Source organism: Humulus lupulus, chromosome 1 (genome assembly GCF_963169125.1).
Source record: "Humulus lupulus chromosome 1, drHumLupu1.1, whole genome shotgun sequence".
Lineage (NCBI taxonomy): Eukaryota > Viridiplantae > Streptophyta > Magnoliopsida > Rosales > Cannabaceae > Humulus > Humulus lupulus.
This window is the reverse complement of record NC_084793.1, coordinates 115,530,928-115,603,016: the sequence shown is the minus strand read 5'-3', so window position 1 is coordinate 115,603,016 and position 72,089 is coordinate 115,530,928. Positions and strand designations below refer to the sequence as shown.

Genomic DNA, 72,089 nt, shown 5'->3' with positions numbered 1-72,089 from the left:
GTGATTTATATATCTGTTATGTGGGATATGAGAGTACGACCTAAGGGTGCGGGGCTGATGATAAGCCTATTGAACGAAGCTCGGCCTAAGTGAGCTGAGGTCAGCTAAACAATTAGAGGACTCGACCTAAGCAAACTGGTGTTAGCTAAATAACCAGAGGGCTCGGCCTAAGGGCGCCAACACCTAAATATTTTTGTTACAAATTGAGTTATATATTTGAAAGTATATGTTTAACATTGTCTATCTTAATACCTGTATTCTATTGATTAATTGAACTGATTGTCTTGGAGTTTTGATATATGCTCTTGTTGTTGTCTATGCTTGTTGATTATGGTTTTCTTGTTGAGCCTTAGCTCATAGGTGTTATGTGGTGCTAGTAAAGGCAAAGGAAAACTGGACCAACCATGAGTTGGAGATCTCTGGGGGCGGAGTGTACATCGACAGCTGCTTGACCGCCATGGCCGAGGGAATTACAGGAACTAGAGCTCTAAACTGTATTTTTCCAATTAGACTGGCTACTGCTGTATTAACTATTGAGAGTCCTTTCCTACTTGTAAATCCTATTTTTGGGATCCCATGTATCAAACTCTTATTTTAATAAAAATAAATCATTTTAAGATCAAAATATTTTAACCCTAATTGTTCGATGACTTTCGAAACACATTTATGTTCAAACGACCTGAGTAGCAGGTCTTGCACTATTTTAAACACATAGTGTAATAGTCTTGGTTACCCAGGGCGTTACAACTTGGTATCAGAGTCGTCTAGGTTTAAGGGTTCCTGAAGATTGGCTGGGCATGTACACTCGTCACTAAAGACAAGCTCGACTCAGGGTTTGGTAACTAAATATGTGGTTATATGTTTAAATGTTTAAGTGAAATATAAATGCTTTATCTGCATGATTAATAGGGAGATTGAGAAATACTGATAGGGCCTGACCCTTGACTGCTATGAAAATATGTTAGGGCATGCTTACCAGCATTGCTATTGTATGTGAATAGTTGATTAAATGCATGTTTACATCATGATTGTGCTTTGTGGCCTGGATATTGGCGTTGGACCGTGGAATGAATATAAACCTACTATCATTGCCTGACTACCGAGTCGTTGATTGCAAATAAACTTGGATAGTTATACGTCCAAGGCAATCAATACGGCTAGCCGACACCGAGGTCGAGGCTAGAGATGATGAGCAGGACCAGAACCCTCCGCCAGTCCCTGAGAACTGGAAACATTTGCATGCTGATATACGAGCCAAACTTCAGAGTCAGGAAGAGCAGATTCGCCTTCTGAGACAACAGGCTCCATCACGGAGTACCGTTCCTAATTTTCCACCTATTGTGGCACCGACTGTTCAACCATCTGAGATTGGAAACAGGTGGGAGCCACTTTATGAGAGATTCAGGAGACAACATCCTCCAACCTTTGAGGGAGGACCAGATCCACTGAAGGCTGAACAGTGGATGGGTATGATTACCTCCATCTTGGATTTTATGAGGATGGAAGGTAATGACAGGGTTGCCTGTGCCACTTATATGCTTAAAGAGGATGCCCATATTTGAAGGGAGGTGGTATCACAGACTCATGATGTTTCTGCTATAAGTTAGGATGGGTTCAGAGATTTGTTCAACCAAAAATATTATAATGTTGCCGTCAAGGCGGCGAAGGTGAATGAGTTCATTGGGTTGGTTCAGGGCAACATGACAGTTATTGAGTATGCCCTTAAATTTGACAGGCTAGCGAAGTGTGCACCAGATTTAGTGCCTACTGATGCAGCTAGGCAGGACAGGTTCATTCGAGGGCTTAATGCTATGATAGCCCGAGATGTAAGGATCACATCAGTGCTTGGGGAGACGACTTATGCCCAGGCTGTTAAGAAGGCTCTTGTTGTTGAGGAAGCAGATAATAAGATATGGAAGGAGAACGCTACGAGACAGGATGTTCGTAGGGCAGTGCCTCCATATACAGGGTCTGGTAGGGGCGGAGGTCCCAGTGATCAGAAGAGAAAGACCCCTGACACCTCGACCACTGCTGGTCCTGATAGGAAGGGCTGGGGTGTTCAGGGAGGCCGCCAAGGAGGCGGTGAGTCTTGGAGAAGCTATCCAGAGTGCACTAGATGCAGGAAGCACCATCTAGGCGAATGCTGGACAAAGGCTTGTTACTTATGCGGCTGGTTGGACACCTCAAGAAGGATTGCTCGACGTTGAAGAAAGAGGAACCAGGGAAGGTGGACAACTTGACTCCAGCTTGAGTGTTCACCTTAACACAGGCAGAGGCTGAGGCTAGTCCCTCGGTAGTGACAGTTATCTTTCTAGCGTTGGCTCTTCATGTAATGTATTGATTGACTCTATTGCTACACAATCATTTGTTTCTAGTAAACTGATTGATAGATTGTGTAGGCCTGGTGAGTATTATAGTGCGGGGTTTGGGACTATACTGCCTATAGGGGAGCTGGTAGTTTCTAGGAGATGGATTAGAGCACTGCCAGTGATAGTGGATAGTAGGAAACTATCAGTAGATTTGATTGAGTTGAGTATGGATGATTTCGATATGATTTTGGGGATGGATTGGCTAGTCAGATACGGGGCAACTATAGATTGCAGGAAGAAGATGGTGACTTTTGAGCCTGAGGGTGAGGACCCTTTTTTTCGTGGGTGTTATGCATGGACCCCACATTCCTATGATATCAACATTGAGGGCTATGGACCTATTACAAGGAGGTTGTATAGGTTTTCTAGCTAGTGTGGTGGATACCACTAGAGTTACGCCAGTGGGGCCAAAAGAGACTAGATTGGTATGCGAGCTCTTAGACGTGTTTCCTGAGGACTTACTGGGACTGCCGTTGCATAGGGAAATTCAGTTCGTTATTGAGTTAGCACCGAGTAAAGAGCCAGTGTCGAGGGCACCATATAGGATGGCTCCAGAAGAGTTAAAGAAGTTGAAGATATAGTTGCAAGAGCTTCTAGACTTGGGATTTATCAGACCTAGCTTCTCGCCATGGGGTGCTCCAATTTTATTTATGAAGAAGAAGGATGGGACTCTGAGAATGTGTGTAGACTACATGGAGTTGAACAAGTTGACCATCAAGAATAAGTAGCCCCTACCAAGGATAGATGACCTGTTCGACCAGCTGCAGGGTAAGACGGTATTATTGAAGATTGATCTTCAATCTGGTTATCACCAGCTGAGGATCAAAGACGAGGATATTCCGAAGATGATCTTCCGTACGAGGTACGGGCATTATGAGTTCCTGGTCATGTCATTTGGTTTGACCAATGCCCCAACAACGTTTATGGATCTGATGAATAGGGTGTTCAAGGACTTCTTAGATCAGTTTGTGATTATCTTCATCGACGACATCCTAGTTTACTCCAGTTCAGAGGCAGAGCATGAGTAGCATCTCCGATGGGTATTACAGAGATTGAGAGAGCATCAGTTATATGCTAAATTTAAGAAATATGAGTTCAGGCTACCGAAAGTGACATTCCTTGGACACATTTTTAGTGGAGATGGGAATAAGGTAGGTCTAGCCAAGGTAGAGGCAGTTAGGGATTGGCCGAGGCCAAGGAATGCCTTAAAGGTTAGGAGCTTCCTTGGACTAGCAGGATATTACAGACGGTTTGTGGAAGGGTTCTCAAAGATTGCCACACCATTGACTGAGTTGACATGGAAGAATTTGAAGTTAACCTGGTCAGATAAATGTGAGGGTAGCATGCAGGAGTTGAGGCGATGATTGATTACTGCTCCTGTGTTGAGCTTCCATTTGGAGGGAGGAAATTTTGTAGTGTACTGTGATGCATTGAGGCTGGGATTGGGGTGCGTGTTGATGCAGAATGAGAAGGTTATTGCCTATGCGTCGCGGCAGTTGAAGGAGTATGAGCAGCGGTACCCTAACCATGATTTGGTACTGGCAGCGGTGGTATTCACACTGAAAGTTTGGCGGCATTATCTGTATGGGGAGAAGTGTGAGATATACACTCATCATAACAGTTTGAAGTATTTCTTCACTCAAAAGGACTTAAACATGAGATAGAGATGTTGGTTGGAAGTGGTGAACGACTACGACTGTGACATCCTTTATCACCCAAGAAAGGCCAATGTAGTGGCAGATGAACTGAACTGGAGGGGCCCAGGACAGTTGTTCAATTCGAAGTAGATATCGAAGGAATTGGTAGAGGAGATGGCCAGAGTGAGGATAGAGCTAGTTGTGGGCCGGTTAGCCAATATTACCTTACAGTCTACCCTCCTAGAGAGGATAAGAGAGGGCCAGTTGGATGATCCGTAGTTGCAGGATGTTAGAGGAAATGTCCTAGCTGGAGTGGCTAAGGATTATTCTATTTCAGAGACGAGTTTACTACGGTATAAGGATCAGATCTGTGTTCCGATGGATATGGGGATTAGGCAAGAGATACTTGATGAATCCCATACTACACCATAGTGACTCCATCCAGGCACCACGAAGATGTATCAGGATCTACGGACTTTATATTGGTGGCCTGGGATGAAGAAGGACTTGGTTGAATACGTAGCCAAGTGTTTAACGTGTCAGCAAGTATAGGCTGAGCATCAACGACCAGCAAGGTTGTTACAACCTTTGGGTATTCCTGAGTGGAAGTAGGAATATATTGCTATGGATTCGTGGGAGGTTTCCCAGGACGATGGGGCAACATGACTCAGTGTGGGTAATAGTAGATAGATACACCAAGTTATCTCACTTTCTGCTAGTGAGGATGACCTATACTGTAGATCAGTACGCGAAGTTATATGTGAGGGAGATTGTGCATGTCCACGAGGTTCCTAAATCTATAATATCGAACCGGGATCCTATATTTACCTCCAAGTTTTGGGGTGGTTTGCAGAAGGCTATGAGAACTCAGCTGAAGTTTAGTACAACCTTTCATCCTCATACAGACGGACAGTCTGAGAGGACAATTTAGAATTTGGAAGACATGCTTAGGGCGTGTGTGCTAGACATCAATGGGTCTTGGCGTAAGTACCTGCCGTTGATTGAATTTTCATACAACAACAGTTATCAATCAATGATTGGAGTAGCACCATACGAGATGTTATATAGAAGGAAGTGTAGATCACCCATTCATTGAGATGAGATGGGGGAGAGGAGGTATTTGGGACTGGAGATGGTTCAGAAGACTAATGAAGCTATTGAGAAGATTCGAGCTTGAATGATCGCTTCACAGAGACTACGTTGATCCTGAGTGTAGGGACGTGGAGTTCTAGGTGGGGGATCACATGTTTCTGCGAGTTTCACCATTGCGAGGGGTGAGGAGGTTTGGGAAAAAGAGCAAGCTGAGCCCTAGATTCATAGAACCTTTTGAGATCTTAGAGAGGATCGGGCAAGTAGCCTATAGATTGGCTCTGCTACCATCGTTATCAGGAGTTCATGACGTATCCCACATCTCTATGTTTCGGAAATACATCTCAGATACGACTCATGTATTGGGATATGAGGATCTAGAGCTACAGACAGATTTATCCTATGAGGAGCGACCAGTTCAGATCCTAGATAGTAAGGATAAAGTTTTGAGGAACAAGACGGTTTCTCTACTCAAAGTATTATGGAGGAATAACATGGTCGAGGAAGCGACCTGGGAGCTTCAGTCAGCTATGCGGGATCAGTATCCTGAGTTATTCAGGTAAAATTTCGTGAACGAAATTCTCAATAAGAGGGGATAATTGTACCGACCCAAAAATGTTAATAGGGTTTAGTGCCTTGATTAGCGTGTTGGAAGGGCATAATTGAATATGTGTATGATTAATTGATTAAATGTGTGACTATGTGGCATGCATGATATATATGATAATATGAATATATTTATATGCATGTTCATGAGTATTAAATATGCATGTGGGTCCGTTCTTGTTTATAAGGGCATAACTGTAATTTTGGCCCGTTAAAGGCATAAATGTGATTATATATGTTAAATTATTGAGACCACATTATTATGTGGATATATATATATTTGCAGTATACGGCTCAAGGCAATCCTAATGAGCGAATTAGCGAAATAGTCACAGTGGGGTTTAATACCCTGCTCGGGGTGAGCCTAGGGGTATTTTGGGAACTTGGAGAATATTTTGGGGTTTATTAAGTAACGAGTAAGTATTTGGAAATTATTTGGGCATGACGAGATAACTTGCACAATTGGTAGGATGACTCGAGGAAATAGGGGGAAACGGGGGCAAAATGACCATTTTGTCCTTAAGGGCAAATAGGAGGCTAAGTTAATAACATGGGCAGTTTGGTCTTTTTAGTTAAAGGATAAGCTCTGTGAGATTTAGGAAATAGCCAAAACCTATATTATACATAGAAAACTCTCTCTCTCTCTCTCTCTCTCTCTCTCTCTCTCTCTCTCTCTCTCTCTCTCTCTCTCTCTCCCTCTCATATGCCTAGAAGAGTTTTGAATTTTGAAAGAGAAACTTGAAGAATTAAGCTTAAGGATTGGGAAATTAAGGCTAGGATTCTGACGTACAGCTCAGGGACACCATATGCATCTTCAAGGTAAGGGTTAAAGTTCAATTGTTTGAATGAATTCTACTGAATTGTTGTTAGATTTTAGAGCTTGAATGAAGATGGATTCCAAGAATGGTTTTGGATGTTTGATGAATGTAACGAATTGTTTATAGGTTGGTTATGATGTTTAGGATATAAGGATAAGAAAACTAAGCTTAATTCTGGGTTGAATTGGTGTTTGGGGTATGAATTTGGGGTTTAGGCTTGAGGAAAAATGCAAGAAAAGGCTGGTTTTCTGGGTTTGGGGGCTCGGACCGCAGCCCTGTTCTTTAGACACCACGATACGTTTGCTCGAAGACACTGGGATGCCTTATTTTACCTAGGTGTGCCGTGACCCTAAAGAGCATGCCGCAGCTCGTGTCCTCCAGCAGGGAGGGCCTTGCCCTCTGTCTAAGAGGCGAGCTGTGAACCTAAATGGAAAGGAAAGGGAAACTTAGGTATTAGGCTCGGAGAGGCTTGGGGACTTTAACCTAGGCGCTCGGGACGAATTTTACTACCCAGTTTAGTAGAATTCGAGGTCCCGGAGACTAGTATTTGTTTCCAAAATGTTTAATTAGATTAGAATCTGATAATTATCCATTATTGCTTATGACTAGGATTACCGTTAAGGCTCAGGACTGAGGATCGTGCTCGGGACCGCTCTTTATCCATCACTTGGGACTCGAGGTAAGAAAACTGCACCCATGTGGTTGTGAATTAGACTAAGATTCCCTGTAATTGAACATATGTGTTCTGTGAATTATATATCTATTATGTGGGATATGAGAGTATGACCTAAGGGTGTTGGGGCTGATGATAAGTGTATTGAATGCAACTCAGCCTAAGCGAGCTGGGGTTAGCTAAATAATCAAAGGACTCGACCTAAGCGAGCAAGGGTCAGCTAAATAAATAAAGGGCTCAGCCTAAGGGCGCCGACACCTAAATATTTGTGTTACAAATTGAGTTATATATTTGAACGTATATGTTTAACGTTGTCTAGCTTAATACCTGTATTCTATTGATTAATTAAACTTATTGACTTGGAGTTTTGATATATGCTCGTGTTGCTCTCTATGCTTGTTGATTATGGTTTTCTTGCTGAGCCTTGGCTCATGGGTGCTACGTGGTGCAGGTAAAGGAAAAGGAAAACTAGACCAACCATGAGTTGGAGAGCTCTGGGGGCAGAGTGTACATCGACAGATGTTCGACCGCCACGACCGAGGGATTTACACGAACTAGACGTTGAAACTGTATATTGCAATTTAGATTGGCTACTGCTGTATTAACGTTTGAGAGTCGTTTCTACCTTGTAAATCTTATTTTTGGGATCCCATGTATAAAACTCTTATTTTAATAAAAATCAATCATTTTATGATAAAAATATTTTAACCCTAACCTGTTAGATGACTTTCGAAACACATTTATGTTCAAACGACTTGAGTAGCAGGTCTTGCACTATTTTAAACACACAATGTAACAGTCTTGGTTACCCAGGGTGTTACATGCTCTATCTCAAGCAACCTACATAAATAAGGTGCTCGACTCTTTCTTGTGACAAATTCCAAGAAAGGACATATGTCATCCCTACATGGAATTCATCTTTCTAAGAAGCAGTTCTCCACAGACTCCTCACGAGGAAGAAGAGATGAAACAAATGTTGGGAATAGTGCCCTTAAAGCAATTGTAGTTCGCTAGTATTATGAATACAAGTGACCTTGATCTGGGTCACTAGTGTAGTAGGACACTTTAGTGAAGGTACTTTATATATAGTGATATATTGAACTTGACCAGATGTGATTTCCTAATACTTGTTTAAACATTGTTTCATAGTATTAATCAAATGCATCAAATGATGATTATATACACGATGATCTTAATCCTGAGGTTGCTATGAACTCATATATATGTCATTTGATCCTTTGATTCATGCATTAAGGTTTGTCAGAATGATCAGGCTAAGAACAATTGTTTTGAGGAGTCAATGATATATATGGCTGGGGACATAGTTTAACAGATAGGGAATCTATACCTTCTTATAGATTGAATAGTGGTTCCCTATTGGGTTGACTTTTGGAACTGAAAATGTTATGAGCGCTCACGTCGCAAACTTGTTGTGACACAACTTTCACTAGTGAAGTCAATGGTACTCTAGGAACAAGATATAGCTAAAAGGGTAAAACGGTAATTTTATTCCCTTTTAATTATGAACCATTAATAGAGGATTGATATTGTATGTAATGATTAAATCAATAGACATTTTATTCTTTAATAAAGTACTCTGTAAATATATGTCTATAATTATCAATAGTTCAGTTTCATATTTATAGTGGAGTAATTATGAGATTAATAAATATGATTATTTAATCAAAGAGCTTTGATTAATAAACTAATATTTATTGGAGCTTGATATTATAGGTCCAGGTCCCCAGGGTGGCTCTATCAACACCATATCAAGGTAAGAGTTCATACAAGGGTAAAACTGTAATTTGGAAAATTGAGAAGAATTTTATTCTTCGGGTCAAGTATACAATTATATGATAATTGAGGTTAAATAATTAATTATTAAAATTTTGAAAATATGTTTATTAATTTAAATATATAATTTTAAAATTCATTTATATAAATAAATAAATAAAAATTTTAAATTAATTATTTTATTTGAGTGGGAGAAAATAAACTTGGTAAGTCAAAAAATAATTTTTGACTTATTGAATTTTAAAAGATGATGATAATGATGATTATCAATTTGAATTTTGAATTTGAATTCAAAATTCAAATTTTGAAATATGGTTGTCATCTTTTCCTTAAAAATAAAAATACATTATTTTGTGGAAGATTGATTTTAGTAAAATAAATAAATGAAAGAAAAATGCAATATCTTTGAAAAGGGAAAGTAGCTGTTCACGCATGACATAGCCCAGAGACTGTGCCATGTGTGTAGCACTGCACTGATATTGTATCAGTGTTGTTCTTATTTTATTTATTTAATTAATTAATAATTTCAAAATAGATATTTTAAATTTGGTAAGTTAGATATTTACCTAAATCCATTCCTATCTTCATTATGATATTATTATTTTATTACTATTATTAGGAATGATAAGGTAATAGAATAATCTCTCTCTCTCTCTCTCTCTCTCTATATATATATATATGATATAGAATAATAATAAGAAGATATAAAAAAAAAAATTACAAAACAAGAAGCTATACACAAGTCAGTAAGAATTCAGAATAGTTTTCAAAAAATTTGTGAGACAAATGATTATCTTCTTCTTCTTTATTCTAACATTTCTCAGACTATAATCCAAGTTCTCATGTGTTGAGAAATACTTGTGACTCCTAAATTACGAATCCATGTTCTCTATGTGCCAACACACATCTTGAGGTGTAGAGAATACTCCGCAATATCGTGGTTTGAGTACTCAAAGCGTTGGATAGGAAGATCGATATTTATATATATATACGAAAAAGACTCAAGGACACTTGATAGGCTTCAAGAGGTAAATATTCATGTTCTTGAATATTTATATATATGTTTATATGATATATATAAATATATTGTATATTTGTATATATGTTGCATGATTAATAATATTGTATGTTAATGTTTCTGTCTCGATGTTTTCTTGATCATATAAACTATTTATATGAATGATGGAAAATTATTGTTGTTGTATACACGGGCCCGCCACACCTATTCCCCTGCGTACTCAGATTGTTTTTCCAACAATTGGTACCAGAGCAGGTCATTAATCTATGCATATGATTAATTGATGTGTGTAATTATGTGAATTTTTATATTATATGTGATATATGCTTGAATGGATGGATGTTTATTTTCATGATGATAGATTCTTAAAAGCTGTTTGATAATGGTGCTTTTGAGTTTAGTAATTGTTCTTAAAATTTCTAGATGAAATATGTAAGCCAATTTTGGGGCATAGGAGTTTTGTAAATTTTCTTTTAAAAATTATGGCTAAAATTCCAAAATGGCCCAAGCCTAGCCCCGAGCCACGCCTGCCTGCACCACCCGCACCCGTGCGCGCCTCACTGCCCAGGCCCGTGCCCTAGCGCCGCCCAGCTCTACCCAGTCCCGCGCACCCCTGTACGCCCAGCCTGCCTAGCGTGCGCCCTTCCAGCCCCCTGTGCTGGACCACCCTGCTGTCGCCACACCTTAATGATACACACCTAGGGTTTGTATCTTACAAACCCTAATGTGTAGTTACCATAATTGTTAATTATTCATTTTATTAAAAAATCTGAAATTGAATTAAAATGGTTTTAATTTGGAAATTTCTTTAATTGAAATAATATTGAATATTTTCCTTAATTAAAAATGTTTTAATTGTTCTCTTCCATAATTAAAATTGTTTTAATTAAAATATCCAAAATTAAATTGTTTAATTTTATTTTTGAATTAAATTACCCAGATTCAAATCGGGCCTTAGAAACTATTTGGGTGTTAAAACCTAAAGTTTAATTGTTTTAAAAGTTTTCTTTTAATAATTAAAAAAGTTGTATAATTCAAAATGGATATGGAAAATGGTGACATTGACTCAACAAGACTGCATCTTAAGGTTCAACACCAAGGTGCTCTTCATCAGGCCTTAAGTAGTCTAGGTTACATTTTCATGTATTTTTTGCAAGTGTTGTAATTTTTCTAGAAATACCCAAAAATTACCATACCTGTTTTTATTTACTTATTATAATTGTTTGAATGTGATTAAAGTATTCAATATTTTGTTATGCATTATAACATGCCATTCATATACCCACACAGTATGCAATTAGCATGCATTACATTCATATAGAAACATGATATTAGGAACGTCCTATATTTTGTTATACGTTTATATATGATAAATCATATAATAATAAATTTAGTCTTAATTAGTTAAGATAATAAATCAAAATTAAAGTTGTTTAATTTTTTGTTTTAATGAAAAATGTTTTATTAAAATAAAAAATGATATTCTCTTAATTGAAGCAAAATTAGAATTAGAATTAATGGCACAATTTGTTTTGTTTTGCTTAATTGGATTAGTAATTATTTTTACAACTAAATTGAAAAATATTGATTTTGTGAAAAACACTTTTCCAAAATAGTGAGTGGGAGAGGGAGTTATGACAATAAGTCCCATGGTCTCCGTTATTGGTTGAACACCGAGAGGCATAAGAAGGACCTCGTTTCTCCTCCGTTTGCAGCCTCCCTACGGAAAGGCTTCCGAATATGTTTACTTTATCTCATGGTTGACTTCTCTTATGAGAATATAATTAGTGATGTATTTCAAGTTTGACTGACCCTAAGACACACTCTTGAGTTAAGTCATTGATTGAAAATAATGAGTTACACTCCAAAGGCATTTCTAGGCTTTCGAGCACAACTAGTACATCTTGACCAAACTAGCAGTAGTTCATAAGTCAACAGAGAAAAAAGTGTTTTTAAGTTTTCACTTATGAAATTGAGATTTGTCTCAAAATTAATTTGGAGTTAGTCTGACCTACCCCAAGGTGGTCCATTAATTGTAAAATTAATTTATCGTGGATTAATATATATTTTATGTGTTGCATTCATGCATCATGTTTATTTTTCCAAATAAAATCTGATATTTATTTTATGTTTTAATTTATTTATTTATTTCAAACAAAAATGGTTAATTCTCTTAATCCTGATTAAGAACCTCAAAATGTGAAAGAACCAGTGAATCCTCGTGACGACTACCTAAGTATTTTTCATTTAGACTTCAACAATCTTGATGTTTGGTACAGAAACATACAAATAGTTATGAGTGAACTAAAAGTGTATGATGCAATCATTGATGTGCCTCTAGATGAGTCATCAACTTTATCTGATTATGATAGTCATAAAAAAATATGCGGATTGGATGAGATTTGATTATTTGGCTCGTCATTGCATACTAAAGACTATGACTGAGGATATTAAATTGAGATATGTGAACCTTAGATCTACATACAAGATATGGGAAATGATCAAAAGAGATTCTTTTGATAACTTGAGAAGTTTGCAAGAAGAAATGGTAAATATGATTTGCACATCTCCTTTTAATATATTTGAATAGTTTATTCAAATTTTTATGCCACAAACCATATTTTTGTCTTGTTTTAAGGAACGCATTATTCAAGAAAAGAAAATAATGGGAAAGAGAAACAATAAAAGGATTGCAGATTAGTAGACCAAGAGATAACTCACATGGAAATTAGTTTTATCATTTTCAACTTTGTATTAAGTCTTTTTTCTCAAAATTTGTTCTAGAATTCTTTCTAGAAACTATGTTTTTAGATTCCTTATTTGATGAATGAACAATTTTAATATATATTTTTAATAAATTCAATTGTCAGTTTTGAAATATACTTGTTCCACCTATTTCATCAATGAGTATAAATGATAATTATTAATTATTAATTATTGTAAAAATCATATATTTAATTAATAAGGCATTTTATTCCTACCACAATTAAGTGAAACATATATGTGAATTATTTTTTAGAATGACTTGTAATTAATTAGACACATAAAACAAATAAAAAACACTCTTTTATTGGAACCAAGCATTGGTTCTCTCCTTGTTTATATAGTTTGTTAACTAAAGTTAACCAAAAGACATTTCTCTTATAAAGGCTCAAAAATCACATAATCATTTAGTTAATACATAGAGATGTATGTTGAACATTTTAATTTTCAAAGCTAAAATAAATAATAAATAGTAAATCAATATTGATTGACATGTTTAACTTTGATTGAATGCAAAGAAAATTTATAGAAATTTTCATGCAACATTGAAAGTAAAGTCACTTAAAGACTTGTTTGATTTGATCAAAAGGAAGTCTTATCTCGAATTTGGAATTCAAGTAATTTGCATGTGAACTTGGAATTCAAACCCGACTCACATACAACTAGAATGTTAAGCAAAATTAGTATTTTGGAAATGGAATATAATTATATTAGATAAGATTTAATAGATAATTAGTAATCATTATCGTCTTTATTATTTCTATAATTTTAACACTTTGTTATACTCTGTACATGTTTGATTGTACAACATCAAAGACTTAGAAGTTGGGATTCACAAGTGGTTATGGTAATAAATTGAATTTTTTTTTCCAAGAAGTCATTTAGTGAAACAGTTTAATAATCATAAAAGATTACAAAAGAGTTTGTATCCCTTCAATGATACTTTAATGAAGCATGATTATTATAATCACTATATTTTCTAGTTAAGTTGTACTAGAAATAATGACTGCAAGTCAAGTAAGCAAGTTACTGATAATTAACAATGATAAAACCAAAGAATATCACAAATTCTGTAAAGCATTATTGTAGTGGGAGCATTAGTTAGTAACTACTCCATTACAAATGTAAAGATAGTTAAATTGTGTGTAACATAATCTAACTATACTTCATTCACATACTAGTATGAATTGAAAAGTTTTTACGGAAAACAATGGTTGAAACACCATGAATCTAGAAATGGAATTTGGAATTCTAAGACATCTGGATTCTTGAACATTCAACTAAAGTTCATTTAACTTTAATTTGAAACAGGACATTCAAGATGAAGAGGAGAACAGAGGAAAAGTACAAACTTTTCAAAGTCAGGTTAATAACCAAATGCTATGAACAGAAATAGGAATTTATTACTCGAATAAATATCTTCTAATGTAACAAAACTTAAATCTATTTACATACTCTTATCCACTTCCTTATGCATGGATTATGAGATTAATTTAAATGGATGTCTAAGTAGTCTTTACTGAATAGCTGACATGAAAAAATTATTTGAAGATCTCGACTACAAAGATTATGTTGTGATTCTTATTCTTAATATTGACAATGTTCTAATCATTGTGAATGATGTAGAGAAATCATCAATAGAAAAGAAATGGTTAGCTGAACATTTCTAAATATTAGATTTAGAAAAACCAAGAATGTTCTATACATTCAACTTTATAGAGATTGAAAGAACAATCTTTTGGCACTGTCTCAAGCGACTTATATAGATAAGAAGCTTAAATACTTTATTTTACAAAAATCCAAGAAAGGCCTTTTGTCTTCCCAGTCAGAAGGATGTATTATCTAAATAATAATGTCTATTTATTCTTTTACAAGAAAATGAGGACATGAGACAGTCATTCCTACAATTCAGTGATAGACTATTTAATGTATCGAATGTTATGTTTTTTAATTGACATTTGTTAAACGGTAGGAATAGTCAGCACTTGTTAATTCAATGATGGATTGAGTCATTGAATAATTATAAGGACTTAATTTTGAGTATCTTGAATATAATAGAGAATATATGTATGTGCATTTAGGCAGTGATCTAAATCTCAAAGGATGAATTGATTTTAAATCTTCAAAGATTGATATCAGAATCAACTTCCATAATTGTGGAGGAGACACATTAATCTGGAAATGTATTAGACATTTTAGATTTGTATGTTTCACCACAAAAGTCAAAATATAGCAGCTACGAGCAGTTAAATAGGCCATTTGATTTAGTTGAGTTCTTTGTCATTCTGGAAAGGTTTTCAGACTAGAATAAACAAATAGTATCTCATTGTGAAAGCAATGGAGATGCAACTATTCTAGAAGAACTATAAATCATTAGAGGGTAAAGCACATGAAATGAAGTATCATTTAATTCAAAATAATTTTACATAATTGATGTAATGATCTTGAAGATAACTTCAAAACAGTTTTTTACAAAACTGTTACAGAGACTTTGTTAGACAAATTCGGTCAGGAGAATGTGATTGACATATTAAAAGAGATGCCTCAATTTGTTTTAGGGAAAGTAGGAGATTGTTGGGAATAGTGCCTAAAAGAAATTGTAGTTGACAAATGTCTTAAATGAAATAAATAATTGAATTGAATTATATATATAGACTATGTCTGATATTATGTTAATAATATTAAGTAAATATCAGAAAATTCCAAAGTTTATCTATGTGGTCTTAATCTCATAATTGTATGAGAGGATCAAGATTAAGATAATAAACTTAAAACAGTACACAGTAAAATAAAGTTATGGAATCTTCAGATTAATTACTGCCAGTACGGTTCGCTAGTATTATGAATACAAGTGACCTAGATCTGGGTCACTAGTGTAGTAGGATACTTTAGTGAAGGTACTTTATACATAGTGATATATAAAACTGGCCCAAATGTGATTTGTTAATACTTTTTTAATCACCGTTTCATAGTATTAATCAAACACATCAAATGATGATCATATACACGATGATCTTAATCCTGAGATTGCTATGAACTCATATATATGTCATCTGATCCTTTGATTCGTGCGTTAAGGTTTGTCAGAATGATCAAGCTAAGAACAATTATTTTGGGGACTCAATGATTTATATGGCTGGGGACGTAGTTTGACAGATATGGAATCTATACCTTCTTATAGATTGAATAATGGTTCCCTATTGGGTTGACTTTTGGAACTGAAAAGGTTATGAGCGCTCACACCGCAAACTTGTTGTGACACAACCTTCACTAGTAAAGTCAATGGTACTCTAGGAACAAGATATAGCTAAAAGGGTAAAATGATAATTTTATTCTTTTAATTATGAACCATTAATAGAGGATTAACGTTGTATGTAATGATTATGTCAATGGACATTTCATTCTTTAATAAAGTACTATGTAAATATATGTCTATAATTATCAAGAGTTCAATCTCATATTTATAGTGGAGTAATCATGAGATTAATAAATATGATTATTTGATCAAATAGTTTTGATTAACAATCTAATATTTATTGGAGCTTGATATTATAGGTCCATATATCCCTAGGGTGGCTCTATCAACACCATATCGAGGTAAGAGTTGATACAAGGATAAAACTGTAATTTGGAAAATTGAGAAGAATTTTATTCTGAGTCAAGTACATTTATATGATAATTAAGGTCAAATAATTAATTTAGAATTAATTATTAAATTTTTTAAAATTATGCTTATCAATTTAAATATATAATTTTGAAATTCATATATATAAATAAATAAATTAACTTTTGAAATTAATTATTTTATTTGAGTGAGGGAAAATAAAATTGATAAGTCAAAAAATAGTTTTTGATTTATTTAATTTTAAAAGTTGATGATAATGATGATCATCAATTTGAATTTTGAATTTAAAATTTTAATTTTGAAATATGGTTGTCATATTTTCCTTAAAAAGAAAAATACCTTATTTTGTGGAAGATTGATTTTAGTTAAATAAATAAATAAAAGAAAAATGTAATATCCCTGAAAAGGGAAAGTAACAGTTCACGCATGACACAGCCCAAGAACTGTGCCATGCGTGTAGCACTGCACTGATATTGTGTCAGTGTTGCTTTTATTTTATTTATTTAATTAATTAATAATTTGAAAATAGATATTTTCAAATTTGGTAAGTTAGATATTTACATAAATCAATTTCTATCATCATTATGATATTATTATTTTATTACTATTATTATTAGGAATAATAAGGTAATAGAATAATCTCTCTCTCTCTCTATATATATATATATATATATATATGATATAGAATAAGAAGAAGAAGATAGAGAAAAAATATACCAAAGAAGAAGCCATACACAAGTTAGTAAGAATTCATAATAGTTTTCAGAATTTTTGTCAAACAAAAGATTATCTTCTGCTTCTTTATTCTAACATTTCTCATACCATAATCAAAGTTCTCACGTGTTGAGAAATACTTATGATTCCTAAATTACAAACTCACGTTCTCTATGTGCCCACACACATCTTGGGGTGTAGAGAACACTCCAGAAAACCGTGGTTGAAGTAACTCAAAGCGTTGGATAGGAATATTGATATTTATACGAAAAGACTCGATGACACTTGATAGACTTTAAGAGGTAATTACTCATGTTCTTGAATATTTATGTATATGTTTATATGATATATTGTATATTTATATATATGTTACATGATTTATAATATTGTATGTTAATGTTTCTGTCTGGATGTTTTCTTTATCTATAAACTGTTTATATGAGTGATGGAAAATTTTTGTTGTTGTATACACTGGGCACACCACGCCTATTCCCCTGTGTAATTTGATTGTTTTTCCAACATCAAATTTCTTGTGCATCTCCAGTTGGGAGTCTAATGTATACAATGTTGTGCATTAGACTGGACATCTTCCATACAGTGGGAGTTGTGGGAAGGTACTAGTCAAACCATGGAAAGGAATTGGGTTGTAGTCAAGAAAATCCTTAAGTATGTTCGACAGACGAGGGACTATATGCTAGTCTATTCAGGTGGATCTGTGAACCTGTAGGCTATACCGATTCAGATTTTCATACTAATGTTGATGACATGAAGTCTACTTCCTGAATGGTATTTACTCTTATGGGTGGAGCTGTAATTTGGAGAAGCGTCAAACAATCTACAATTTCAGATTCCACCATGGAGGCTAAGTACATAGCTGTGTTTGAGGCAACTAATGAAATAGTTTGGCAGAGGGAGTTCTATACGGATCTTGGTGTTATTCCAAACATGGATAAACCACTCATTCTTTTTTGTGATAAAAATGGGGCGATAGCCAAATCGAAAGAACCTCGAAGCCACAAAAGATGAAACATATAGAGAAAAAGTATCATATCATCAGAGAATATGTGGTGAGGGGTGAAGTTAAAGTAATGAAGATAGCATCAGAAGAAATATCTTACCGATCGATTTACTAAGACATTGGCAGAGATGACATTTGTGAAGCATTTAGAAGGATTGGGTTTTAGAAATATGTCTCATTTGTTTTAAAATTGCAAGTGGGAGTTTGGTGGGGTTTTATGCCCTTGTAAAACAATATTACATATGTAACAATTTTGATTATCAATAAAAGAAGAAGAAATCATTTTTTGTTTATCAATTGCTTTGTTTACGTATTTTTTACATGTTTATTTACTTAATACAAACACCTAAAAAATTCCCAACATATATATGGTTGCACTTATAGTGACTAGGTAACAGTGGATTATAATTGTAATTATATGTTCAAGAGAATTAGTCCTAAGATTAAATCAATGCATAAGATTTTCACTGATTTGGTAATCTATGATATGATCTACTTACACAATGGTGTGATGTCTTATCTAAGACATTGATTAAGTATATAAGATCATATATATCTTATTACATTGGACTAGAATCAACACTAATTATTGATTGACAATTAAGTATCGTTAATATCGATACTAATCAGTATAACAATGTTGATCATATGTCAATTTGATCTAAATTTTGAGTAATAATATTTTTATTAATTATATTATCTCCCCCACGGCATAGCCTATACTTACATCTTGGAGATTCAATAGTATAATTGAATGAGAGTAATATCCTAGATGTGAAATCTATAAGCTTTTGTGTAAAAAGTGAAAAGATGATTTTCTTAATAGATGTCTAAATGACTAAATGATTGAGTACTCATATCTGTGATTAAGTTCAAAATTTTATCATTTACAAGGGACTTAGTGGGAGTTAAGGATAAAATACACATTGGTGTGACAGCCTACTTCGTCTGGTGTAACGAGTAGGGTCAGTCGTAGAGACCTGACCACTCAGCATGCGACATCTGTCTCCCCATTTAATGCAGATGTAGAGGTCCGAAAACTCGATATCAAACACGTGTCTCCCACCAAGGGCTTGAAACGAACCCCGAGGAGGCACCAATGGCTAAAAAATATCATTTCGACACACGATTGCCGACCAGGAGCTCGAATAGATTATTGCCACGTGTCTGTTAGCGAGAATCCTTAACCACATGAAATACACTAGAGACTTGGGGGGAAAATGTTTAAGGTATTTCTCGGGGGATAATCCTATATCAACAATCATAGACACATGGAAAGAAACCTCGTTGTAGCATCTCAAAATTTTACTTAGCTAGATAGTAGTAGCTTGTGCTATAGTATTTTAGTTTTCGTGGTTATTAGTTCAAGTTGGGATTTAGTTGGAAACTCATAGAGATAGTTATGAATTTTATAAGTTTAGCCTATAGTTTAGAAATATTAATTTTAACATAAGGTTTAATTAATATAGGTGGTCCTAGAAATGATATTTATTATAACCTAAGGTTTAGATAGAATAATTAAGAACGTGACACTTGTTACATGCATGTTTATTAAGGATTTAAGGATTTTAGATGAATAAATTAATAAATGATAGATCTAGAAGGTCTAGAACATTGCAGCAACTGTTAGGATCACGTTTTACTCAGTCAACGTTGTTTTAACAAACTTCAAGTGTGTTGAAAGTGTGAAAAACGTGTTTAAAATATTAGCGTATGTCGATATATTGCAGCTATAGGGCCTGATATATCGCCTATAGGTGATACATAAAATATGTCGACTTCGCATGAATGAAACCACAGAGGCTCAGGATATAGGGGCAGGCGATATATCGCCCCCTATAGGGGGCAATATATCGGTTCCCTTTGACATATTTGAAATTTCGTGAAATCTGAGCTAGAAACAGGCCTCAACAACTTGGACTTACTCTTGAACGTTTTGACCGAGTTCTGGGAATCTGTTGAGCAGAAATTCAAATTTTATTCAATTATTTATTCATTTTAAAAGGAGTTAGTATCACCCATTGAACTCAATAAATAGGACCTTTCACTAAGCCTTTTCATCATCATTCAAGTATTCTTCAGAGCCTCCAAGCTGCTAAGTTCATTCTAGAGAGAAACACTAGGGTTTTGGGGTTAAAAGTTTTCCAATCTAAGCTTTTCTAAACACTTGGGAAGTAAGATAGAGTGATATTTCGGTATTGAGGTGTAGATTGAGTTCTAATCTATCCAAGATATTCTTTATCCTCAGGTTTAGTTCATTATAATTCCTCTTATTCTTTTCATTTTCTCCCAAATTCTAACTTGTTATAATGGCTTTTGGTTAGGTGTTTGATTCCTTTAAAACTTAAGGTTTTCGGTAAGTTCTTATTTTAATGGTTTAGATCTTCCTTTCATCACCATTTCTTTAGAAAACTTATGATTTTTACTATTTGGTTTTAGGAGTTTTCAATCCCGTTCTTGTCTCCAATATCCCAGTTTTTGGTAAGGAAAATTGGGTAGATTTTATGTGTTATGATTATGTTTATATGCTATGTGTATGTATGTATATATGTATATGTTTATGTTGTAGTCGCTTGGGAAATATAGTTGCTTAGATAGCAAATAAGAAAATCCAAAGATTTTTTTTTTATCATTATCGTAGATTATAGTTATGTTTAAACCTACTGCAAATAGTAGCAAGATGACCTTGATGGTTTATCATATACTATATTGTGTTTAAACCTACCTCGAATAGTAGCAAGAGGACCAAGATGGTTTCTATCACATACTACGATAGTGAGTTAATGGCTATTAATATTGGAGTCCTATGTTTTATGATTTACGTTTTTACGTCATACGTTTTATGATTTATGTTTTTAGTCTAATGATTTATGATATGTTTTAGTAGATTTTCCTTGCTGGGCATTAGACTCATTCCTTTTTATTTTAGATGGTGCAGGAAAATAAGCTTGGAAGGCAAGATGGATTCATGGAAGCTTTGGCATGTGTATTGAGCGAGAACTGAATGAATGGACTGATGGGAAAGATCGAGGATGCCATTTTGTTTCAAGTCTTTTTAATTATGTATTATGATTTTTTTCACATTTAGTATTTGAACGATCAATAATAAAGGTTTAAGTTTTCTTTATGATTTTATGTAATAGCAATGGGATCCCGTATTTTTTATTTTTATAATAAAGTTCTATTATTTTATGCATGTATTTTGAAAATAGTAGCTATGTCTTAGTAGTTTTAATAGTGTGAGTTCTTAAGTTAGTCGGGTCATTAGACTCATGCTCTCCGAGGAATCCTTGGAGAGTGATACAATGCCAGTTATCTTTGAGAGAGTCATTGGAAATCTCCCAAGTAACTATGATCCCAAGAAGAGAGTTCAGAAGAAGAAGCCAACTCTTGAGGGATCCCAGGATAGAACTTCTCATATAGTTCCCCGAGGACGTGCTTGGGAAGAAATGCTTATGATGACCCCTCGGAGAGCCTGAGAATTCTCTCCGAGAAACGGATCACCGGATTTTCTAGAAGGCTTGGGGACCACATGAGATACACCCGGTGTTGGCCTCATCCTTAAGCTGGTCCTTTGTACCTTTCCGTTAGGATTTTGGGCACCACACCTTTATCACAAAGAACACAATCTAGGGGTGATTGCCGCCTAGTCGACCTCACTACTCGTCGACACGTGTCAGGCGTATTATGCATAACCCCGACTTAATTGGGACATTAATGTAAACATTTCATCTTTAATAACTTTGCTTTAATCCCTCCATGTCGCCTATAAATAGGGCATGAAATACTCATTTGTAGGAAACTGACACCCTAATTTTGGATTCCCATTGTTATCTTAGAGCAAGACTATCATCTGCCCAAGCAGTAAAACTCAAAAAGGATTGTGATTTCAACAAGCCTTCATCAATACAAGTAATTCGTGGACTAGGCCTCATTAACGACTGAACCATGTAAAAAAACTTACTAGCTCTTTTATATTTTTGTACAAGCTTTCCTTTTAGTTTTACAGTTAATGAGAATTTGGGTCAACATAAGGCATGTAGGTTTTCATGAATGATAATATACCTTGATGAATTTCAGTGAAATTGTTTGGCAAAAAAGTAAATGAAATTATTAAGTTTGAAAATGAACAATAAGAAAAACAACATATCGTGGCCCAATAATAGAGAAGTGAAATGGATTAAGTAGACGTAGAGAAGCAAATGAGCACAATCAGCATGGTTAGCACAAAATAACACTCATTACATATTTAACAGTTGGGAGCCCTATTAAATGGTAGTTAGTGCAAGTTAGTAGAGTTTGACTCAACAAATAAAACAACAAAAGAACACGATTGGTGGAAAAACTCTTAAATTTCTAAAATTGGTAGAGGAAGAAGATGAAGAATATGAGCACAAGAAAATCTTTATTTAGCAGCCAAATGGATTATTTATAGACACATGATTTTCTACAAAAATAATGGTAATTAAGTAGAGCAATGCCAACTCCTTGATAAAATATGATCAGCATGGTCTTCGAAACGAAGGATAGTCAGGGTTCATCCTTGCCACTTGCCTGTTCAAGATCATCATCTATTTTCATAATTCATCAGAGCCAATCTCGTAGCACTTGCAGGAGATAAAGAACGAAATGAAACTTTCCAACATTTGTTGAGATGAGAAGGAGGCAGAACGCCAGTGAACTCTATTAAAATTATGCTTAGTTGTCTAGATCAAAACCACATGCATCGATCTTTGCCTACTTTTAGAAAGTAAAACATAAGGACAAATTGTAATCAGACTAAGTTAGAGAAGGTCACGATATAGGAGAATTACTTTGGAGCATTTCCCACCACCTATAATGATCATGAAGGTTAGAATTTTTGGAAGGTCTAAATGGCTTATACAGAGCCGAGTCACGACAGGAGTAGCAAACGAGTGAAACTAAACGAACAACACTGAGAGAATGAAAACTAACAAATTATATAAACTAAATAAATGCATTTATAAGTATTTTTATTCATACTCGAGTCACAAAAGATGTACAAAATATAGTATTGATTTTTACAGAAGGTAGATAAAAAAGGAAGGTATACAAAACCTATGGTCGATCTTCCATGGTAACATCTTCACCCCATTGTAATGCAGGATGAGGTACGCTGGTATTGTCTTTAGACATTGGTGGACCAAATGTGGAAGGTTGAGAAGTTCTTATGGGGAACTCTTCCAAGATGACGGATCCTGCGCAAGGTTGGCCTTCTATGTTTTCCTAGGCATCCTCAACACAAATCTCACATTAATTACCATTTGGGAGGTAAATGGAACCAAGAGGGTGACCCAGAATTTTTAATATCACAAGATTTTCTGAAGGCTGTGAAATAGGAAAGCCTCCCAGGTTTTCTATCTAGCAATCAGGCGTATATTGTCCTATCTCCAGACCCATGTCATAGCAGTAGTTGTGGAGTAGATCGAGCTTATCTTCTATGCTCTAGTCATTGGCGTTGATAAGATTTTCTAGAGAATAAGCAACATTGACTCGACCAATAATGCTCATTTTTCATTCAGCCTTGTATTTGTCTGAGATACAAGCTTTAGGGGTCTCCAACCTAATCTCATCAAGCTCTTGATGAAAGTCTAGAAATGAAATTACTAACGTCTAAACATAACAAATGATATGAAGAATGTAACGAGCATTGCATCCCATACCTTTTCCAAGATAGCAGTCTTCAGCTTAGAAGAGTCTAAGCAAGGTTGCATGTCCACGATGGTAGATCCAAATTTCGCTACAAGTGTAGCTTGTTCTTCTTTCTGATTTACCAAGCCGTCTTTAGCCTTTTTGAGGCTCGTCTTATACCACTCAATGACATCATCCTTGACCTTGTAAAGTTTCTGATTCAATGAGATTTGACCTTCTAGTTTACCAATCTCGTTTTCCTTAATGGCATAGAAGCCTCCAACTCTTTCATATGCCTGCTGGAATTGTTGAAGTAGCCAAGTAGTTCTTTTTCCCACTTTTTATGGGTCTCGACAACAATATCAAATTGTGCTCCCAGTTCCTTACACTGTTTCTCAAGCTCAACATTATATGTAGCAAACTCTTCTGTGCTCTGCAATTTCTACACATTTCTGTTCAAGCTCAACACATTTTATGGAACATTCCTCAGGTTCCTTTACCTTTGCTTCATTCTGTTGGACCATATTTTGTGCTATATAGATAATGCTTGTTGTGATTGAGAGAGACAATCATTCAATGTTCAAATCATTGACTGATAGATTGTTATTGTTTAGGCTTGTGATTCTTTTATACTCTCATACATGTCCACATTGCGTGCAAGAAAAACCTAGCAATAATTCTTAAACTTGCACAACAACATGAGCAAGATGGGTTATTTTCATAACCCACAAAGAGTGACATAGTCATAGAAAATAGAAGCAGAGCATGTTACCATAGTAAGATGCTCGTCTAAACGATCGCGTATGAAGTCCCCAAATTAGACACTTGACATGCATAGAGCCTCAGGAGGAAATTGAGCATGAGGAAATTGAAGAATAATCATTTCGTTAAAAGAGTTGCTACAACATCATGTTGAACAGGTGCATCTGCTTTACCCACTCTTATAATTTCATTTGCATCATATTCATATTTTACATTTGATGTAATTGGGGAAAGAATAGGGTGGCCCACTGGAGGAGATATAGAAACAATGATGCAATCCAACTTCCATACAAAGTAATCAACAATAGTTGTTTTTATGGGATCAATGGCAGAGACTGCATTGATAGATGGAGAAGTTGTAGCAATGGAATTACAATATTTTTGAGACTCAAGAAAATCTTGTGACAATTGCAAGTCGTGAAGATGTCTTATCACAAGACTTTCAATACATTCAATGGTCATATTAGGAAAACAGGGAGGAGTGTCAAGAAATGAATCATGCAAATGTTGCTCAAACATGCTAGGGGAAAAAATTCATTGGAGGAAGAGCAACAACCACATTGGAGCTTGGTGGGAGGTTAGCATCTATAAAGATAGTTGTTGTAGCAAGAAGATCATCAAATTAAAGCTCTGGTTGAGGAAAGCTAACATCTACATAAACAACGACAGTGGTGCAAAGAGCTTCAAACATAGGTTTTGGACAAGGAAGAGAGACACTTGCAGGTATAGGAGCAACTACAGGAAGAACATCAAGTATTGGCTCACTTCAGTAGAAGTATTGATAATAGATGAAGCAATAATGGTGGGAGGAAGCCTAGCTACTTGCTTTGCTTGAAAAATTAAAGGCTATTTAGGATTTTTACCCCCGAACTATTACCACTACCATATTGTGCCCCTAATTTTTTCAGGCCGTTAAAAATCCCCCCGAAATATTCACAGTAATGTAAAGAAGGACTTCCGTTAACTTTCAACACATGTGGCTAACAAAAGGCTGACATGGCTCTTTATATGCTGATGTGTCTTGGCCATGTCAGCGCCATGTGTGTAATTTTAAAATTAAAAAATCTATAATCATATTAAAAAATAATGAATTAAACACTAAAAAATAGAATTAATAAATTAAACCATTTTTTATACATTAAAAAAATAAAAATCATATTTAAAAACAATAAAATTACACACATGGCGCTTGCATGGCCAAGACACATCAGCATGTAAAGAGCCATGTCAGCATTCTGTGTTGAAAGTTAACGGAAGTCCTTCTTTACATTACTATGAATATTTCGGGGGAATTTTTAACGGCCTGAAAAAATTAGGAGCACGATACGGTAGTGGTAATAGTTCGGGGGTAAAAATCCTAAATAGCCAAAATTAAAATAGTAGAATTAGAAACAAGAGTAGAGTTAATGCATGGAGAAGATATAAGTGGAAGATTCAAAGCTTTGAGAGCATCATCTGAGCTAAAATTCAAATGAGGGACAACAATGTTTTTTGACTTGGAAAGCATAGAAGATAAAATAGGGTTATCTCACCTTGCTATATCCTTTTGGGGGAAAAGAAGGCCAATGGAGGCAATTTTATTGGGATAGAGGATGAAGAAGTCACTTGGGACATGACAGGAGATGAAGTGGTAGAAGACTTAGCAGTAAAAGCAAAAGCAAAGAGCTTTACTCTGAATGTAGGAGTAGACCTATGACGTTTAGGCTTAGGGGATCACAAATCATCCCCAATAATAACTTATTTATCCACACCTGAAATAGAAATGCCTTGTGGAACCACTCTTTTCTTTTTCTTTGTGTGCCCTGAGGAAGGCACTACTTTAAACTGGCTAATCTGTGAGTCATCACTAGTAGAGAATAACATTCCTTCAAGTGAGTCAATACTAGAAGGGATAGCTACTAATGTAAAAGAAGCAACAATCTCTTTAGACTCACTAGCCTTTTCAGGAAGATCACCAAACTAAAAAGGTGAGCTTGTTTCATAAACAGATGGTTCTTTAGAACTACCCCTTAAAGAGTTTGATGTTTGGGGTGGATCACTGCTCTAAATGGAAGATGCTCTTGAAATGATGCTAAGCAGATTGTTCATATCCTTTATGGGTAGACTAGAATGATGAACAGGATCCTTCAACTTCTTATAATTGTCAATGCATTCTTTGTATCAGTCAAAGAAAGGCTTTTCTTTAGTAGTGTCGCACACAACTAATAGATAGGTTATGTGCCTATTGATAAAATGAGGAAAGCACAGACGTGTGATATAGTCTAACACTTGAAAATTGAAGATTAGATTAAAGTTGATTTCATCATCCCTGGACACATGTACAACTCTGAAAAATCTGAGTTACTCTTCATGCTTCTCTGGCCATTCGCATTTAGAAGGTCTATTCATCTCTGAAAGAAATTTTCAAAAGAATACATGAAAAAGTTAATGACATGAAAGAGAAATCATCAGGAAAATACAAGTTGAAACAATGAAGGGACCAAAAGACAGGGTACCTTGGGTGAAAATTATGGGCAATGCAAATACGTCAAAAGGGACATAAGCAGGGTACTGGTTTCCACCAATAACGACGAATGGATATTCATCCTAACCTTTGTTCACTGTAGGCAAACCTTTGAAGAGAAGAAATTTTTTCTTATGAGAAAAATAGAAGTGGAGAATGCTTGACATTTTTTATGAGGAAAAAGGCTTTTAGAAAGGCAGTAGAAAATGCCTTGGACAGATATCGACATTCTACGCAAAGTTCCATGAATAGTTGTACTACAAATCATCTATCTAGTGTATGGAACGGTTGCATGAGATAAACACTAGTAATGGCTAGGATATGTATGAGAAGGGGAGTGAGAGGAAAGCGAAGTAATTCAAGATGTTTGGCCCCAATTACAATTTTTCTCAAGGCAAGAAAATCTTCGAAGCACCATCTTTTGAGTTCATCGGCGCTCAACATTCTGCTCTACAATGGTTTGACAAATCTAGTTATGGAAGATTTAGAGCTACGTTTGGGGGCCATTGTTGACCGTGGAAAATAATGAAAGAAAGATTAACGAGCGAAAAAAGAAGAGAGGATAAACAAGAACATTGAAAGAAGAAGAGGTTAAGGTTCTAGAATTTGGGAATTAGGGAAAAGAAAAATCTTGCCCAAAGAATTGATCGAGTATATATAGAGAGTGTTGAGAATTTATTGCTTTACACTTTTCAAATCAACAATGAATAATGAGAATAATGCAATATTTCAAACCTAGATGCTAATCAAGATTCTAATTCAAAGTATGAATGCAAATCTTGATATTTAAACATTATATGATTAAATGATTATAACATAGATCTAGAATTATCTAATCATCAAAATTAACAATAATGAACACAATTTGAAAGTTCAGTGTTAGAGAGATACAAACTTACTTTGAGCACTTGAATCTTTAATTTGGGGAACATCTAAGTCTTATACACGAATTAGAATCGTTGTCCAAAATCTCTATTCCAAGCCTTCCCTTTGTGTCTTAAAGATTCACCAAGATAGAATGAGAATTGGAATTAAACAAGCCTTGAAACTCATACAAGTTAAGAAATACTTGATGAGTTTCTTGGAGAAAACTTTTGGTCTTTGAGAGCTAGAGAGAGAATTGAAAAATGTGATCAAGGATTTTCAACTCTAATAACCCTTATTTATAGTGTAGGCACCGTCATTAAGTCCAATAAATAGGATTAGAGCTTTTAAACACATCAATTGGAGCTAAGTCACACATCTGTACGGTCCCGTATGGACCGCCCAAGTGATGTGTCGTCTACTAGGTGGCGACACATTGCTTGCTGGGGTTTTTCCTCCAAGACTCTTTTAGGCCATGTGTCACCTCCTACATGCGACGTAACGCAGATGCCTCTGTATTAATGCTCTGAGCATGACCCTGAAATGTCTCCAAATGCCTCCAAAATTTTTGGGAATGTTTAGATACCTCATTGTATCACTTTAGACCAATAAAAGTCACTTTTAGATGCCTACTACACAATTTCATGTTTTCACTTCAACTTAAGTGAAAACCGTTAAGTGTTTTGCACCTCATCGTGTAAACATCTTAATCATTATATTTAACTTATCTCAACATTCCCCCACTTGATTAAATATAATCCTCTCTTCTTAGCTCAGACAGTATTGGTGCATAAAATAAAGTATCTTTCGATTTGAACCTTACCTTAGTGAAAGTATTACAAAGCCTTATCGAAGTCATTGGTCACTTAAAGATTGAACCAAGTACTCCCTATTGATAAGATTGGTAACACCTTTCATACCTCCACTTAACCATTCATTTTTCCACTATGTTCGCTTAGCACTTTTCATGGCCTTGTGCTCATCCATTTCATTAACTTTCTAGGGAAAAACTTCAACTCTCATGAGAGCCAGCACCACCTCTAAGTTCACATAGGTGAAGTTCTTACAAAATCTTTGCTACCTTTAGAGATGCTTGTTGCGCACAACTGAACTTCATTAAAAGCCCTAGTTTTAACCTACACTCGGTAGAAACCAACACTAATCATTCTTGGATGGAACTCACAACTATTTTAGTGTTGAAACTATTCACCCAATGACTTGTTCTTGCCCATGGAACTATTGCACTTGATTTTCACAAGTTTCGAGTTGGGTTGCCATCATGGGTGAATATATTATTCTAAGAGTTTCAGTTTCATCCATTTTGAAGTGGAACTTACTAATCTCTTCACAAGAGGTTTTGTAAATGGATCTGCTAAGTTTTCACTTGTCTTAACATATGAGATCGATATGATTCCTCCCCGAATCAATTCTCACATACTCATGCCTTAGAATTATAGGTGTAGACTTCCCATTATATATGTCATTATAAGCTCTAGTTAATATTGCTTGAATATCACAATATATCGAGATCATTGGTACCTCATTCACGAAAATTGAGATATTGAACATGAGATCTCTAAGCCACTCGACCTCTTTGCCCATTGTCGCTAAAGCTGTGAACTTGACCTCTATGGTTGAGTGTGAAATACATGTCTGTGTCTTGGAAACCCAAGAAAATGCTCCTCCTTTGAGCATAAACACCCAACCACTTGTGGAGAGATTATCTCCTACACTTGATATCCAACTTGCATCAGAATAACCTTCAAGTATCTTCGGGAACTTTGATTAATGGAGGCCTAGCGTCTTGGTCCTCTTAAGGTACCCTAGAACTCTCTCAATTTCCTTCCAATGTTCTATACTTGGATTGCTAGTAAACCTACTTAGTTTACTAACCGCATATGCAATATTAGCTCTTATACAATGAGCAACGTACATTAGACTCCCTAATGCACTTGAAAACTCAAGTTGATCACCACTCTACCATTATTCTTTTCAAGTTTTATGCTTGAATCAAATGGCCTATTTTCCTCTTTGATTTTGAGATGACTAAACTTGTCAAGCACTCTCTCAACATAGTATTCTTGACTTGAGGCATAACCCCCACTATTTCTTCTCACTTTTATACCCAAGATGGTATCAACCTGTAATGCCCTGGTAATAAGGGTCCTTACCATGTTTGTTTAAAATTAGTGATGGACTCGCTAAACGAGTCATTTGGACTAAAACATGTGATTAGGCCACTAAGGGTTTAGGTATTAAAAATTTTGGTCAAGAAATAAACATTTCCATTAAACGAAAACTTTAGTCTTTACATGGGATCCCAAAATACAAGTTTAAAAATTTGTTATAACTTAGGGATTACAAAATAAGCTGGCCTAAGCGGAAAACAGGGTCCAACTTTAGTTCCCCTGCGATATCTTGGCCGCGGTAGTCGAGCTAACTACATATGTACACGTCACTTCTAATGTTATCCAACTCATGGTAGGCCAAGCTTCTCCTTACCCTTACATGCACCATATAGCACCCGTGAGCCAAAATACTCAACAAAAAAACACATTAACAAATTCAGATAGTTCACATAACTTAACAACATGCTAAACAGTAATAACTGGAACCAAGCATACACACTGTATAGGTAAGTGACCATGGGGTCACACAAGTGCTTGTCGCACTCCTATTTATTCATATGGCATCCAAGCCAGTCAAGTGCATAATGCACTCCCGGGGTGGCCAAGCCATAACAGCTTGCGTTCAATGTGCATAATGCCAATCATGGCTTATAAGTCGAGCCCTACAGACACTCGAATTATAAGTCGAACCTTGGAAACCCTCGAATTATAAGCCAAGTCCCTGTTAACCAAATATACCCTCGATTAGTAGGTCGAGATTTAATTAGATCTAGCAGACAGATTCTCGGCTTATAAACCGAGCTTCCTAGGCAGTACAAACATCCACATAATACATTCATCATACATGCAGATACAATGCATTACAATATACTAAAACAGATATACACATGCATAGTTATAATCATGCTCATTACCTGGGCCTGAGCTCTAATCATGTTTACATTTAACAGATAGGAAAGCCCCAATCATATTACATTAATAGCTGGGCCAAGCCCCAATCGTGCATCTCATGCATCGGGTTCAGTTTTCTAACCTCGATCCTCGTGCAAATAGTAGAATGAGCTCGAGCGCTAATCCTAACCCGAGCCTGGCAGAAACCCTAGTCACAACACAAGTATACGTTCATTTGAACTTAACCCTAGAACCCGAGTTCCAAACCGAATTCTAACTCTTAAAACCATGGTTCCTAGTTGACGGGGTGACAAAAAAGTCCCTGAGCCCCTAAGCAGGCTCCGAAGTTAGATTCCTCGAGCCCCCAGGCCTAGCCCTAAAAATCAACATTTCATCATTTCAGGGCCCCTGGCGCGGTTGTGCCCACAAAAATTTGGGGCTTCTGGGCCACTTGCGCGGTCGCGCCCCTCAACTCGAGCCCCCGAATTGAACCTAATTTCCCCATTTCTGGGACACTAGCGTGGTCGCGCTAGGTCACCAGAAAATAAAAAATGGCCTAGAACACAAGTGTTCTTCCCCAAATCGCAACTCTGCGATTTCCAGCCCATTCCAAACCTCAAATTTGACCCATCCAAGTGTTTCTAAGAACATTCTAGGAATAGAAACTATATACTAAGCCTAGGAAACTAAACATACTAATCTAACCATCACAACACCCTTTAGAATCTTAAATTAAGAATCAAAAATCACAAAAACTGAAAACACTAAAATAGGGGAAGCCTCACCTCTGATTTCGAAGTCTGTGAGGTAGATGATAGCCCTAGTAGTCCCTAGACCCAATCCTTAGCTGCTATCTGACAAGAATCCTCTTCAATTTCACCAAATTTTCTCCCAAGTTTGATCTTTTAGTTAGAACTCCTTCAAAGCTTCCAAATGAACACCTCAAGGGAGAAAGAAAAGGCATACACGTGAGTGAGCCTAGGTGCCCAGTTGTTGGCTTAGTCAATTGACCCATGTGGTCAAAAGACCACAATGCCCCTTGCCTCATTACCCTAAAGGTTACTCTCAAGGGTAATTTATTCATTTGGCATAATTCTCGCTAACCTCAAATTATCTCATATAATCGCAAATAATCTATCTAACCAGTGTTCATCAATTAATTCCCGATAATTTACCAAATTAACAAAATACCCCTAAGCTCACCTTAAACCGGGTATTTTACCTCGTTGTGACTTTTCCGCTAATTAGCTCTCTAGGATCGCCTCATGTCGGGTAACTCAAATATATCCACATAATAATGTGGTCACAATCATATGTCACACATATTTACAATTATACCATCAACAGGTCAAAATTATGAAAATGCCATTCTAATAAGAAACAAGCCCACATGCGTATTTAATACACCTAAACATGCAAACATAATCATATCATAATATAAATCACATAATAACATGCTCATACGAACTAAGCATATAATTAATTCAATTAAATCCAAGCACTAAGCCATATTAGGGAATTCAGGGCTTTACAATTATCCCCTCCTTACAGGAATTTCGTCCTCGAAACTTACCTGAACCACTCGGGATACTGATCCCGCATGGATAAATCCAATTCCCAGGGCGCCTCCTCGACCTTATTGTTCCTCCATATCACCTTAACTAAAGGTATGGTTTTATTTCGCAGGACCTTGTCCTTCCTGTCTAATATCTGGGTTGGCTGCTTCTCAGAGGATAAATCTGCCTGTAGCTCCAGATCTTCATAGCTTAGTACATGAGCTTCATCAAATACATTCTTCAACAACATTGCAATATGGAACACATTGTGCACGACCTACAATGCCGGGGGTATGGCCAATCTATAGGCCACCCGACCGACCCTCTCCAAGATCTCAAAATGTCCTACAAATCTAGGGCTCAACATGCTCTTCTTCTCGAACCTCCTCACCCCCTTCAGTGGTGAGACTCTAAGGAAGACATAGTCTCCCACCTGGAACTCCACGTTCCTGTGCTTCAAATCCGCATAACCTTTCTGTCTACTCTGTGATGCGAGCATCCGAGCTCTGATCTTCTCGTTAGACTCATTGGTCCTCTGAACTGCATCAGGACCCCAAGTATCTACGTTCATCCATCTCATCCCAATGAATGGGTGATCTGCATTTCCTTCCATACAACATCTCATAAGGAGCCACTCCTATGGTCGCCTGGTAGCTATTGTTGTAGGAAAACTCTACCAGAGGCAATTATTTACACCAGGACCCTTCAAAGTCCAGTACACATGCTCTCAGCATGTCCTCCAATATCTAGATAGTCCTCTCAAACTGACCATCAGTATAAGGATGATAAGCTGTACTAAACTTCAGCTGCGCGGCCATCACTTTCTGCAAACTTCCCCAAAACATGGAAGTAAATGTGGGGTCTTGGTCTGACACGATAGACTTTGAAGCTCCATGTAAATGTACTATCTCTCTCACATATAGATCTTCCTACTAGTCAACTGCATAAGTCGTATTCACTGGTAGAAAGTGAGCTGATTTGGTATATCTGTCTACAATAACCCACACTGAATCGTGTTGACCCACCGTTCTGGGAAATCCCACCCCAAAATCCATTGTGATGTCTTCTTATTTACACTCTGGAATATCCAAGGGCTGTAATAGTGATCATGAAAAGTTGATACGCAAGTGCACACAATCGATTCAAGTAATATAGATTGTAAATAGAGTATCGTTCCCACAAGGACTGTTGACCAATTACCAATAATTGATTTTCAAATTCTATTTGGTGAATTAAAATTTAGATGAATAATTAAAACTAAAATGAATACTCTAAACTATGAACATAATTTAAATAACTGTAAGCAAAACAATGAATCAACTAATTAAAATCAATAATAAAAAGCCTAGGAATTAATTTCATCAACTTTTCATTCTATTAATTTTACTAATCAATTCTAAATCTCTTCTTCCTATTCTAATAGCAGGTTAAATATTCGATTCCTATTCTTTTTCAAGATATAAGATCTCAGCCTATATGCAGGTTTTCTACATCTCTGTGATAAACTTAAACATTCCAAGGACTGTTGACCAATTGCCAATAATTGATTTTCAAATTCTATTTGGTGAATTAAAATTTAGATGAATAATTAAAATTAAAATGAATACTCTAAACTATGAACATAATTTAAATAACTGTAAGCAAAACAATGAATCAACTAATTAAAATCAATAATAAAAAGCCTAGGAATTAATTTCATCAACTTTTCATTCTATTAATTTTACTAATCAATTCTAAATCTCTTCTTCCTATTCTAATAGCAGGTTAAATATTCGATTCCTATTCTTTTTCAAGATATAAGATCTCAGCCTATATGCAGGTTTTCTACATCTCTGTGATAAACTTAAACATATAGAAGACATTAAGCATGGAAACCTAATTACTACACAAGTCATATAGGTACTTTCATCCAATATGCAACCTATGTCTATATAATGATAGCATATTCAATTCTCATCTTTCAAATTTTGAATCAAAACCATTAAATCAAGTAAATAGTAATCAAGTATTTACCAACATTAAACAAACAACATATAGATTAGAATAGAGATGAAGAATCAATAGAACATCATAATAACATTAAATAGAAATCCAAGTGACTACATTAATCCCTAGATAAAAGATTTAGTTCACAAATAACATAATGAAAATAAACTTCCAAGTAAATATTCATAGAAAATAACCTAAAGAATTCAGATGAAGAGAACAATCTAAAAAGTCAGGAAAAGAAATCTAATTATAGCAGCCTTTTCTAGATCTAGGGTTTATAAAACTAAAAATGCTTTTCAAATTCGCAGAATAATGTCCCTTAAATAGTTTTCCAAGAATCCCAAGTGAAAAGACCATTTTATCCTTCAAAAAGTGGCTAAAAATCTTAAAACCGCATCGATAGCGCTGTAACGCTATTGACAGTGCCAAAATGCCTCAAAATTTGTCTCTCTAGCGCTATAGCGCTAGTATTGTAGCGATGTAGCGCTACTTACAAATTCAACGCCTCTAATTTCCCTTTTCTAGCACTGTAGCGCTACTTTGTTAGCGTTGTAGCATTATTTATAAAATCTATACTTGTTGACCACAATTTTGGCCAACTGCAAGTAGACGCAAAAACGACAATAAACCTTGAATAGAAAATAAATAACACAAGTAAGTTTACAGTGGCTCAGCCCCAATTTGTTGGTAATAGCCTAATCCACTTGGAGTTGTGATATATGTATCCTAATGAACCAAAGTCAACTGAGTTTCTTAAGTGTAAGTAGAAAAATACAGAGTTTCTCTCTCTAGAGAATACAAGCTTTCTCTCTCTAAGCTCTCTCAGAAAATGCCCCAAGAATGACCCAAGTAATAGTCCCAAAGTCTCAAAATTAGAGAGTTTCCAAGCCTCAAAAAGATCAGATCCCCTCAAATGATGCCATGAGCCATTTATTTATAGGCTCATGGATCGTACATGAGAAATATCCCGTTTTGACGAGGTCCTTGGTTTTTTCAACCAACTTTAATTAATAAATAATAAACAAATTTAAATTACAACAATATAGCTACTACTTCGGGATATTTGAGAGATTCCCGCAGTAGTTACGAGCGATTCAGGTTGAAGTTGTTATGAAGGTTTTACTAAAGAGTCACTAGACGGTTAACTCCTGAGATTCTGATCCGTTGATCGACCAATTCCATTCCCTGAAGTGTCTAGTTGGCCAAGACACCTCACCGGTCGGCCAAAGCACACCACTGGTCGGGAATGTCACATCTCTGGTTGGGCATGGGACACCACCGGTCGGGTATGTCACATCTCTGGTCGAGCATGGCACACCACTGGTCAGGAATGTCACACCTCTGGTCAAACATGGCACACCACCGGTCGGGCATGTCACATCTCTGGTCGGGCATGGCACACCACCGGTCGGGAATGTCAAATCACACCAATGGTCGGGCATGGCACACCACCGGTCGGGGACGACACATCACCGGTCAGCTAAACTTATTCCAGACCAGCAATATCACAACTCCTCAGGTCAATTCTCAACCTTTTCACCTCTTTAAATAACCCATTTATTAACCATTAATGTGTCATTTACTAACCATGCATTGCCACTTGTCCCATCTGATTGCCACGTCATCAAACGAAATTTTGAGGATAACAATACTCGAACATATTGCTCCCGAATGACGCAATTTTCTCCAAAATAACTCCATTTTCTTCCACTTTCACTTCATTCCACTCTTTTCACTATCTTAGCATGAAAAACCTGAAACATGAACAAATGAGCGTAGTTCTGCAATAAAATAGCCCTAAGCTAATGATAACCTTCATAAAAACTAAACCCTAAACGAGCCTAAAACTCGTTTATCAAACTCCCACAAACTAAACCTTTACTCGCCCTCGAGTAAAGAATCTAACTAGACTTAAACCTAAACAAACCAAGTTGACATAACCAACCAATTTAAACACTCAAGAATGCTATGCATATATAATTCTCAGGAAAAACAATCATGCTATTTAAAATATAAATCTAGATTTTCAGTCAAAATATCTCACCCTTTTACTACAATCTATCAATGCCAAAGCTCATTCACTCATAACTTGCAAATAAAATAATTGAACCACTTTATGCACATTAAATTCTCACCATCTAACCACATAACCAAGTTATTTCCATATGCCTGCACTACTTACTATTCTCCATTAAAATAAACAAATACACAAATAAGAACCAATATGGCTTTTCAAAGGTTGTAATAGAAGGCTTAGGTACAAGTAGATAAAGAAACATTTTTAGGCTTAATCATACCACAAGCATTCCAACTAACAAACTTTCCCATCAATTTCAAACTACTCATCCCTTGTTACCCTTTTTTTCTGTGCAATGATTGCAATTTTTTTTCTTCAATATACTCCCCAAAACTTTGATTTTTCAATAGATAATTGTTTGGGAGTATAATCATTTTGCACTTTCTTTTTCTTTTCTTTCTTTAATTTTTCTCAATCACAATGAATTTTCTAAATAACACATAATACATACATCCCATTACACATTCACTCCCCTCATATAATAGTTTTCATGCTCATGGTATGGGTCAAAAAGAGTAAATGGTAATCTAATTCACAGCTAGGCTCAAAAGAATGTGTTAACAAGAAAATAGTTGTAAGGCTCAAAAGGGCTAGCTAAAGATAAAATTCAATAGGGTTAGCTTGAAAGGCACAACCAGTCCAACAATTGCCTATATCCTTTTCATAAATGTGCATTGTTTCAAATTTCATCTCAAATAGTAAACAAACAGGTTCTAGAATTTATTTCAATATTTTTCAATCCACAATTCAAATTCGACATGCATAAAATAACTCAATTATAACATTTGCAATTTATGAGCAATAGACCTCTAATGTCAATAGATCACAGTGAAAAAACAAAATATTCTAACCAAGCACACATATTGTTTCAGAAGCACATCAATTTTTCCGTTGGATTATACAACATAACAGTCAATCATATTAAAATGACAATTCTTATCAACTTAATTTATACTCTAAAACATGACTCAACACAACTAACTAAAAAAAACAAACGGAAAAATGCATCAAATAACACTTAAAATAAATCTCTCCCCCAAACTTTAAACCTAACATTGTCCCCAATGTTTAAAGTGCATAAAGAATGAGAAAAGAGACTTACCTGAACTGCCACGTCAGTATGGCGGTTGTTGCGACTGGGACGAAGATCCATCAAAAGGTTGAGAAGGTGGAGGCTGTGGTTGATGAAACCCATCAAATGGCGGAGGCAGAGGTGGAGAGAAAAATGGAGAATACGGTGGATACAGTGGAGGTGGAGCAAAATAATTCTGATCTGCCTCATTTAAAGACCATCGACTCACCAAGTTATTTAAGCGAGCCACATGGTTCACCTCATATTCGTACCGTTGTCCCATATATTGACTCATCATTTGATGTTGTTGAACCATGCATTGATTTTGTTGGAGAAGATAATCCAACTTATCACTAACATTCTGCATGCTAGGGTCACTACTACCCCCCAGCAACACTGGATCAACATCTTCTTCCACCTCTGTTTTAACACAACGTTTACCCTTCTTCCTTGTCTGTGGCACATAAAGAGTAGGTGCAGGGTAATCCTTCATTAAAGTAATCGACAAAGGTTGCTGCAATGACTGCTATATATCTATGACGAACTCAGGAACTCCAGCTTTGTGGCATAACATAGTTATTACAGACCCATGGCCCAAACCTCCAGTGGTATGACCTTTTTCAATATACTCAATATTCTCTTTCATACACGAGCCCATGTTAATAGTCATTCCTGTCATCAGTGCATACATCAAAAGTACTCGATCCTTAGTCATGTCAGACACATGACTCACTGCATAAACCGAGCACAAACAAAGAAAGCCCAAAATCTGGCTTTAATATTCAACTGGTAGGAAGCAATACTCTTGGGTAAAGAACCAGATAACTTCCATGGAGCACCCTCAAAACATAACTTTTTCGCCATAGCAGCGAAATCGATATATCCTTTAAAAAATCTTGTATATTCCTCCTCTTGCTCTTTTATATGCGGTACATTAAATATCTTATTAATGGGTTCAGCTATGAAAGGCACCCGCTTTCCTCTAACAAATACTTTATCATTGTGTTTAGCCCTTAGATTCACATAGATTTCATAAACCAATGATACGTTCGCCTGAGCCAGTTTTGTAACAAAATTGTCCCACTTCCGAGCTCGAACCAACTCAAAAATTTGATGATTAAAGGGTTCAGATTGATATTCTACTTCTCTTTCAGGCATCAACGTTTTTCTCACAGACTTCTCATACCGCTCTTGAGCTTGAAAATTTATAAACCTTGTTTCATCAAACTCCTGCTCTGGGCTATCCTCCCTTTGTTGAGAGGCAGAAGCTTTGCCTTTCCCTTTATCCTTAGATTTCCCATCTTTACTTTTAGGAGCCATAGTCTATACTCACAACAACACCAAACCCAGAAAAATTTCGACAGCACCTCCCCTTAAATTAAATGCGTTCCTTCTTCAAAACCACCCTATAAATCCAATTTCACATAATACAATACCCAAAGATTACAGATCACAACAGCCAAAAAATAATTTCTTCCAAACTACAAGCAACAATTGAACCCAACCACAAATGCGGAAAAAATCTTGAAATAAAAGGGATTGAAAACGCTTACTCGCCTTTGAAATGACTTCCTCTTGCTTGAATGATCAAAGCCCTTTAAAAAATTTAACCTTCTTTAAGAATTGTGAAAGTCTGAATTTTACGGTTCAAAAATGTAATTTGGAAATTGGGATTGGTGGAAAAATAAATCAATAGTTGATAGGCTTAAAGCAGATGAAGAAGAAAGGGGTAAAAATAAGGTAGGATTTCTTTGAGGAGGCGTTAATAGAGGATCAATGGTGGTTTTAGGTTGCTGGGATAGAGAGAACATGGAAGGGTGAAGAAGAAATGAGGGTTTGAGGAAAAAATTTCGAAATCCAGCCTTTTTTTTAAAAAAATTTTGGGATAAGAGCGATGTAGCGCTACATATATAGCGCTGTAGCACTACTTGGGGTTTCTGGGCAATATCTGTTTCTGGGTATAGCGCCATAGCGCTACTAAGTCAGCGCTGTACCGATTAAAAATACCCTTTGGTTATGAGATTAGCACCATAGCGCCCTCTTCATAGCGCTGTAGCGCTTCTGGCTTCAAAAATCTTCCAAACTTCTTTCTAAATAGCGCTGTAGCGCTACGGCGATCAAAAATAAAATTTTCTGACCCTTTTCTTGTAAAAATCTTGCGTTTTTTTTTCACGTTTTTCATGGTTTATAAAATACATCACAATTGTTCCCAATTAAAACTAAAAATAATCACTAAAACAAATTCCCTACAACATTGTTCCAAAAGAAACAAAAACAGATAACATAAATTTAAAATACAAGAAAAATAAAAATAAAATTAGGAATGCCTCCTAAGAGCACTGTCTTTAACGTCTTTTAGCCAGACTCTTGATTGTATTCAATTCAGAGTGGTTCCAAAATCACCACGGACATGCATTTTTCCACCGGGCCCTCCAAATAATTCTTCAACCTCTGACCATTCACCTTAAAGTGTCCCATCTTCTCACTATGAATTTGCACCACTCCATATGGAAATGAAGCAAATACTGTGTATGGTCCTGACCATCTTGACTTCAATTTACCAGGAAAGAGCTTAAGTCTAGAATTGAATAACAGTACTCTGTCTCCTGGTTGAAAATCCTTCTGAAGTATCCGCTTATCATGAAAGGCCTTCGACTTATCTTTATAAATCCTAGCAGTCTCATAAGCTTCATTTCGGAATTCATCGAGCTCGTTCAACTCCATAAGCCTATTTTGTCCTACCATAAAGAGGTCAATGTTTAACTTTTTCACAGTCCAGTAAGCTTTGTGCTAAAGTTCCACCGATAAATGATACGCCTTACCAAACACCAATCGATATGGTGACATACTGATCAAAGTCTTGAATGTTGTGCGATATGCCCAAAGTGAATCATCAAGCTTTTACGACCAATCCTTCCTTGATGTATTTACAGTCTTTTCCAAGATGCTTTTAATCTCCCGATTTGAAACTTCAGCTTGACTATTTGCAAGTGGATGGTAGAATAACGCCTTTTGATGATGAACTCCGTAATGAGCACAGAGAGCAGTAAAGGACTTGTTGCAAAAATGACTCCCTCTATCACTAATAATTGCTCTTGGAGTACCGAAACGGGTAAAAAAAAATTGTGAAGGAATTGAAGTACCTCTTTACCATCACAATTAGGAGTTGCTGCAGCTTCTACCCATTTAGAAACATAATCCACCGCAAGAAAAATGTACTTATTATTATAAGATGACAGAAAAGGTCCCATAAAGTCTATTCCCCACACATCAAACAACTCAACGTCCAGAATACCAGTCATTGGCATTTGATCTCTTCTTGATATATTACTGGTTCTTTGACAATGATCACTACTCTTGACAAAGACATTAGCATCTTTAAATAACGTAGGCAATTAAAACCCACATTGCAAAACTTTTGTTGTTGCTCTTGTTCCTCTGAAATGACCGCCACAATGCAAAGTATGACAATGAGTAAGGATGGACAACATTTCTTCTTCTGGGACGCATCTTCTAATTACATGGTCAGCACAATGACGAAAAAGAACGGGCCCATCCCAATAATAATGCTTAACATTTGAATAGAACTTTTTAAGTTGATGCCTTGACATGTCAGAAGGCACAACCTTAGCTACTAAATAATTAACATAATCCGCGAACCACAGTAGCTTTTCTTCTTCACCAATCAAAAACAGTTGTTCATCCGGAAAGTTGTCATCAATTTGTACATTTTTCTTATTAGGATCTTCTTCTAATCAAACCTAGATAGATGGTCGACCACTAAATTTTTTGTCACGAATTTCCATGTCAAACTCATGCAATAAAAGGATCCATCGAATCAAACAAGGTTTTGCATCCTTCTTGGTCATAAGGTACTTAATAGCAAAATGGCTTGTGTAGACAATAACCTTATTACCAATTAAGTATGGCCTGAATTTATCAAATGCAAAAACTATTCCAAGTAGTTCCTTCTCAGTAGTTGCAGAGTTTAATTGAGCATCATTCAAGGTCCTACTAGCATAATAAATTGTTCGAAAAACCTTGTCAACTCGCTATCCCAGAATGCTCCAACTGCATAATCACTTGCATCGCACATCAATTCAAAGGGAAGTTCCCAATTTGGTGGTACCATAATCGGTGCAGTGATCAATTTCTCTTTCAAAGTATTGAAGGATTTTTGACAATCAGCATCAAAATTAAATTGTACTCCATTCATTAATAGCATAGACAGGGGTTTAGAAATGTTAGAGAAATATTTAATAAATCTCCTATAAAATCCAGCGTGGGCAAGAAAACTCCGAACACCCTTAACTGAAATCGGAGGAGGCTAGTTCTCAATAGTTGAAACCTTTGCATGATCTACTTCTATTCCTTTGTTGGAAATCTTATGGCCCAAAACAATTCCTTCACTCACCATAAAGTGACATTTTTCCCAATTCAGGACCAAATTAGATTCTTCGCATCTTGTTAACACCTTCTCCAAATTCTGTAGACACATATCAAAAGATGGGCCAAAAACCAAGAAATCATCCATAAATATTTCAATGCTCTTCTCCACCATATCCGAAAATAATGACATCATGCATCTCTGAAATGTAGCAGGAGCATTGCATAATCCAAATGGCATTCTACGAAAAGGAAACGTACCATAAGGACAAGTAAAAGTTGTTTTCTCTTGATCTTCGAGAGCAATAGGTGTTTTCCTCAAAAATTGGAGATCGATGACGTGGCAATAAAAATGACAAGTGGCAAGGAATGATGGGGGGATCTGGCTTAGCAGTAGCCCAATGCATCAGTGAAGAGTTTGGACTGCTTGAGAGATGTCATAACCAAGCCAAATGCACCCGAGGGAAATACTTAGGCTAAGGTGTGCCCGGTCGGACCTTGGTCCAAGGATGGCATTCCAAGTGATTGGCTCGGACCCTAGTCTGAGGAGTGTCCAAGTGCTTGGCTCAGACCCTAGTCCGAGGAATGCCCCAAGTGATTGGCTCAGACCCTAGTCTGAGGAGTGCCCTAAGAGATGGGCTCGGACCCATGTCCGAGGAGAAGCCCCATGCATGTCTCGGACCTTAGTCCGAGGAGAGCCAAGGAGGGTGGCTCGGACCCTAGTCCGAGGAGAGGCCACAAATGATTGGCTCGGACCCTAGTCCGAGGAGAGGCCACAAGAGGTGTGCTCGGACCTTGGTCCGAGGAGAGCCAAGGTGTGGCTCGGACCTTGGTCCGAGGAGAGCCAAAAGATGTGGCTCGGACCCTAGTCCAAGGAGAGCCAAGGAAGAAGTGGCTCAGACCCTAGTCCGAGGAGCCCCAATGAATGTGTTCGGACCTTAGTCCGAGGAAAACCAAAGAGGGTGTGGTTGGATCTTGGTCCGAGGAGAGTAAGGGGTATGGTCCGTATGCAGATGTCCAGCATGCATATGTCCGATCAGAAGACGATATTCATCAAACAAATGGACCAGACTACGTCAAATTCCCAGAAACGGCTTCAGCATGAATCGGTCTGAGCATCGCGGGAATCTCTCATTCCTCACTCAAATTGAGGAATCTGTTGTATTTTGAATATTTTGTATAATTTAAATATAATATAAATAATAGAATATCCTGATCCTAGGGGGATATCAGTTTAGGATCCCAAGCCTATAAATAGAGGGTTAATGGGATCAGAAAAGGACTTTTGGGCAATTTGAGATTTGGTCTAAGTTCTAGAGAGAGAAAGTGCGTTTTCCTTGAGAGAGAACCCTTTTTGTATTCCTAAAAATTTACTTTGAAGAAACTCAGTTGACACTGGTTCATCTGATCTTGAGTGTAATAAAGTAATAAAATCTCTAAGTGGATTAAGCTATTACCGACTGATCAGGGCTGAACCACTAAAAAAATCGCTGTGTTATTTACTTTCTGTTCAAAAACTGTCTATGTCGTTTAAATTCTCTTGAAGGTTTATCGTTTTTGACGTTCTCACGTCGTTGGCTAAAAATACAGTCAACAATAGGTATTTGGTGATAACCAGAATACCCATCTAAAAAACAATAAAATTGATGGCCCCACAGTCTATCAAGCATTTGATCCATGAAAGGCAGAGGGAAATGGTATTTCCTTGTTGCCTTGTTTTGCTTTCTATAGTCAATACAAATTCTCCAACCTCTCACTGTACAAGTTGGAATTAACTCATTATTCTCATTTTTTACTACTGTCATTCCTCCTTTTTTCGAAACCACTTGTACTGGACTAACCCACGAACTATCCGAGATTGGATAAATAACACCAGCATCTAACCACTTCAAATTTTCTTTTCGAACCACCTCCTTCATAGCTGGATTCAACCTCCTTTGAGCATCAATACTAGCCTTACTGTCCTCCTCCATGAGAATACGGTGCATAACAGTAGATGGGCTAATTCCTTTTATATCAGCTAAAGTCCAGCCAATGGCCAATTTATGAGCTCGAAGTACTCTTAATAATTTTTCCTCTTCAACAATAGATATTGAAGCAGAAATAATAACAAGGATAGTATCATTCTTACCCAAATAAGCATGTTTAAGATGATCCGGTAAAGTTTTCAATTCAAGAACAGGTGGTTTCTTTATAGATGGTAGTGGTATCTTGGGTCCTTGTCCAAGTTCCTCATATTTCTTTTTATAAATAGGTCCAGCAGAGTTTGGCCACTTTACATATTCAAGAACCTCAGTGTCATCACAGTCTTCCCCACCTTGTGCAATAAGTCTCATCTCAAGCGGATCTTCAACAAGTTATCTCTTTGACAATTGTTCCTTAATTACATTAACACTAAAGAAACTATCACTTGCTCTAGGATACTTCAAAGCCTTAAACACATTAAATACAACCTCATCACCTTACACCCTCAGCCTTAACTCTCCTTTTTGAACATCTATCAAAGCTTGACCAGTGGCTAAAAACGGTCTTCCCAAAATAATTGGAACATCTTCATCTTCCTCCATATCAAGAACAATAAAATCAGCAGGAAAAATGAATTTGTCCACTTTGACAAGAACGTCTTCAATAATACCTCGGGGGTGCGTCAATGAATGGTCAGCCAGTTGTAGAGTAACCGTAGTGGGCCTAGCTTCCCCCAAACCAAGTCTTCGAAGTACAGGCAGTGACATTAAATTAATGCTTGCACCTAGATCACATAAAGCCCTCTCCCAATGAAAATTCCCTATGGTGCAATGTATAGTGAAACTGCCCAGATCTCTCAACTTTTGAGGAAGTTTCTTTTGAATTATGGCACTACACTCTTCTGTCAAAGCTACAATTTCATAATCCTCCATTTTTCTTTTATTAGACCAAATTTCCTTCATAAACTTCACATAACTAGGCATTTGTTCAAGAGCTTCCGCAAAGGTGATGTTAATGTGAAGTTTCTTAAATACTTCAAGAAATTTGGAGAATTGCTTATCAAGATTTTCCTTTCTAAACCGCTAAGGATAAGGAATCTTGGGTGTTGACTCGGTGTATTTGGGCTTTTTTGTTTTTGGAAGATCATCAGTAACCTCCTCTTGTGCTAGACTAGGTACAAGTTGATCTTCAATCTTAGTACCCTTGTTTTCTACTATAGGCCCCTCATATTTAGTCCCACTCCTCAAAGTGACCGCATGACATTGCTCTTTTGGATTCACCACAGTTGAGCTAGGTAAAGCCCCTTGATTACGATCTGCCATTAACTTTGCAAGTTGGCCAGCTTGTATTTCTAAGCTCCGAATGGAGGATCTGGTTTCTATCATAAATTGGTTCAATGCATCAACGGATACCTTTGGTTTAGTCAGGTGCGGCGGTGGTTGTTGATGTTGCGGCATTGGTGGCCTTTGAATATCATAAAAGGGCCTCGGGTTTAGCCCATAAGATGGTCTATGTGGAGGATATTGAGGTGGATTTGGATGGTCCTGTGGTTGGTTCCCTTGATTATTACTCCATGACAAATTAGGATGATTCTTGTATGCTGGAGTATAGTTGTTTGGGTATGGGGTATTATTAGGTGGCCTTGGGAAATTACCAATGGCTTGAACCTGTTCAAGTGGGATTTCATCAACTGAATAAGAACTCGTCGATGGACATTGCTGAAAATGATGAGGGCCTCTACATGTCTCGCAGCTGATAGGAGCAGGTTGTAGTTGCATCGCTTGAGCTGAACTGTTGTTTTGTTGTTGTATTTGTTTTGTTAGCGAAGCAATTTGAGCAGTGATCATAGCTATAGGATCAACTTCTAAGACTCCCGCTACTTTCTTATTTTCTCTCTCAGCTGGCCAATTATAATTATTCATGGCCATTAGCGCTTTTGCTCATAAATGCTCCACCTGCTGCTGCATCTATGATAGTTCTTGTATTTTCCCTTAGTTCATTATAGAAAGTATGCACCAACATCCATTTCACTATACCATGATGGGGACATTTTCGCAGCAGCTCTTTAAACCTCTCCCAAGCGTCATATAAAGATTCTCCCTCAAATTGACAGAAATTATTTATTTCACCTCTAATTCGTGCAGATTTAGCAGGAGGAAAATACTTAGCGAGAAATTTTTGAGCAAGATCTTCCCATGTCAGAATGGAATTGGCTTGCAGCGAAATCAACCAACTTTTAGCCCTGTCTCTCAATGAAAACGGAAAGAGCCTCAAACAGATAGTGTCATTACTAACTTCGTTCATTTTGAAAGTATCGCATAACTCCAATTAGTTGGTAATATGGAGGTTCAGATCCTCAATAGGTAGCCCTCAAACTGAACACAATTCTGAACCATTTGAATTATTGAGGGCTTGATTTCAAAATTGTTCGCCTCCACAGTAGGTGGACGAATACTAGAATGCACCCCTGTAATAGTAGGGAGTACATAGTCCCTCAAAGGTAAATCTGCCTTAGCTGCAACATTCCCCACATTACCCTGATTCAGATTGTTGTTAGTGACATTATTAACATTCTGGGCCATCTTTTCAAGTCTTTTTTGTTTTCTTTCTCTTTTGTAGGTTTTCTCAATCTCAGGATCGACATGTACTAGTATTTTTTAACCCTTACATCGCATAAAAATAAGTCACCTGAAATTGACAAATTTAAATGCAACTCGATTTAGAAAACGTTAAATGAAAACCAAAGTATAAAGGCTCAAAGTCAAGTTGAACAAAATTCATGAGGACTTGCATATGAGACATCTCAAGTTCCTCGCAAGAAAAACAACCAAAAAAATAAATAATAAAAGGATAAAGGAAAAAGAAAAAAATGAAAATAAAAAATATATATTTATATATATACCAAATTAGAATCAAGAATAAATTATATTTGATATTAATTAAGTAGTCCCCGGCAACTACGCCAAAAACTTGATTGTGAAAATATATATATACGCAAGTACACACAATCGATTCAAGTAATATAGATGATAAATAGAGTATCGTTCCCACGAAGACTATTTTCCAATCACCAACAATTGTTCTTTTAATTTCTATTTGGCAAACAAAGTTTATATGAATGAATTTTAATTTTTAAATTATAAATAACTATGTTCAAAATTAACTAAAGATGGAAATCAATATTAAAAAGACCTAGGGTATTAATTTCATCAACTTTTCATTCTACTAATTTTATTAATCAGTTCTAAATTTCTTTCTTCTTATTCTAATAGCAAGTTAACATAAATCGATTCCTATTCTTTTTCAAGATATAAGATCTCATCCTATATGCAGGTTTTCTACATGTCTGTGATAAACTCAAACATATAGCAGACATTAAGCATAGAAACATAATTACTACACAAGCCATATATGTACTTTCGTCCAATATGTAACCTATATCTATATAACAATAGCATATTCAATTCTCATCTTTCGAATTTTGAATCAAAATCATAAATCAAGAAAATATTGATCAGTTATTTACTAGCATTAAGGAAACATTATATAAATTAGAATAAATAAGAAGAATCAACAAAACATCGTAATAACATTAAATAGAAATCCAAGTGGTAGATAAGAAAATTAGTTCATGGAAAAGAATAGAAAAAAAAGTAAGAGAAGAAAGAGAGGAAATATAGAGAGGTCTAGAAGAAAGAGTGAGATAGATTCCCCCCCCCCCCCCCCCATCTAAAATAGTCTAAAGCATTCTTTTTATAGTGATAAGATTGTCAAAAGAGTTTTCTAGATGTTTCCATTTGTTACTTGATAATGCTCCAAAATATCTTTATTTGAATTTCAAATCTCATAACTCTAGCTTGCGTAATCTTGTAGGTCAAATATCACCATGTAAACGCCCGAATTTAACTTTTTTTGTGAAACAAGTTTTCGTAGGTATTTGAATAAGCTTTCCAACGCCACTAAGAACACATAAATCAGATAAGTGTGTCGAGAGATATGGTCAAAATACAAAAACTGTCTCACATTCAAAATATCTTAGATTTTTCCAACAATTTAAGTTTGAATTCTCCTTTACTTCTCCAATCAATTCAAATAAATATCTTTTTATTGTTTTTCTCTTGATTGAAGATAATATTTCAAAAAAAAATCGAAATGTTTCTCAAATATCCATTTAACAAATGACAACCTAAAAAATACAACAACCACACATAAAAAGAACTAAAAATATAAAATGATAGACCACCAATCTGCTACACTTATGCTAGGAGATCCCATAATTAGTGAGAAGAATTGGGGTAGGATTATTTTTGGAAAGCTGGTGGTTTCTTGTTAATTGTTTTGATTTATTTTGATGAATGTATTTTTTGGAAAGCTTAAGGGAATAAATATTGATGAGATGTTTAGAGTTGGGTATGACAGATTTATTGTAATTGAGCCTTAGCTCTGGAGAGAAACCAGGTCTCTCGAATATCCTGGACTCATTTTCTAAATTTCAATAAATTTCCTCCCCATTTCTCTCTATTTTCTCTTTGTTTGAGGCAGATACACTACTGTTGTGTCCTCTTCTTGTCTGATATCCACAAGCGCAAAAGGATGCTATCGAGCAGCTGGTCCGCGAGATTTTGGCAGCTGGTATTATCCAACTGAGTGTTAGTCCATTTTCTAGCCCTGTCTCATTGGTTCGCAAGAAAGATGGCAGTTGGAGGTTTTGTGTGGATTATCGAGAATTGAATTGTGAAACTGTTCTTGATAAGTTTCCTATCCCAGTCATTGACGAGCTCTTTGACGAACTCCATGGAGCCACAATTTTCTCAAAGCTGGACTTGAAGTGGGGGTATCATCAAATCCAAGTGCAGCCTGCTGATGTACCGAAGACTGCGTTCTGCACACACGATGGTCACTATGAGTTCCTTGTGATGCCATTCGGACTTTGTTAGGAGTGTGTCCTAAAAGCATGTAAAGACATTTGCGTTTTTCTGTGAATAAATAAATACAATGGTTCATCATTATTATTATATTTAGATTGTTAAATTATTGTTTGAATAATTTTGTAAATATCAGAAAAATTCCATATTCATTATTGAGGATGTGATCTTGTATTAGTACGAGAGAATTAAGATCACATGAATGAAAAAAATAGTCAACAACAACAAATTAAATTATGGAATTCTTTAATTGGAGTTGTAAGTACGGTTTACTGAGTATCATAATGATACAAATAATCTAGATTCGGATTATTGATGTGGAAAGACATCTCGGTAAAGGTGCTTTATATAATATGATTATATATGACATGGACCGATATGAATTAAAGTCTTTATCCAAAAACCATTTAATAATAAAGACTTGTAATTCATATCATAACTAATGATCATTTATAGATCAATCTAAATCCTGAGTGTTCATGAACTCCTGTTCATGTTTATTAAATCTTTTGATTCATTCGTTAAGGTCTCTTCAAAGAATGAGGCTAATGACTTTTGTTTTGGAGATTTAATATCATGGATGCTTGGGAACATGTATCAACAATACGAAATCTAATCTTTCCTAATGGATCGTATATTAGTTCCCTTAAGGGTTAATTCTGAAACTAAATGATTTTGAGCTCAAATCTATAATTAGATTATAGATTAATTATTCACTAGTGAATTAATGGTACTTACGGAATAAGAAGTAAATTAGAAAGGTAAAATGGTAATTCTTCTGTTTACCGAGATTTTCGGAAACCACACTAATGGATATTAGATAAGAATAATGATATGGAAAGTAGAAGATTAACACGGGATTTTTACGTGGTTGGGGCGTTAATGAGCCTTAGTCCACGAGTCAGTTGTATTAGAGCTTGGAAAGTCTTTTACAATGGAGCTTCTCTCTATGTTTTGACAGAGTAACTGTATATAAGTTGAAAAGATCCTTTTTCCAGTGTTCAATCGCTTGTATTTATAAGCTCTTAGGAACACTGGGTCTGGGCCGGGTATGACCTGGGCCCATCAGAGATATGGATACTCTTGGCTTCTCTGGTGGAAGCCCAATATAAAAGATAAAACATACATAAATTCAAGACTAATTAAGGCCCAATAGGGCGGCCCAAGAACTGGGTTTTGCCCAACAAAACGGTGCTTTTGGTCTGGACACTTCGAGTTACGAGGCTGATTCAGGGGACCAAACCAGTTAGAGTACGTGTTAGTGCAGGTCTGGAACAGCGGCGTGCAATCCCGAGGTGGCCTTTTCCACAGGTGAAAAGTGGGGACAACCCCCACGCGTCGTGGGGCGGCTTCAGGGTCACGGATGCTTTTCCTTACCAACCGGGGACGACCTGATCCGGGTTCGTTTACCTTTGTCCCTCTTCGTTTACCACAGGCCCAGCCGTTCACCAGACTCTGGGAGCATTTTACGTATACTTCAACGGGATTCTAGGTTGTTTGTGCGTCTCCTGGACTACTGTCCTGGATCACCATCCCGGACACCGTCCGGGCCCAGAATCGCACTAGGGTCGTGCCCCTTGGATATTCCGATACCAAGCGGGCTTAGGCCGGGCCCACATTCGAACGCCCAGACCATGGGCCTAGACCACTGTCCCGGGCCCACGTTAAGAAATGGGGATAACATTTACCCCCCAAGCCTTCGCCTGGGGCCGCCAGGTGGAGGCTTGCCTTGCTCCTGGACGATCCACGGTTGCCTTCCCAGTTCCTGCTTGGAATCGTGGGTCCATGACAGAGGGCAGTGACGTTGGCCGTATGCTGGGCCCGAACAATTTACTAGTGTCCGGGTACGTTTACCTAAGTCTCGCTTCGTGATAGGGGTACACTTGTCACCAGGTGACTGTTGCGTGGATGGGTCTTGACCTTGAAAGGTCACCTAGCCGTCTCTAGGGTCGCTAGGCCTAGGCTAGTGTGTCAGCACAGATCTCGAAGCATCCCATCCGCATGGGGGTCCATCATTAATACTTCTGGGTTGAGGTGGACCATAGGATGGGGCGACCTTTGGCATCCGCCCCTCCTGGGCCGTTAGATCTGAATGGCGAGGATCCATCCTGAGAGGGCTCATAAATGCCCCTGCATGATTCTGGACCGTCCGATGAGGAGACACCTATCCGTTGGATCAGAGGCCAGGATTTGGGCCTTTATAAATACCCCACAGACGCTCATTTGACATTTTTACACTCTCGAGCCATCTTAAGAATTGATCAGCTTTGCCCAAGCTTTGCATGTCCGATCCACCATCGTCTGCTAATTCTACGCTGTCGTCTATTCCCTACGGCCCTAGCATCTGCCCATCCGCTTGAGAACTCGTCCTGTGTCTGTCCTATCGAAGAATTGTTGAATCGGCTTCACCATTTCAAGAACGAAGTTCTTCCGTTCTTACCGTCGAACAACCACCATCTTCTACGGCCAACAACTCATAGTAAGCCCTTCTGACCTTCTTGATGAATATATGAACTTAGGTTGTTCTTTTAATTCACATGTTTAGCCTGCCAGAATCTGATTACATTTAGGAGTGGTTAGGAAGGCCGCCTGGTTCGGGGTGCTTCGTATCCGGATGCTTCCCGGGCAGATGGCAGAGCCTTAGTAGCTCTTTTTCTGTTCCCGATCAGGGTCTCGTGGTTCCTTGGTGATCCCGGACCCAATTCGAAGGGGCTCCAAGCAGTCCTTAGGAGACCCCCCGTACCTTAACTGAATTTCTTGGGTATAGGTACTGACTGCTTGGCTTTCTTTCTTTGTTCCCAGATCATCAACTATGACAACGGGCGTCACACTCCACTCTGAGGAAGAAGTCAATAGGGCCCCTGTCGTCATCCCTAGGTCCCGGACACCTAAGGGCAACAGGTGGGAAATGGACGTGGTGCCCAACCTGTTCCAGAATTATCGGATGATGTACCTCCTAGAGAAGCGGCTGGGCATCGAATCCACTCCCAGACTTTTCCACAATCGCATGGCCAGGATCGAGGAGCAGGCGCACACATCCGTAGAGGGGTTCGGGGCCTGGAGCGCTGGCCACATCAGCGCGGGAGCCACGCTCTCGCTTCACGACTACTTTGTGCGATTCCTGACGTATGTGGGGATCACGCCGTTCCAGCTCTTACCGCAAGCATACCGGCTACTTGCAGAATGGTGAGTGTTCTACATCGCGAAGGAGATCGCGGAGCCGACTCTTGCAGAAATCTTGTACTTCTACAAGATGGAGCCACAGGTCAACGTCAAGGATAAGACTTTGGATGACTTCTACAGACTGAAGCCGCGAGGTAGCTACCCCGCTCCCACCAGCTCCTGGAAGCATCCCCCGGACATCCGTCATTATTGGTTTATGACGTCCGGGTTCCTCGTGGAGAAGAACCCTACACTGCTGCTGGACTTTCAGCGAGTGGGTAAGCGCTTCCCCGATCCTTTTTATCTTTGTTTTTATTCTCTTTTTCTCTGTTTCTCATCATGTTCCCCTAGGTGGCAGGACCTTTCGCTCAAACTCCCTTCACCAAGTTCATCATGGATGGAGGAAGTTTTACTCCGGGCTGAGCGCGGATGACCTGGACGTAGGTGGCTACATTAACACGGACAACCTTCAAGTGGTTGGGATGCTCACGGCCACCCAAACCATTGTCATCCCGATCCTTCGGGGCATTGCCTGCGAGAAGAACGTCGCCATCTGGGAACAACTGGCCTTGGACCACATTGCCAAAATGGAGAAGGCAGCGCGAGCTGATGCGGCCCAGCGAATGAAGGACCAGGCCCAGACGGAGGCAACCTCTTCGGAGGAGCTGGAGGAGCTCTTCGAGGATGCCCTACCAAACACGGGGACTCCCGGGGCTAGCGTATCGGGGCGAGGTAACTCCCCTTTAATCTTGACTTATGCTCCCCAAGTTGGGGACTTAGCTAGGGATAGGCTAGTACTCCAAGGCCCTGCGTTTGGGGCTGGCAGGGAGACGAGACCTTCGACTCCCGTCCCCGTAGGCTCGGAGGTCCTTATGTTTTTGTCCGGGTTCCTTCAGTACGGGAATTTCCTGAACCCGAGCGACATGGGGGACCGAGTCCATTCCTTCGCTTTAGAGGAGTTGAGTCGTGCCCGGGGCATAGATGAGGGTTCGTCCCGGGTCATTATTAGTTTTGATGTTGATATTTATTTTTCTTTTTCTTTTTTTTCTGGTTTGCCATACTAATTCCCTTTTCTGTGCTTTTGCAGGAGACTCTGGCATGTCTACTCCCGCCAGCGAAATGAGGCAGCTCCTCAAGGACAGGGCGGCCAGGAAAGCAAACGAGGCGAAGGGCCCGGAACCTAGCCTCAACAAGGATGCATCCAGGAAAGATCTTCATCCCGATGGGGGAGCCCTTGCCGCGGTCCCCATTCAAGCCGTGGAGCTGGCTGCAGTCTCCGGCCCCACCCAACACCCGGTAATAGACTTGGAGGCAGGTGTAGCGGCCAGTCAAAACTCTGGAAAAAGGGGCCTGGATGCCGGCGCTGAAGAGGCCAACACCAGGAAGAGGCCTCGGATGAGGCAAGCTGGTTCGGCCGACGAGTCGCACGGGGAAAGTCGGCTCGTCGCGAAAGAGATCCCCGCTGCGCTGGTCCTTCCCGTACGCCCGACTCTACTCGAGGAGGGGGAGGCTGTTATGTTGGAGGAGCAGTCCTGGTTGATCAACCAGACCTGGGAAAATGGTCGAGGCTGGAGGGACGAAACATACAGGTCCCTGACGATCCGCCGTCAGGTAGAATTTGCGGATCGTCCAGCGGCGTTCAGTGCCCCTCAGCCGATCGTGAATCGGCCAGCCGCTGAAACGGGCTTCCGCCCTAAGTTCGGGCAGGACACGGCCCCTTTGGCGGCGGACCTATTGGATTAGGTGGGGAACACCATGTCCAACCTCCAACTCAAGCAGTACACCACGATAGCCAACCCGGACGTGTTGTTCATTTCCCAAGCTCTCCGCCATCAGGCCACTGCTGTAAGTTTTACTCGTCTTTCTCTTCCCCCTTCTTACTTGTTAATAAGGATTTCTCCTAACTTTTTTTGCTCCAGGTTGTCCTGCTGTCCCATCGGAGTGCCGATCTGGTGGCCGAGCTGGCCATGAAGATGGGGGGCCACCAAGGAGGCCCTCGCCAGGGGGACGGCCCAAGCCCAGGAGGATCGCGAGGAGTTCGACCGCGTCAAGGCCGGACTAGAAGAGGCTTTGTCCCAGAAAGAAAAAGAGGCCGATGAGAGGGCAACACTTCTGGAGGCGGCCGCGACTCAGTCCGTCCGGGACAAGGAGGAGATTCAAACCTTGAAGGCCCGGGTCTGCGAACGAGGCGATTCTCTTCTCGAGGAGAAGGTGGCACACGAAGCATCCCGCCGCGAGAAAGAGGAGGCAGAGGGCATGCTAGAGGTCACCTTCGAGGAGGCCATTTACATGGCTTGGTGCAAGGACAAGAGTATGAACCTCCTGGTCTTTCCCTATCCGGAATCAAAGTGGGCCGAGTTCGAGGCCAAGGAGAAGGAAGACGCGGAGCTCCTGGCAGATGAAGCTTAGGCCCGGATCCTCTCCTTTTCTCATTTTCTTTGTAATTTTGTAACTCGTTCGGACGCGTACGCGTCCAAAACACTATGTTATTTTCTCCGGCTTTCACATATATATTTCCTTTTGTTATTCTGAGTAGATATTTCATTTTACTACTGCGCCTGATAGATTCTGAGGGTTTGGTCCTGGTTCCAACGGCCTGGACTAGACCAATTGACTAGCTTGTCGAGTTTTCAGACCTAACCGCCAAGTTTTTAATCCCGGCTCCAACGGTCAGGGCCAACATGGCTGAGTTTATTTTGGAACCTTGTTCTCCCTTTATCAGTTGTAGGCCACGACATTGCCCTAGGGCATACCGGATGCTTCCCTCCCGGACCTCGCTCGTCCGGAGTGGGACCGGCCTTGGGCTCGATCCTTTTAACTTATGCCCTCAGACATCGCTCGTCCGAGGTGGGATTAGCCTTGGGCTTGGTCCCTTTGATTTATTCCCCTGGACCTCGCTCGTCCGGCGTGGGACCAGCCTTGGGCTTGGTCCCTTTAATTTATTCCCCCCGGACAACGTTCGTCCGGGGCGGGGCGGGACCGGCCTTAGGCTCGGTCCTCTTTAATTTATACCTCCGGACATCGCTCGTCCGGGGTGGGACCAGCCTTGGGCTTGGTCCCTTTAATTTATACCCCCCGGACAACATTCGTCCAGGGCGGGACCGGCCTTAGGCTCGGTCCTCTTTAATTTATACCCCCAGACATCGCTGGTCTGGGATGGGACCAGCCTTGGGCTCGGTCCCCTTTAATTTATACCCGCGGACACGCTCGTCCGGGGTGGGACCAACATTGGGCTTAGTCCTTTTAATTTATAACCCCCAAACAATGTTCGTCTAGGGCGGGACCGGCCTTAGGCTCAGTCCTCTTTAATTTATACCCCCGGAAATTACTCGTCCAGGGTGGGACCAGCCGTGGGCCTGGTCCCTTTAATTTATACACCTCGGAAAACATTCGTCCGGGGCAGGACCAGCCTTAGGCTCGGTCCTCTTTAATTTATACCCCCAAACAACGCTCGTCCGGGGTGGGACCAGCCTTGGGCTTGGTCCCTTTAATTTATGCCCCCCGGACAACGTTCGTCCGGGGAGGGACCGGCCTTAGGCTCAGTCCTCTTTAATTTATACCCCCGGACAACGCTCATCTGGGGTGGGACCAACCTTGGGCTTGGTCCCTTTAATTTATACCCTCCGGACAATGTTCGTCCGGGGCGGGACCGGCCTTAGGCTCGGTCCTCTTTAATTTATACCCCCGAACATTGCTCGTCTAGGGTGGGACCAGCCTTGGGCTTGGTCCCTTTAATTTATACCCCCTGGACAACGTTCGTCCAGGGCGGGACCAACCTTAGGCTCGGTCCTCTTTAATTTATACCCTCGAACAACGCTCGTCCGGGGTGGGACCAGCCTTGGGCTTGGTCCCTTTAATTTATATCCCCCGGACAACGTTCGTCTGTGGCGGGACTGGCCTTAGGCTTGGTCCCTTTAATTTATACTCCCCGGACAACGTTCGTCCGGGCTGGGACCGGCCTTAGGCTCGGTCCTCTTTAATTTATACCCCCGTACATCGCTGGTCTGGGGTGGGACCAGCCTTGGGCTTGGTCCCTTTAATTTATACCCCCCGGACAACGTTCGTCCTAGGCGGGACTGGCCTTAGGCTCGGTCCTCTTTAATTTATACCCCCGGACAACGCTCGTCCGGTGTGGGACCAACCTTGGGCTTGGTCCCTTTAATTTAAACCCCGGGACAACGTTCGTCTGGGGCGGGATCGGCCTTAGGCTTGGTCCCTTTAATTTATACTCCCCGGACAACGTTCGTCCGGGGCGGGACCGGCCTTAGGCTCGGTCCTCTTTAATTTATACCCCCAGACATCGCTCGTCCTGGGTGGGACCAGCCTTGAGCTTGGTCCCTTTAATTTATACCCCCTAGACAACACTCGTCTGGGGTGGGACCAGCCTTGGGCTTGGTCCCTTTAATTTATACCCCCCACACAATGTTTGTCTGGGGTGGGTGATAACTCTATATTTTAGAGTTATTAATTGAGCTTTTGGACTTAAAAAGTTAGGTGAAATAGAGTGTTTGTGCTGTTATTGTGTGGTTTTAGTCACTTTGTTTGTGTAATTTGTTTTAATTAATGATAACTCTTGTGGAAAATAATGGAATTATGTTCTAAAAAGGTGGTATCTATTTTGAAGGCATAGCAAGAGGGTGCTTGGAAAGCTTAGTGAAGCATGTGTAAGGAAATCATATTAGAGCTGAAATTCTGGCAATTGTTGCAACATCAGTCAACTTTGCTGCAGCAAAGTGTGGGCAGTTAGCAACATAAAGTCTGCACACTTGGCATGTACTTAGATGAGGTGGAAAGGAGCTGTAAAATTCTGAAAAGGAACAGAATGTTGTCCCCCACGTGTAGAGAGAGAAGGAGAGGGTTTATACCCTTTGTGAGCCCAAAAAGACATTATCTTCTTCACCCAAGTAAAAAAGAAGAAGAGAACCAGCCGCCCAAGCTCCATTGAAGGGGACTTCTCTGCATTTCTTTGAGCTGAATCATCAAGAAGAGAAGAGGAAGGAGAAGGAAGCTAGAAGAAGAAGAGGATTAAGAGTTAGAAGACAAGAAGAGAATATCTCTATCAATTTGGCTTGTTTTTCTAAACTCAACTTTCATATAATTTTATTTTCTTTTTCTTTCTTCCTTGAACTCTTGAGATAATGCTGAATATTTATTGTGGTGACTTGTGTATTTTTACTATGACTTAAATTGTTTGTGTTAGGGATATTGATGAACCCTAATTTGCAATTGCCCCCAAATTGTTGACTGTTTTATGAAATTTTTCTCTTGTTCAATTGAGCTATTTTTATTGTGCAAATCTTTTGCTTGAGAATGATCAACTTATGTGAGAGACAAGCTAGTTTTAATTCCGAAAGGGTAAAAATTAGTGGAAATACTTGATTGATGCATGTTGATACTTTTGTATTGATTAGTGAATAACTTAGGAATATTTTATTCACCTTGCAAACTTGAAGGATTGATGCTGGGAATTATGTTCTTGAAATTAAATTTAGCATAGGAATATGTGAATCTAATTGATGGAATTTTAACATGAGCATTTGGAAAAATGGCATGTACATTAAATTGGAAATCCTAGTTACAAGAGAACTTTGCTATGAACTTTGTTGCAACATCAGGGGCAAAACTACAAATTAGGGGGATTTGATATGCCTAACTTTTATCATCACAGTAATCACAATTTGTCATTTTCCAAATTTATTGTTGAACGCCTAAATTAATTCTCTTGTTTAGTTCTTTTTGTTCTTTAGTTTAATTGATTAAGTCATAAAAAAAGGGATAGTTACTTGTACCCCAAATTGTTTGATGATGATTTTTACAATATTTGTTTGGCAATCCTTGAGGAGACGATAAAAATTACTTTCATTATATTACTTGTTCAACGATTGTGTACACTTGTACACACTTAGGAAAATCCGCAACAGCGGGACCAGCCTTAGGCTTGGTCCCTTTAATTTATACCCCCCGAACAACGTTCGTCCAGGGCGGGATCAGCCTTAGGCTCGGTCCTCTTTAATTTATACCCCCAGACATCGCTGGTCCGGGGTGGGACTAGCCTTGGACTTGGTCCCTTTAATTTATACCCCCTGGACAACATTCGTCCGGGGCGGGACTGGCCTTAGGCTCGGTCCTCTTTAATTTATACCCCCGGACAATGCTCGTCCGTGGTGGGACCAGCCTTGGGTTTGGTCCCATTAATTTATACCCCTCGGACAACGTTCGTCCGGGGCGGGACGATCCTTAGGCTTGGTCCCTTTAATTTATACCCCCCGGACAACGTTCGTCCGGGGCAGGACCAACCTTAGGCTTGGTCCTCTTTAATTTATACCCCCGGACATCGCTGGTCCGGGGTGGGACCAGCCTTGGGCTTGGTCCCTTTAATTTATACCCCCCGGACAACGTTCATCCAAGGAGGGACCAGCCTTAGGCTCAGTCCTCTTTAATTTATACCCTCAGACAACGCTCGTCCAGGGTGGGACAAGCCTTGGGCTTGGTCCCTTTAATTTATACCCCCCAGACAACATTCGTCCGGGGCGGGACCGGCCTTAGGCTCGGTCCTCTTTAATTTATACCCTCGGACATCGCTCGTCCGGGGTGGGACCGGCCTTGGGCTTGGTCCCTTTAATTTATACCCCCCAGACAACGCTCGTCCAAGGTGGGACCAGCCTTGGGCTTGGTCCCTTTAATTTATACCCCCCGGACAACGTTCGTCCGGGGCGGGACCGGCCTTAGGCTTGGTCCCTTTAATTTATACCCCTCGGACAACGTTCGTCCTGGGCGGGATCGGCCTTAAGCTCGGTCCTCTTTAATTTATACCCCCAGACATCGCTAGTCCGGGGTGGGACCAGCCTTGGGCTTGGTCCCTTTAATTTATACCCCCCGAACAACGTTCTTCCGGGGCAGGACTGGCCTTAGGCTTGGTCCTCTTTAATTTATACCCCCGGACAATGCTCGTCCGTGGCGGGACCAGCCTTGGGTTTGGTCCCTTTAATTTATACCCCTCGGACAACGTTCGTCTGGGGCAGGACTGGCCTTAGGCTCAGTCCTCTTTAATTTATACCCCCGGACATCGCTCGTCCGGGGTGGGACCAGCCTTGGGCTTGGTCCCTTTAATTTATACCCCCGGACAACGTTCGTCCGGGGCAGGATCGGCCTTAGGCTTGGTCCTCTTTAATTTATACCATCGGACAACGCTCGTCCGGAGTGGGACCAGCCTTAGGCTCGGTCCTCTTCAATTTTATACCCCTGGACATTGCTCATCTGGGGTGGGACCACGGGGTTTGTATCACACGGACCTCGTTGGTCCGAGCCGGGACTAGCCTGAGCTTGCGCTCTGCTGGGTATTTGCTTATACCCGGGATACCCCCCCGCAAGTGAGCGGAGACTGGTCTGGGGTCACTTGAGAAATATTATCATTGTTTTACAACATTTCTTTATGACATTTTGTATACACCATTTTAATTATTCAAAGGGGGTCACCTTGAGGCGTACACTGTTTACAATGAAAATACTAAATTGGAACACGCTCTCCCGACTACGGATAGTATTTATGGAGATGTTCCGCTTTCCACGCTCGCTGGACTTCCGAGCCATCGAGCCGCTTTAACCGGTATGTCTCGGGGCACACTTCGTGTTGGTCTCGTACGACCCCTCCCAATTTGAGCCCAGAACCCCCACTCCCGGATCTTGAGTAGCAGGGAAGACTCTTCGCAAGACCAAGTCGCCAATTCCAAACTTTTGTCTTTTGACTTTGGAGTTGAAGTGTCGTGCGATCTTGCCTTGGTACATCTTCAGCTGCTCCTGCGACTCCTCCCAGATCTCTTCGATGAGATCTAGTGATTCTTGGAGTAAGGCGTGGTTCTGGGCGGGGTCGTACATGTCTCTTCGGTGAGACGGGATGGTCTTCTCGATGGGGATGAGGGCTTCGCATCCATAGACCATGGAGTAAGGAGTGTGGCCGGTCGATGTCCTCTCGGTCGTCCGGTAAGCCCACAGCACGCGGGGCAGCTCCTCGGGCCACTTGCTCTTGCAGGCCTAGAGCTTTTTCTTCAGCGTCCCTTTTAGGATTTTGTTCATGGCCTCTGCCTGCCCATTTGCTTGGGGCCTGGCGACTGTGGAGAAGCTCTTGACAATACCGTGTCTTTCGCAAAAATCCATAAAGTGGGGGCTGTCGAACTGCTTCCCGTTGTGAGATACAATTTTGTAGGGGAGGTCGTACCGACACACTATGTTGTTGATGAAAAAATCCAATGCCTTCTTGGAAGTAATTGTGTTCATGGGCTCCGCCTCAACCCACTTGGTGTAGTAGTCCACGACCACGATGGCATACTTCACCCCTCCCTTCCAGGTTGGGAGCGATCCCACCAAATCGATCCCCCACACCGCGAAGGGCCAGGGGCTAGTCATCAAGGTTATTTCAGTCGAGGGGGGGGGGGGTCCGCGGGACCTTCGCATATTGCTGGCACTGCTTGCACTTGCGAACGTAATAAATACAATCTCTTTTCATGGTCGCCCAGAAGTATCCTTGGCGCAGGATCTTCTTGGATAGATTGGGACTGGCCGTATGATCTCCGCAAAAACCTTCGTGCACTTCATGCATGATGGCGCTTAGCTCTGTCCTGGACACACACCTTAGGTAAGGCATGGACAACCCCCGGCGAACGAGTTTTCCGTCCATCATGACATATCGGTGGACTTGGTACTGAAGCTTCCTGGATGCAGCCCTATCGTCTGGTACCTCCCCGGCTGTCAGATAGCAGATAAGCGATCCTATCCAAGACGTGGAGTGATTGATGGTGTGGACCGCGGGGGCCCTGATGCTTGGGATGGGGAGGTGGTTGACAGGGACTAGCCCAGTCAATTCTGCTTCGGCATCGGTGGCCAGCTTTGCTAGTGTGTCCGCGAAGACATTTTGTTCTCTGGGGATCTGGCGGATGGAGTGCTTTGTGAACGCATGTAGCATCTCTCTCGTCTGGGTCACATAAGCCGCCATTCTCTCTCCTTTAGTTTGATATTCCCCCGAGATTTGCCTGACAACCAGCTGGGAATCGTTGTAGATTTCCAAGTTCGCTGCCCCTACCTCCCAGGCCAAACGCAGCCTGGCTAGGACAGCTTCGTGCTCTGCTTCGTTATTCGACGCCTTGAACTGGAAACGAAGGGCATTTTGTAACTGGTGTCCCTACGGTGACACCAAGATGATCCCAGCCCAGGCCCCGTCCACTAAGACCTTCCAAATGGGCATCGCAGGGACCTCGGGATCATTGTCTTCCTGAGATACTCCGGAACATTCAACAATGAAATCGGCCAGGTCCTGTCCCTTGATGGACACTCTAGGGACGTAGGATATATCGAACTGACTTAGTTCCATGGTCCACTTCAGGAGTCTTCCCGATGACTCGGGCTTCTGTAACACTTGCCACAGGGGGTGGTTGGTCAGGACCTTTATGGCGTGGGCCTGGAAGTAAGGCCGGAGCTTCCGAGATGCCATCAGCAGGCAAAAGGTCAGCCTTTCGATTAATGGATACCGAGACTCAGCGTCCAACAATCGCTTACTTACGTAATACACCGGGAGCTGCGTCCTTTCCTCCTCTCGTACCAACGCGGCACTGATCGCATGCTCGGTCACGGCCAGATATAGGTACAAAGGCTCCCTGTCTACCGGTTTCGCCAGGATTGGAGCGTGGCCCAGGTGTTCTTTCAGTTTTCGAAAGGCTTCTTCGCACTCGACTGACCATTCAAAATGCTGGCTTCCCCGAAGGACGTTAAAGAACGGGATGCACTTGTCCGTGGCTTTGGAAACAAAATGGCTTAAGGCAGCTATCCACCCAGTCAGGCTTTGCACGTCCTTGTGCTTCTGGGGAGAGGGCATATCAATCAGTGCCTTGATCTTATCCGGATTGTCCTCTATTCCTCGGAAGCTCACTATAAAACCCAGGAACTTCTCGGAGGCCACGTCAAAAGTGCACTTTTTGGGATTCAGCTTCATCCCATACTTCCGAATGACTGCGAAAGCTTCAGCCAGGTCGTCCGCATGCTTCCCAGAAGTTTTGGACTTGACCAGCATGTCATCGATGTAGACTTCCATGTTTCGCCCTAGCTGGGCCCGGAACATCCGATTGACAAGCCTTTGATAGGTTGCCCCGACATTTTTCAGTCCGAAGGGCATGACTATGTAGCAGTATATCCCCTTATCGGTTTGGAAACTGGTGTGCTCCTGATCTGCCACATGCATAGAGATCTGGTTGTATCGGTCGGGCTGACACGTGGTAGCACTTCCGGGCACTCTTCTGATCTCCTCGGACGGTGCCCACCCCTCCGTTGTCGCAAGGGAACTTCATACAAAGATGATGGATGGAGGTGATGGCCCCGAATTCCACAAGAGCGGGCTGGCCGAAAATGATGTTGTAAGCAATAGGGCAGTCTACCACTACAAAGGTGCAGAATTTGAATGAGTGCTGCAACTCACTTCTCAACGTAACGGGCAACTCGATCTTCCCCATGGGGAGTAGAGCGTCTCCATTGAAGTCATAAAATCTGGGTTGGGCACGATGCCAGATCCACTTCGGTCAAGCCAATGGTGGTGAAGGCGGGTTTAAACAAAAGGTTGACGGAGCTCCCGTCATTCACCAACACGCGGGACACCAACTTTTTGGTGACTTGCGCATCTATGACCAGCGGATCATGGTGCGGGAAGTGGACATTGCAGGCGTCGTCCTCCGTGAAGGTGATGGGGAGGTTCATCAACTTTTGGCGCTGAGCCGGGGCCTGGACAAGGGCGCATACCTTCTTATCATGGTCTAGTTCGCTCAGGTAGCGCTTTTGGTCGTTCCTGGACGGTCCTCCCAGGTGAGGCCCGCCCGAGATGGTGGCCACATGCCCATCCACTCGAGGGGGTGCAGCCCCGGATGGGTAAGGCATTCTTGGGCCCGGAGCTTGCGCGACAGGGGCCCCCTGAGGGGCCTGTGCCGTCGGTCCCTGCGCATACCCTCCCTAAGGCGGGTATGCCCTGGGCACTCCTGGAACCGTGGGTTGTCCAGGGCCTGCTGACAGGCCTGAGACTCCCACGGGCATCATGACCCATTGGTGGAGATGCCCTAGCTTGATGAGATTTTCGATCTCATCCTTGAGCTGCTGGCATTCTTCGGTGGTGTGGCCTACATCCTTATGATAGGCGCACCTCTTGCTGGTATCTCTCGGATTCCTTCCCCCCTTGAACATGGGGCTAGGCTTCCGGTAGTGAATCGCCATTTTTGTGGCCAGGTAGATGTTCTCCCTGGTGTCCACCAGATTGCTGTATTCTGAATATTGGGGCTCGTAGCCCCTTTTTCCCTTCCTGACCGACTCGGGACGGCTCTGTCCTTTGCCAAATCGCTTCCCCCGGGAGAGGTTCACGCTTGCTTCTGTCACTCCCGCCTGTGACTGTTGGGCCCCGACAGAGGCGACGCTGTGCCTTGCCGGCGCGGCTCCAAATCCGGAGAAGTGGGTGGATTGGGTCGGGGCATATCCCGAAGCAACAGGATCGTACACCATAGGGGTGTAGGTGATTCTGGGCGTAACAGCCGGTCCCGGGGCGATCGGGGGCGCGACATAGGACTGTGCCGGGAACTGCACCCCGTACCCTGGGAACGATTGAGCGCTGGGCTGTGGTGCCAGGGGCCACCCGAAAGCCTGGATCTGGGCCTCTTCCCAATTGATAAATCCTTGGGCCCTCCTGATGAACTCTTCCAAGGTAGTTGCCTTGGTATGCTGCATGTCATCCCAAAGAGGGGACCCCGCCCAGATCCCAGACTGCAAAGCCACCAGGCACTGTCCGTCGTCACCTTTGTTTTGGAGGCTTCCTCGGGGAAGCGCTGGATGTAGGCCCTCAGTGTCTCCGCGGGGAGCTGCTTGATATTTGCGACGGCACTGATCTGGATGTCCATCCTCATGGCGGCCACGACCTGCTTGCCAAACTCTGACTGCAGTACGGACCAGGATTGGATGGACCCCGGCTTAAGTCTCTTCCACCACTCCTCGGCGGGACCGCTTAGAGTGATCGAGAAACAGAGGCACTTGCCGTCGTCATTGACGTGGGCCACTGTCATGAGCCAGTTGTATCGGGACAGATGGTCCCTGGGGTCGGTATTTCCAGTATAGGCGGTGAGGCTTGGCATCTTGAATCCCTTGGAGAGTATAGCGTCCAGGATGTGCCTCGCACAGGGCTCTTTATCCTCTTCATCGGAGTCGCTATCCGCTCCTTCCTGCTTGCGGACCAAACGGTCCGTGACCTTTTTCAACACGGCCAGCTGATCCATGAGCTGCCTAGCCGTGCCGTCCTCCAAGGGGATTCTTTCATTCCTCTTTTCGTTGATGTTGTTTCTGAGGTTGCCACCTCGGGGGAGAATCTTCTCCTTACGAGCCCGCTCTTTCCGAGCATTCAGTCTGTCGCGTAGGTCTATTCGGGACGTATCGTCCCCTGAACTAAGGGCGTGTCACTCCTCGCTACGCGGCCGCTCCCGACGGTTTTTGTTAACCGAGGCACTTGGGTGCAAAGACCTTTCCCGTTTGTCTTGCCCTGGGGCGTGCCGGGGCCGTGCGTTCCGCGGCCGCGTCCCCTGCGGATTGATCGGGTGGCCTCGTCCTGGGACAGGGTGCACCTTCTCTTTCCTAGGGAGCGACCGGGAACGGGTCCCGGCTTTCGTGACGGGGGTGTTCTTTTCTCGGGTCTTTCCACCGGCCTTCTTTTTCTCCCTATGCGGGTTTCCTGGGGCTGGCTCAGGAAACTGTTTCGGGGGAGGGGCTTGCCTTGCTTCTTCGGGGGCCCCGGCTCGGGCTTGCGAAGCGGGCTGCTACGCTCCTGGGAGTGGGACAGTTGTAGGATTGGTTGCCGGACCCTGCAAGGCTATGAACGCCTGCAGGGCTTGGAGGGACTCTTGCATCCGTCGATGCGCCACCGCTTGCTCAGCGATCCTGTCCTCCTGGTCCAGGACTTGCTGCCTCAGTCTGGTTACCTCTAGGTCCTGCTAGTTGGGCTCTCCTTCGGGGATCTTGGGATCCACAGCTTCGTCGTGGTACTCCCCCTCATTTTCCTCTTCATAATATTCCTCCTCATTCTCTTCTTCGTATTCTGTCCCACCCTCATAGACTTGTGACTCATCATGGTGAGATGTTTGAGGAGGCGCGTTCTTCGGCAAATTCTGAGGAAGATGCTGAGAAGGCAACGGATCTCCATTTCCCTGCTCTGGATTGCTAGGGTCAAAGGTTATGTGTCGTGTGTTCACCATTGTAGTAAAGGCTTGATGTTAGTACTAGCTTTCTTCAGCACCAAAATGTTTACCGAGATTTTCGGAAACCACACTAATGGATATTAGATAAGAATAATGATATGGAAAGTAGAAGATTAACACGGGATTTTTACGTGGTTGGGGCGTTAATGAGCCTTAGTCCACGAGTCAGTTGTATTAGAGCTTGGAAAGTCTTTTATAATGGAGCTTCTCTCTATGTTTTGACAGAGTAACTGTATATAAGTCGAAAAGATCCTTTTTCCAATGTTCAATCGCCTGTATTTATAAGCTCATAGGAACACTGGGTCTGGGCCGGGTATGACCCGAGCCCATCAGAGATATGGATACTCTTGGCTTCTCTGGTGGAAGCCCAATATAAAAGATAAAACATACATAAATTCAAGACTAATTAAGGCCCAATAGGGCGGTCCAAGAACTGGGTTTTGCCCAACAAAACGGTGCTTTTGGTCTGGACACTTCGAGTTACGAGGCTGATTCAGGGGACCAAACCAGTTAGAGTACGTGTTAGTGCAGGTCTGGAACAGCGGCGTGCAATCCCGAGGTGGCCTTTTCCGCAGGTGAAAAGTGGGGACAACCCCCACGCGTCGTGGGGTGGCTTCAAGGTCACGGATTCTTTTCCTTACCAACCGGGGATGACCTGCTCCGGGTTCGTTTACCTTTGTCCCTCTTCGTTTACCACAGGCCTGGACCGTTCACCAGACTCCAGGACCGTTTTACGTATACTTCAACGGGATTTTGGGCTGTCTGTGCGTCTCCCAGACAACTGTCCTGGATCACCATCCTGGACACCGTCCGGGCCCAGAATCGCACTAGGGTCGTGCCCCTTGGATATTCCAGTACCAAGCGGGCTTAGGCTGGGCCCACATTCGAACGCCCAGAGCATGGGCCTAGACCACCGTCCCGGGCCCACGTCTGGAAATGGGGATAACATCTTCAATTCTAATTTATGAACTAATTAATTAGAGGGTTGAACTATTGTAAGATGGTTATATCAATGGACGACTTAAGAAAAAGATTTATGTAAAAGTATATCTTTAACATAAAGAGTGTAATTCTGAATTTATAGTGGATTAATATCATAATTAATAAATTAACTATTATAATTAAAGAGTTTAATTATTTAGTTTCAATTTATTGGAGCTTAATGTTATAGGTCCATGGTCCCCGAAATGGCTCAAACAAACATTGACAAAGGTAAATACAAAAATGGGCAAAAATGACTTATGTGATAAGTAAAATATTTTTCTATGTATCAAACATAATTATTGCTTAATTATGTGTAATTAATTAATTAAGAATTAATTAATTATTTGATTTAACAAAAATATAATTAATTTTGAATTAATTTATTTTTGGGATTTTTGGTATTTAAATAATAAAAAAATTGGGAAAAATCACATGCCATCACAAGCATGTGTTACACGTGTGGCACAGTGCACAGGCACTGTGCTACACGCATAAGACAGTGTACTCAGTCTCTTGATTCCACAATTTTAGTTATTTAAATATTAAATAAATAATGAGATATTTTAATATGATTAAAATATTATTATTTAAACAAAAATCTGATAACTGATTAGTTATTTTGAATTTGTTTAAAATATCAAATATTTTAATATATAGGATATATTAAATATAGGATATCAGTTTTTCATAGAACGTAATTTTTCAGGGATAGAAAAATATCTAAGAATCTCTCTCAGAGAAAGAGAACAGTGACATAAACAAAAGTCATTGTTCTTCACAAAACCTAGGTCCAAACTTTATCAGATCTCATGTGTTGAGAACATCTGATAAATAGTTTTTTGCCTATTGTTTGTGTAGCGAGCCCACACTCGTTCTTTGTGTGCTGAGAACATTTTGGAAGATCTTGGTGTGAAATCTCAAGAATTTAGCCATACAAAAAGATAGCAGCAAGGAAAGACCTGAGGTATTTTCTCTAATCTTGTCATTGATTCAATATATATATGTATGTGAAGAAGTATATCTAGAAATCTTTTTGGGATTAAACTGACAATTTGATTGTTGTTCTGCTGCGTATAATCTCTTATTTGATCAATAAAAACCAACAAATGGTATCAGAGCCATCTTCACATATATATGTATTGAATCTGTGTGGGTTTAATTTTATGCATTTATTTATTTTGATGAATGGATGGATGGCTTAATGTGATTGAATGCGTGAGAATGTTGAATCGTTAATTGTATGGTGTTTTTGGGTTAGGATTTGTTTATGATTAGATCACTATGTAAGCCATTAAAGGGCATAGGAATTATGTAATTTTATTTGGTTTTTGACACCATAAAATTGTAATTCCGATCACACAAAAGTCAGAACGGAGCCCGCGATTCAGAATTCAGCCACCGATCCTCCGAGACCGACCTCCGAGCCAAAGCCGGGACGCTGTACGGACGGGTCCATACGGATCCGTACAGTCCAGCCCCGACAGCCCTGTTTGACGCCACGTGTCCCCGCATGACTGGTCCAGATTTTTTTTTTATTTTTTCTGAAATTAATGTGTTATTTTTTTAAAATTTTAAAATGTTCAAATATCTTAACAAATTTTTTTTAATATCTTATTTAAAATTTATTTTTTCAAAATAACAGATTTTAATTTAAATTCATTTTAGTTTTTTATTAAAAGTTGTTTTAATTAAAAAGAAAAATAAAAATAATGATTATTTAAAAGTTTGTTTTAATTAATCAAAATAATTTGAAAATTGTTTTCTTATTATTATTCTGGACCAACAATGTCACATTTCCTACCGACAATAAAGTAAAAAAGCCCGATAAAGATCAAGGTAGTTTTATTTTATTTTATGTTTTAATGTTATAAAGTGGTTGTAAAATTAGGAATACCCAAAAACACCCGGTTCAACATTTATTGTTTATTTATTTATTTAAATAATTATTTTCATGTAGTTAATGTGATTAAAAACATGTTCATGCATTGTATGTGTTATCCAAAAAATTAGCATTGATGACGTGGCAAGTGATCCATGGACACGTGGCTGACACCTGGAGGAATTCTGCTAGTGCATCGACCAGAAGACGTGTTAGAAGCAGTAAGCAGCCCAGTCTTACCTGCGACCAGTCTGGTCGATGGTTCCGCATGAAATGTCATATTACTGTAAAGATCTTTGTAGATCCCAAATTTAACTCACACAATCTCCTGAATATCTGGTTATTTAGGAGAGAATATCGGCAACTAATTCATGTAATCCCCCTTGAGCCTATAAATAGAGAAAGATAGCTCAAGGAAGGGACTTTTGGCTTTGGAATGATTTCAGACTAAAGTAATTCTCCTAGGAATATTGTATTGTCCTTCAGAGGTTAGTGAAACTCATTGAACCCTAGTTCTTTGATCACTCATTTGACTCTTATATCAATAACAATCTAAGTGGACGTAGGTCATTACCAGATCCTGGGGCCGAACCACTATAAAACATCGTGTTCTTATTCTTTTCGTCATTACGTTCTTTTCAACTCAGTCATTCATATCAAGCATATTCTGACTCCGTGTCAGTTAGCCAAATCCTGGGTCAACAGTATGCCATACATAAAAACCCACACAGTCATAATCATGCATCTCATTTGTAGAAACATGATTATTAGGATTGTCCTATATGTTTATATGAATTGTTTTATGAAATCAATTGCATGTAAATTAATTAGTTTTATTTTGAAAACTTGGTAAAATATCACACCAAATTTTAGGTCTTTATGACTTAATTTCTTTAAACCAACTTTATTTTGAAAGTGTTTTTTAGTAAAGATTAGATGAACATGATTGGTAATTTAAAATTGGATATGGACCTAGAAACTCGCTTTCTTTCCAATTCTAATTATGTTCATAAGGTTTAAAGATGTTATAATTAATTTGGAATTAATTAGGTTAAAAACACTTATTTCAAAATAGTGAGTGGGAGAGGGTTGATATCTCAAACATAACCCATGGTCTCCATTATTAATATAACACCGTGAGATATGAATAGCGCCTCGCGACGGCTTTGTTTTCGTCCCCCTAAGGAAGGTGTCTGGACATATCAATAGCAAGGTTGTATTTCTTACAAAGATAGGAACTAATCTAATGATGTATTTTAGGCTTGACCAACCCTAAGGCGGCATGTCCTAAGTTAAGTCATGAACTCCGAAATAATGGGTTACACTCACAAAGTTATGATTAAGCTTTTGCAGTGGATAATCATAACTTGACCAAACTAAGCAGTACTTTAATGTTTAAAAGAGAAAATAAAGAGTTATTTTAAGTATTAAACAATAAAGATAAGAATGTCTTATAAATTCTCTAAAATTAACTTGACCGACCCTAAGGCAGCACTTTAATTGTTAGAAAATTTTATCGTGGAAATCATTCTTTATTTTATGTGTTTTAATTGTGCTCATGCATCACGTTTAAGTTCTGAAAACTTTGATATTTATTTTTCTAAATATAATAATAATGTTTAGTTATTCCCGGCAAAAATGTCTATTGGTGATTCACACACTGATGCTTTTCTCAAATCCTTGGTTTTTAAACCTGAAAATATGCAACACTGGTTTCGAGGGATGTTGACTTTTTTTTCTTATAAGAAGATGATGTCAACTGTCTGTGAAAGACCTCCAACAGAACCACCTCTGGCTACTAGCTATGAAGCAGAAGAAAAATATGCAGATTGGATGAAATCTGATCGGTTGGCACGTTATTGCATGCTTTCAACCATGCCTGACGAAACAAAGGAAAAATATATACACTATGACTCAGCACATGAGATGTGGCGAGCAATGACAAAGGAAGTCTATGCTGAGTGTCATCGTTATATCAAACGAAAAAGGTAAATAAGATTTACATATATTTTTTCAACTATGAATAGTAGATTCAAACACTATGAATATAAGATTCAAAATTTTTGGATAGTAGATTCAAAAATATATGCCACTAATCTATTTTTCTTTTGTCTTTCCTTTTGTAGAATCAGAACCCTGAAAAGGAGGAAGAGACTGATGAGGATTTTGGTAGCAAGTAAGGAGCTGGAGAAGTTGGAGAGTAGTTTTTTTTATTTAGTAATTTTATTGTTAGTTGAACAATTTAAATTTCTTTATTTTGTTTTAGAAATTTTAGATTTCTTTAAACAAAGAATACTACAAGTCTAGAAAATTTGTTTATTGTTAGTAATTTTGATTATTAATGTTTGGAAACTTATTTCTATGTTTGCATGACATTTATTTCTTTTATTAATAAAGTAGTTATTATTTAAAGAAATTATCTATTTACTTGTTAGGCAAATGCTTTAGGATAAACAAAGTTTGCATACTTATAAGGAATGACAATTTTTTTTTAAATTATTTAAAAAAAATTAATCCTAGATCTATTAAACTGATTCCGATAGTGAAACATATCTGTGACACTTGAGATTGGACCATATTGGTCTAGACAGAATAAATAGGCTTGTAAAGGATAATCTTTTAAGAGAACCGTTAATTGGATCTCTCCCTGTTTGTAAATCCTGTCTAGAAAACAAAATGACCAAGAGACCTTTCTTTGCTAAAGGTTCAAGAGCCACAGAACCACTTCAGCTAGTACACATGGATGTTAGCAATCCACTTAATGTACAAGCAAAAAGAGGTTGTGAATATTTCGTCACTTTCATTGACGATTATTCGAGATATGGTTACCTATACTTATGCAAATAAAATCTGAGACTTTTGGAAAGTTCAAAGAATTTCAAGCAGAGGCTAAAAAGCAAGTAGGTAAATCACTAAAAAGCACTTCGATCTGGTCGAGGAAGAGAGTACTTGGACTATGAATTCAAGAACCATCAACGTGAGCATGGCATTCAATTACAACTCACTACACCTAAAACAACACAGTAAAATAATGTTTTAGAAAGACGGAATAGAACGTTATTAGATATGGTTAGACGAATGATGAGTTTCTCATCATTACCACTGTCATTCAGGGGCTATATGATTCAATGTGTTCTATACACATTGAATGATGTTCCACCTAAGTCTATCCAAAAGACATCCATAGAATTATGGAATGGTTGTAAAGTTAGTTTACATCATTTTAGAATTTGGGGGTGTCGTGCATACGTGCTTAATAGGAAGACTAGGAAGTTGGAAACGCTCTCTGAAGTATGTATGTTTGTGGGATATTCCAAAGAGACCAGAGGTGGAATTTTCTATAGTCCAAAAGAAAATAAAACATTTTTATTGAAAAATGCAAATTTTCTTGAATATGACTATGTTAATAACCACAAACCTCGCAGTAAGATTGTATTGGAGGAAATGGTCTCAAATAAAGTCGCAAAGTCACCAGTAATAACCAATGAAAAACGGCTTTACTTCGATCAATCCTTCGAGATCAATCCTTCGATCTCATCTTTCAATTGTCGACACTCATCAGTTGTATGTCCGATGTCTCGGTGGAATCTGCAGTACTTGTTGGAGTCTCTTTTTTCCTTTTGGTTCCTCATAGGATCAGGTCATCTGAAAGGGACCTGGTTTTCATTAGCCAGGTAGATATTCTCCAGAGACTCATTGAGCTCGATATACACTTTGTATACAGAGAAGTATCTTTCCCCTTTCTTCTTCTTTCTCCCATCTGCCTCGGGGTTATTCCCTTCATTTTTCTTTCTCTTAGAAGGGTTGTCCTCGAGGGATTTTGGAGTCATAGGATCCGCCGAGGTCGAGGCAGAGTTTGTGTTTGCTGTAGTTACGGGCTGAAAGGTCATATTCAATGCTGACCTCG

General features: G+C 39.5%; 1 protein-coding gene and 1 non-coding gene across 2 annotated transcripts; one reads left to right on the top strand and one right to left on the bottom strand.

Annotated features, from left to right (window-relative positions):
* Window positions 1-44,467: 44,467 nt before the first annotated feature.
* Window positions 44,468-44,902, bottom strand: LOC133820148 (uncharacterized). The gene has a single exon (XM_062253440.1). It carries the CDS (start codon window positions 44,900-44,902, stop codon window positions 44,468-44,470), a length of 435 nt encoding a protein of 144 aa, XP_062109424.1.
* Window positions 44,903-46,002: 1,100 nt separating this feature from the next.
* On the top strand, window positions 46,003-46,109 carry LOC133813013 (small nucleolar RNA R71). Its single transcript, XR_009884063.1, has one exon. It is a non-coding gene; the product is annotated as a small nucleolar RNA R71 (small nucleolar RNA).
* The last annotated feature ends 25,980 nt before the right edge of the window (window positions 46,110-72,089 follow it).

What these genes read in the sequence shown, in the direction of transcription:
- LOC133820148 (XM_062253440.1), bottom strand. Translation starts at nt 44,902, where the DNA reads ATGGAGGATTATGAAATTGTAGCTTTGACAGAAGAGTGTAGTGCCATA.